The following is a 54,306-nucleotide window of genomic DNA, read 5'->3' as shown; positions in this document are numbered from 1 at the left end:
CATGATACAAAGGGATGTGTAGCATTGGGGAATGTAGTGGTATGTGTTAATTGTAGGGGTGCCAATGGGGCTGGGGATCAGAAATGTCTGTGCGAGAGAGGCAGGTTGAGGTTTCCAGGGTTAGAGTAGTGCAGAAGTTGTCATATGCTGAGGCAGTGAAGAAAGTAGAGAAAGATGGGTCAAGGGGAGGGATCCTGAGAGGAGTCGTGTGAGTAGTAGATCTGTACCAGTACAGAGGGATAGGCCAACAAGTGATATATGTTTCAGTAAGACTGGATTTTTTTGCAATGGTTATCAACTGTATTGCAGGGATGGAACAGAAGTTGCAGAAAATGTAGGTTGTGGTGGCAGTTGCAGAGAGGTATTTGGGTGTGCAAGACTTGAGATCAGAAGAGTTACAGGGTGTGTTAAGTGGTGATGTCCCTTCCTTTCAGGTTGTTGGCATGAGGTAGGACTAAATATATTTAAATAGTAGGGTAGGCTAGTCTAGTTGGTGGCGGTAATGCAACATATTGGATTTCAACCGCCGTTTAAACATCATCGAAGAAGAACTTTCTCCACGCTGTAAAATGTGCAAACGTAAATTGAAGGACATGCCAAGGATTTTGTGACCACACAGCAAGAGGTTACACAGGAACACACAAGAAAATAGACAGTTCTGCCCATGCTCTGGTCTTCTCTGTACTCGCTACATAGAATGTCACTTCTATGCGTACTCGCCAGCCAGGGCCTGTTTGTTTACGAAGGTATACATGTGGGACTTGTACCCTTGTGTGTGTATGGATAAGAAGTCAGTGAAGGAGGACTATCTACTTTTGTCTGCCAATGTCGTTTTAGTTTGACTAGTTCTCTGTGTGTCGATGACGTCTTCCAACTTCACCTACAACCCACAGCTGTCTTGTTGAAATTCCTTATTTAGCCTGTACTCGTGGTTGTCCAGCTTTTATTTATTTTTCAAAACCCCATAACGCGGTCTCAACCCATCAATATTTATATAAAACACCACCTAGACAAGGCCATGCATGACTCGTTTTATCTTACCCCACCCACCTAACTTTTTGTGCCCGGTATTTTTGAATTCCTATGCTATAATAATGTTTGCGAAGCTAGTCTGGTTTACCAAGCTACCAATTCATTCAAATAAAATGTTATTGAACACATACATGTGTTTAGCAGATGTTATTGTGGGTGTAGCAAAAGTATTGTGTTTCTAGCTCCTACAGTGCAGTAATATATAACAAGTAATATCTAATAATTTCACAACATATACACAATAAACACAAATCTAAGTATTGTCACAGTGGCATAGATTAAGATACAATAATATAATTTAATACAGCAATTCACACTAAAGCTACCCTTAAGAAAAATATAGTTTACTTAACTAAAGTTACTTTAAAAAAGTAGTTCACTACATTCAAAATATTTTGCGAAACAACATGGTCACAGAGCATTTCATATTAATCTGTATGTAACTCTGAGATACTCCATTTAGTATGATATATTACATTTTGTATGGTATGTATTAATTTGTGGATGTCCATCCATTCCGTATGATATGTTACAAATTACAATTTGTAGAATATGATACAAATTGCAATTCGTACAGTATGTTACAAATTTGCAAAATGTATGATCTTTTCCGAATTTACATTTGTTTTGGCTTAGGTTAGCTAGGTGGCTAGGTTGCCAATTCTAGCTAATGTTAACGAGGTTTGGGGTAAGGAGTTAGGTTAAAGGGTTAGGAAAAGGTTTAGCTGAAAGGGTTAGGGAAAGGATTAATTAAGTGGCTAGGTGTTCCGCTAGCGTTCCACTACGACAACATCCGGTGAAATTCTTCTTTAACAAACCATCTCCCCTTTTCCCGCCATTTTTACCGACTGAAGCTCACCGTCTTCCTACCTCTCTTTCTTAGACCGTGGTATCCAATTGTTAGTAGTTACTATTTTGTCTCATCTCTACAACTCCCGTACAGGCTCGGGAGAGACGAAGGTCGAGAGCCATGCGTCCTCCGAAACACAACCCAACCAGGCCGCACTGCGTCTTAACACAGCGCGCATCCAACCCGGAAGCCAGCCGCACCAATGTGTCGGAGGAAACACCGTGCACCTGGCGACCTGGTTGGCCACAGGAGTCACTAGTGCGTGATGGGACAAGGATATCCCTACCGGCCAAGCCCTCCCTAACCCGGACGATGCTAGGCCAATTGTGTGTCGCCGCCGGCTGCGACAGAGCCTGGTTGTGTTTCGGAGGACGCATGGCTTTCGACCTTCATCTCTCCCGAGCCCGTAGCGATGAGACAAGATAGTAACTACTAACAATTGGATACCACGAAATTGGAGAGAAAAGGGGGTCAAATTCAACAACAACAAAAAAAATCAATACACAGAAGTATATACTTTTAAACCTGCATATTTAGCTAAAAGAAATCCAGGTTAGCAGGCAATATTAACCAGGTGAAATTGTGTCACTTCTCTTGCGTTCATTGCACGCAGTCAGGGTATATGCAACCGTTTGGGCCGCCTGGCTCATTGCTAACTAATTTTCCATAATTTTATGTAATTATGACATAACATTGAATGTTGTGCAATGTAACAGGAATATTTAGACTGATGGATGCCATCCGTTAGATAAAATACGTAACGGTTCCGTATTTCACTGAAAGAATAAACGTCTTGTTTTCGAGATGATAGTTTCCGGATTCGACCATATTAATGACCTAAGGCTCGCATTTCTGTGTGTTATTATGTTATAACTAAGTCTATGATTTGATAGAACAGTCTGACTGAGCGGTGGTAGGCAGCAGCAGGCTCGTAAGCATTCATTCAAACAGCACTTTTGTGCGTTTTACCAGCAGCTCTGCTGTTTATGACTTCAAGCCTATCAACTCCCAAGATTATGCTGGTGTAACGATGTGATGTGAAATGGCTAGCTAGTTAGCGGGGTGCGCGCTAATAGCGTTTCAAACATCACTCGCTCTGAGACTTGGAGTAGTTGTTCCCCTTGCTCTGCATGGAGAGAGTAACGCTGCTTCGAGAGTGGATGTTGTCGTTGTGTTCCTGGTTTGAGGCCAGGTAGGAGCGAGGAGAGGTACGGAAGCTATACTGTTACACTGGCAATACTAAAGTGCCTATAAGAACTTCCAATAGTCAAAGGTATATGAAATACAAATGGTATAGAGAGAAATAGTCCAATAATTACTATAATATCTACAACCTAAAACTTCTTACCTGAGAATATTGAAGACTCATGTTAAAAGGAACCACCAGCTATCATATGTTCTCATGTTTTGAGCAAGGAACTTAAACGTTAGCTTTCTTACATGGCACATATTGCACTTTTACTTTCTTCTCCAACACTTTGTTTTTGCATTATTTAAACCAAATTGAACATGTTTCATTATTTACTTGAGGCTAAATTGATTTTATTGATGTATTATATTAAGTTCAAATAAGTGTTCATTCAGTATTGTTGTAATTGTCATTATTACAAATACATTTTAAAAATCGGACAATTTAATCAGTATCGGCTTTTTTTGTCCTCCAATAATCGGTATCGGCGTTGGGGGAGAAAGGTGGCACTGCACCGGGACAGGTTAGCCCAATACAGAGGGGCTTCCTCTCTCCAAACCCCAGGGACCCCCACATTCACCCCCTCTGGCAATGACATTCCCCAAGCACCCACACCCAGGCACCGCAGACCAGGCTCCAGACAGCCCATCATTACAATACATTTCGAAAATGTAAAAAATAACGAATGTATTATTAGCTAACTAGCTACAGTGCAGACTAACTCAAATGAGATGCTAACGACGTAGCTAGTATGCTATCGAGCCAACTTTACATTCTCTTTAGCTAGCTAGCTAAGTGAATTAAATATCACCAGCTACCTAACTTCCTATTAGCTCGCTATCTTGACGTATTTTTAATTGTAAATTATTTTTTTTTTAAATTCAAATGCTTTTTTAGGTAGCTAACTAACAGCCATGGAGGAGGGTGAAAGGATAGCAGCCCCAACTGTCAAAGTGAGAGTAGGCTATTCTGGATAGGGCAGGTACTTTTGTGTGGTTCCTGTCCCTAGAAGTGAGGACAGAGATGATGGTAACATAATATTCAGTGCTGTCTAATTTGAGTATAATGAAGTCTGTTTCTTGTGATGTTTTATGTCCTCTGATACAGAGAGCTGTGAAAGCCTGTCTGCAGATGAAGAGGTCCAAATGAAGAGCAGTGGTTCACAGTCCTGGTCCTGGGGACTCAAAGAGGTGCACATTTTTGTTTTTGCCTTAGCACTGCACAGCTGATTCAAATGATCAACTCATCATCAAGCTTCAAGTGGTATTTATGTATTAATTTGTGATGCTATCCTTAATATGACCCTGTTTTTGTCACATGCTACACATGCACATATGTGTGCACATGCATCTATCTATCCAATGTTATCATTATTTGATATAAAATATATTATACTTTAGTAATCCACAATGACCTGATGATGTAAGTCTAATAATGACATTTCTTCCATATTCCTACAGATACCTTGCAATTGGAGATTCCTTCAAAACGATTGCCTACAGTTACGGTGTAGGGCATTGCAAGGTTGGGTGACCAGGACTGCCTCCTGGGGGAATTCAGTTGGGTGAAGGCTACCTGTGTCCTGCATAACTTAATGAGGATGGACACGAGGACCAGCAGTGGATCTGTAGCTCGCCGTCGTGTGCCAGAGGAGAGGTCTGCTGCGCTGCAGGATATTTCAAGGATGGGGGGGCCAACAACGCAGCACGGGAGGCAATCCGTGTGCGGGAGATCTTCACTTTCTACTTCTTCAGAGGGTGCTGGACACTGGCAACACCATAGACTACACTGTGCGCAACCAAAAGCTATTTTTAAGAGCCATCCACATTGCAATGAGAGTATTCTCATATTTTACTTAGCTATGTCAACTGCAGTTATTCAATTCCCAGTTTCTCTCCCTTTGATTTCTACTTCTCAGGTAAGGGTGCTGTCTGTACAAAAACAAAACAGGCTATTTTAAGTCACCCATATTGAAAAAAATGTAGAACAATTAGACACCCTATAACCCACACCTACACACTCATGTATCAATCGGATTGTGTTGTACAAATAGCAGGCTCAGGTGTAACTGTGGCTCCTTTCACCTTCAAAGAATAGGCAAAAGGACCAACCATGGAGAATAACTACGCTATATTGTTTGTTTTCGTGTGTCTGTGCATGTTTTTCGGTATAAAGTACTAGAGTGGACACCAGGTGAGGCCACATACAGATTCCTGTTGAACGCTGTCTCTTTAAACTACCTTATTTTCTCAATAAGTCGCACCTTCACTTCATCCCTCTCCTCCCTTCTCCCTAAATCCTCTAGGTTATATCAGCTGTGTCAGTGAACCCCTCCCGCATCTGAACTGGCTACATACAGGGCACAGCATGATGAGAGGTAAGAGGTCACTTGGTCAGGTCAACAGGAAGTGTTATGCTTAACATTGAAATACAGATAGAGATGTAGTACTCCCAGAGTTAATGATACAAGGTCAGTTTAGTATGTCACCTCCTTATGATTATGATGACTGACAGTGTTAGAATAAAAAAAAAACAAGGCTTAATAATGCGATCCCGCTCTTTATTTGCCAAGGTAGAGTACATGATCAGTGAATATATTCAAATTACAGGCTACAATGTGGGGATCTAATGCTTGGTAATAACTACATGTATTTACAACTTGCATCCTTGGCACAATAAAGTTATTTTATACTCTATCCAAAGACTTTATTAATGCCATTCATGTTTTAAGTCGATACAACCGGCTATGATAGCTAGGTTCTGGCCTAATATTTAAGGTTCCCTCCACAGATCAGCTACATAGCTAGCTATACATCCACAGGCATACAGGTATTTTTTATCCTCCACTACACAATAAGCAAGAAAATAGTTAGCTACGTTACTCCAGCTGCATTGCATGGCAAATATCAGCAAGGCAAGCTTCCAAAATTATACATTAAAATTAGCAGTAAATGCTTAAGCTAGCTAGATTCTTTACATCCACTGTTTCACAAGACTACAGCCTGGTTTGCTGGTTCTCTCAGGAGTCCGTAAAACATTAAACACTAATTACAATTCTATGTAGCCAGTTCAGATGCAGGAGGGGTTCACTGACACAGCTGATATAACCTAGAGGATTTATGGAGAAGAGGAGAAAGGGATGAAGTGAAGAGAGACTGATTGTGAAAATAAGGTAGTTGAACAGTAATCTGTGTGTGTGGCCTCACCTGGTGTCCACACCACACTAAGCGGCTGCAGAGTACTTTATGCTGAAAAACATGAACGGACACACGAGGACAAACAATATAGTGTAGTTATAGAAATAATGAAGTGTCTTGCTATTCTCCATGGTTGGCCATCTTGCCTATTATTTCAAGGTGAAAGGAGCCAGTTATACACCTGAGCAACACAATCAATCAATCAGATTGATACATGTGTGTAGGTGTGGGTTATAGGGTGTCTAATTGTTCTACATATTTTCAATATGAGTGATTTGAAATGGCTGCTTTATTTTTGTACAGACATCAGCACCCTCACCCGAGAAGTAGAAATCAAAGGGAGAGAAACTGGGAATTGAATAACTGCAGTAAGTAAATGGAAGAACACTGTTATTGCAATGTGAATGACTCTTAAAAGAGCATTTGGTTGTGCATAGTCTATGGAGTTGCCAGGGAACAACACCCTCTTCGAAGAAGTAGGAGGTTGATCTCCGTCTCTCCGTCTCAGTCTTGCTGCGTTGCTGGACCCCATCCTTGAAACATCCTGCAGAGCCTCGTGTCCATCCTCATTAAGTTATTTTGTTATTGAACCTTTATTTAACTAGGCAAGCCAGTTAAGAACAAATTATTATTTATAATGATGGCCTAGGAACAGTGGGTAACTGCCTTGTTCAGGGGCAGCACGAGGGATTTGATCTAGCAACCTTTTGGTTACTGGCCCAATGCTCTAACCACTAGGCTACCTGCCACCCCAAAGTTATGCAGGACGCAGGTAGCCTTCACCCAACTGAATTCCTCCAGCAGGCAGTCCTAGATGGCCCTGGTCACCCATCCTTGCAGTGCCCTACACGTTAACTGTAGGAAATCGTTTTGAAGGAATCTCCAGTTACAAAGCATCTGTAGGAATATGGAAGACAATCTAATTATTAGACTTTTACATCACCAGGTCATTGTGGATTACTAAAGTATAATATTCCTGATAACAAATCATGATAACATTGGATAGATAGATCCATGGGCACACATATGTGTAGCATGTGACAATAACAGGATCATATTAAGGATAGCATCACAAATGAATACATAAATACCACTTAAAGCTTGATGATGAGTTGACCATTTGTATCAGCTGTGCAGTGCTAAGGCAAAAACAAAAATGTGCACCCCTTTGAGTCCCCAGGACCAGGTGAACCACTGCTCTTCATTGGGACCTCTTCATCTGCAGACAGGTTTCATAGCTCTTTATTTGAGGACAGAAAACCTCACAAGAAACAGACTTCATTAGTCAAATTACACCGCACTGAATATTGTTACTATTATCTCCATCCTCACTTCTAGGGACAGGAACCACACAAAAGTACCTGCCCTATCCAGAATAGCCTACTCTCTCACTGACAGTTGGCCAGGTCGCAGTTGTAAATGAGAACTTGTTCTCAATTAGCCTATCTGGTTAAATAAAGGTGAAATAAAATAAAGTCGGGCTGCTATCCTATCACCCTCCTCCATGGCTGTTAACTAGCTAACGTTAGCTACAAATGCATTTGGAGTTTGTTTATCACTGTAAAAAAAAAAAAAAAAATCAAGATAGCTAACTATTATGAAGTTAGGCAGATGGTGAGATTTAATTCACTTAGCTAGCTATCTAGAGTATTTGAAGTTGGCTAGACAGCTAGCTAGCCAACTAAGTTAGCTCATTTAGCAGCTTATGAGTTAGCCTGCACTACAGCTAACGTTAGTTAGCTAATAATACGTCGTTTTTTATTTTTTTTACATTTTCGAAATGTATTTACTTACTTGAACAGGTTCTCCCAGCCATGTGGACAATTGGAAACAGGTCAGTAAAGTTTGTTTGTCCCCAGAGCGTTTTAGAGGATAATTACTGTTTAACTATGTACCCATTTCATAATGGGTACATAACACGCCTACAAGCCAGTCACAATATGGGCGCAGCAATTTACTGCTAGTGTACAGTCACCGTAATAAGTCACGTGGGCTGGTGTTGCAAAGCAACAGAAAAAGTACAGCACAAAAAGCTGTAGTACATTGGGCCTTAATTTGGTAAGTACAACACTTCCTTATTTTTTGTAGGTTGGATGAATGGCCATGATATTGGGACTCGCTCACCCCGAAAACCTTTTCAGTATGCAGGTAGTGCACTGCTGAGAAGAAAGTCAACGTTAACGTTATGCCACTGGCAGAGAAAGTCAACGTTATGCCGTAAATGCCTAGTACGACAGTTGAGCAAGATGTCCACTGGCAAGGAAAAAAGGAAAGGGACAGACCTACTTAGAAAATGTTTTCTGTACCGTGGCTGCATCTCTACGGTACATGCAGTTTAAAGTAGTTTTTCTGGATCAGCGTGCGTTTGCAGTTGTCAAAACAAGAATATTGTTTCAGTTAGATTTCTCAAATTGTCTGGGGGGGAAGTTGGACGTTGACGCTGGAGCTCATTTACTGCATTGCCACACAATGTATTAAAGGTGCAATATGCAGAAATCGCTCTGCCATTTTCAGTTTTTATGACAAAACAAGGAGTAATTGTGTAGAGCATCATTGTACCATCTAAACCACAGTGAAATATATTTTCCACAACCAAGAATATTGTATGTTCAGTTATTTGACGCTTGTATACAAAACTTATGAATGGAAGCATAGGAATAGCACACATAGAACATATCTACCATGTCTTAGACTAGCTTTCAAAAACTCAAAAGTACTATTTGGAGAACAGCAAAAACAAACAAAAAGGACCCTAGCCATTAATTATTATGTTTAAAGGTATGTGGAAAGGCATATACAATTTCAAGCACTACTAATTTACTTGTGTAACAACATCACCTTTTAAACCTCTTTTCTCTTTCTCTTGGTGACTTCACTTTACAATTTCAAACTATTACAAGAATCCTCTCTCTCTGAGACTAAAATGATTAAGCGTCAATTCAATCTGTCCATACTAGAGGTCGACCGATTATGATTTTTATATACCGATACCGATTATTGGAGAACAAAAAAAGCCGATACCGATTAATCGTCCAATTTTTATAGATATATTTGTAATAATGACAACAATACTGAATGAACAATGAACACTTTTATTTTAACTTAATATAATACATAAATAACATCTATTTAGTCTCAAATAAATAATGAAACATGTTCAATTTGGTTTAAATAATGCAAAAACACAGTGTTGGAGAAGAAAGTTAAAAGTGCAATATGTGCCATATAAAAAAGCTAACGTTTAAGTTCCTTGCTCAGAACATGAGAACATATGAAAGCTGGTGGTTCAATAATCCCAGTTCTTCAATATTCCCAGTTAAGATGTTTTATGTTGTAGTTATTATAGGAATTATGACGATTTGACTATTTCTCTATACCATTTGTATTTCATGTAGCTTTGTTCTTATAGGCACTTTAGTTTTGCCAGCCTAATCTCGGGAATTGATAGGCTTGAAGTCATAAACAGCGCTGTGCTTCAAGCATTGCTAAGAGCTGCTGGCAAACGCAGTACAGTGCTGTAAAATTCTGGCTAATTAATTACGGTCACACAGTTCACAACGAGCCAGGCGGCCTAAACTGTTGTATATACCCTGACACTGCTTGCACTGAACGCAAGAGAAGTGACACAATTTATGATTATGTGAAGATTGATTGTTTTTTACAAGATACATTTAATGCTAGCTAGCAACTTACCGTGGCTCATTGCAGCCACAGGGTCCTTTTGAAGAATGTAACAGCCTGCTGTAATGTAATGTCAGCCTGCTACGCAGTTTTCTCTTGGATTGCAATGGCAATGCAATGGCAATGCAATTCTCTTGGACGCCATAATCGGCATCCAAAAAGGCAGATTGTTCAAAACTTGAAATCGTCCCTAATTAATCGGTCATGTCGATTAATCGATCGACCTCTAGTCCATACTGCAGGTCTGCCTGCCAAGCCACTCCTGTCCTGTCTCTTTTTGAATTAATTATCTGTTGATTACTAAGTACTGCTACATATTGCATTTATTTGTTGTTTTGACCTGAGGTGAAAGGTTGAATGACAGAAATGTGCTTAGACGACATACAGCGAAGTTGGCTTTTTTTTTGCATGAATCCCATGTGCAACAACCCATATTTCCTGTGAGTTCTAGGTCATTTTTTATTTTACTAGGCAAGTCAGTTAAGAACAAATTCTTATTTTCAATGACGGCCTAGGAACAGTGGGTTAACTGCCTGTTCAGGGGCAGAACGACAGATTGTACCTTGTCAGCTCGGGGGTTTGAACTTGCAACCTCCCGGTTACTAGTCCAACGCTCTAACCACTAGGCTATGCTGCCGCCCCATAGGGTGTGGTTAATCCATTCGCTAAATATTAAGGTTTGATATTTGTTTACACAGGAAAGCTGTATGAGACGTTGATGGAGAGGCATGGCCCGCATATCTCTACCCTCTTTGGACTCCTCCCTTCCAGGGATACCCCAAAGTGTCCTGGCTGTTTCCATGGAAGCGAAGTACCAATGCCAGCAGTGTCACCAGGTCCTGAGGAAGCCAGTCCAGGCTCAGTGTGGACATCGTTTCTGTGTCCATTGTTTCAAACTGCTCACCAGGTAGACTACTGTAGCTCTTCACCTCATCCCCACTACAGGCTCTGCAACCCCCCACCCTTCCTCAAGTTCCCCTTACTTTAATTAACCCTTTCTTACTGGGCATGATGCTCCACCACACGAAGTCCTGCTGTAGCTATTCCACTGCAGTGTCTCTCTGTGGTGGTGATGGTGGTGTTGGTTCCTTGGCTCCCATCAGCATCTTGCCCTTCCACTTAACTCAGCCCCTGTCTGGATGAGTCAGCACGGGATTCTGTGTGTCAGTCTGCGGTGGATGTGTGGTAGGATTGGGCAGTATATACATTTCCATCCCTCCATACTATGCCTGTGGCATCCAAATATTATCTTAATCCAGGAGTAGATTGTCTCGGCTGCTGTTACCAAGAAGCTTGGTAAGCCACTTAACTAACATTAGCAAGTTAGCAAAACCCCGCTGGAGAGAATTTATTTGGCACATCTTAGATAGTTAACTTAATAGTTAAAAGATATATAGCTGGCAAACATTTAGTAGTTAATTTCATACAAGAGTAACTTGATCACCTCACTTAAGTTGCGCTGTAGAGATGACTCCCCTCACAAAGCTCCCATTTTGCTCCTTGTGCTTCTTTATAAACAAACGCACATGATTGGCTCAAACCGCTGTTTTGGGAAACTAGTTCCGGTAAGCTTCATAATGAAAAATTATGAAGCGCGTGCTGCACGAGAGTGAGTGACTCACAAGGCTCTGGTCTCTCATCGTTGTGTTCTTGTAAACAAACACCACGTGACTGGGGACTACCGTAAACTGAAATGAAGAACGCAATGTTCTTTATCTCCTAACATATTGCACAAGTAGGTACAAATATTCAAATGTATAAAAAATACGTAAAATAAATAGTTTCAGCGGTTTTGAAAAATCATCCCGTGGCTTTTTCCAAATACCCCGGTATACTGTATACCGCCCAGGTTCCAAATACCCCGATATACGGTATACTGCCCAAGCCTAGTGTGTGGTAGCCAGTCAGATTAACACCAATACTGGTCCAGCCTCGACTGGAACTATCTGGAATGGATCTTACCTCTGGTGGTGCAACTGGACCAAGCTGCTCTTGCGGATTCTTACTAAATATGTCTTCTCACTGGGAGTTTAACCATGTCACCATCTCACACTGCAGCTAAATCTGTTTATTTGTGTTTTGTTCATTTCATTATAAAACATTGTAGCTCTATTAACTTTGGGCACATTTTTTCTTCTGTGATTATGGAAAATATATTTCACAGTGGTTTAGATGGTACGAGGATGCTCTACACAATTGCTTCTTGTTTTCACACCTTTAAAGAGAAGTGGAACCATGTACGTTTTTATACTTCACCTGCTGCTAGAAATTTAGATATTTTTGCCGCTTCATTTGTTAACTTGAGTAAAAAATGGTGCAGTGGAATGTGAAAGAAGATAGAGTGACGCTTCAGCTTTTCTTAGTTCCAGGATGTCCTGATTATCATCTGATTAAAATCGGAGTATGTTCAAGACGACATGCATTTTTTAACTTGCAAAGTGACATTGTCAGAGATCAGACTACGTAGAATCTGCACGGGAAAGAACAACAATAAGTTAAAGTGTATGTGGATGCCTGGAAGATAATTGTAAATACTGGATGGGTGATTAGTTGTTTAATAAGGAGAAACAGACGTTCAACTACGAATCCTCACTGTCAGAGTCTTAACTAATTTAATATGATATATTTCACTACAATTCAGGTCAAATACATTGTACTTGAAGTGCTATATTGGTGCTGATGTTGAAATTCAAGGGACAATAATTTGGTAATTCCAGGAATTTGTACAATTTGTAATCCTGTTTCGCTTTAAACTCACAAGAAACTCCAGTTGCCACATGTCATTTTCTAAGAATTGAAAGGGGAGAGGTTTCAACATGAAGCTAGCTGGTCATGGTTGGTTATCTAAATGCATTCCACATAGTAAGTGGTTTCTAGTCATGAACCCACACAGAAAACTCATAGGGGAACTATTATCTTCATTCACAGCCCTCCTCCGTATACTGGTGGTCTGACTCCTCCTTCACACTAAAGCCTCTCAATCTGTGGATTTAAACATCAACCTTTTAATTTGTTTGCATCTTTGTGTTGCCTTGCATACTGATGCGCCTGTCGTTGTATGTCTTGCCCGTGCCCACTAATTGTAGTATTCTTAATACCTATTATTACAATGTCTTTGCAATGGATCTCGTTGGGCAAGTCTTGAAGTGACTTGCCCATTTGTGTTTATATATGTTTATCTGTATACTCCAAAGTGCTATATATGCTACGTAATTACATGATTCATCTTTCTAGTTTAACCCTGTACTCTGTAGCCTACTGGTAATCATTGTAAATGTGGGTAGTGGTTCAGGCGAGGCTAAGAGCCCTCTAGTTGTTGGCCACTGAAATAATTTTGTACTGTAAAATCACATGACGTGTGTCTCCATCATCAGCTCCGGCCCAAAGCCCTGTGAAGCCTGTCGACAGGAGGAGATATATGAGGAGCCACAGTCCATTCTCAATAGTAATGAGGTAAGGCTCCGTTCCATTCATTTAACTTCTAACAACATCTCTGGTGAATCATGTTGCTCCTGGCGAAAAAAGGATATGGATTTCATTCATCTAAAGTATTTATTACAGTTCAATGTTTAAGACCCCCCCCCCAGTCTGGTTGAACAGTAACAGTGAATGTGACAACTACTGTGTGTAATTAGAGTACTCTTTGTTCTTTTCACCTCCCTCAGGCTTTTCCAGACAATGCAGCTGGTAGAGAAATCGCCAGCCTGCCTGCCAAATGTATCAGTGAGGGATGCTCTTGGACTGGTTGCATAAAAGAATATGAGGTATAGTATGGAGTTAATGCTTATGTTTTACTGGGTTGTCATTGGGTGATTCAAATGAGAATATCTTGTGCATGTTTTGAATTTGAGTTACCTGATTGGACGTCCCTCATGTCTCTCGTGTTGAGAGCCAATAGCAAAGGCACACAGTAGCAATCTGACATGCTGACCAGACTGCCCCCATTGTGTGTGCGATCGTTGCAAAATAAATGTACATATACATGTTATTCAATAATTGTATCTGCATAGCCAGGTGCTAAAATAGAACTTGGTCCCGCCTCTCCCATCTACTCATTGGTTTTTACAAGCGTATACCCACATGGGTGGTTGAAAGATGAACGAGGTCCACAGTCCAGCACAGTTGGTGGCGATTAATGCACCTTAAAGTTAGTTTCCAATCACCATATAAAATCCACAGAAGAAGAAGAATGAACAGGAGAGATTAATCAAAGAAAACTAACTAAATAAAGCTATGTTTCACCTTTTTATCTGTGAATAAATTGTCGGAGAACACATGATTTTGTGTGACTCAGAATGGGTCAAAATTCTGCAAAGATCCAGCACAAAAAAAGGGACCATGTGTATTTCAGGTAAAACATCAACCCATGTTTATCTCCCTGGACAAATTAGCTAGCAATGCAAGCTAGCTAAATGTACATGAATATTTCATAGAGTATGTATTTTAACCTGCCCCTAAATTAATATATTTGGTTCACAGTTGGTTTTAGTATTTTAACCTGCATGTCATGAAGGCGTCTGGTGGGGATAGACAAAATCAACACGTGGAACGGGTTTGGTTGTCATGTGAGAGTGAAACAGGATCTGCCTTTGTTATATGACTTGGAAAGTCCCTGGAGTTTTTTTTAATGAGTCCTGTTAGGCGGAGAGTGGAAAGTACCCAAGACCTGCAGGCTTAGATTTACATTCTGTTTACCATCTGTCTTGAGTAGTCTGAGAAATGTATAATAATACTGATAAACTGCAAATTATTGTATTGTTGTTAAGACTAATTTAACTGTAAATCCATTTGTCCATCGATTGTAGAGACTGAAAACAGGAAGAGAGGGGAGTTTTATGAGGAAGCAAACCTTGTCCTTCTGCCAAGAGTTAAACTAACATGTACTGTTGTTGTATAACAGGGAATGTTAGGGAGGGGAAAGTTTTAAGTTCATTGCTCTTTTATTTCTTCAGTTTGAGCACATTTGTATCTACTCGTAGGTTATAACTGTGTGTTTTGTGGGGGATGTTAAAAGGCTGTCATCTGTAAATATGTCTGGTTATTCAGTAAAAAGTTTTTTGGGGGGTTAATGTGCTTCCTCAGAACTGTGGATAGAATTGTATTTACTTTCACAATGGGGAAGAAAAGAAGTGAGACTGTCTATGCTACATTTCTAGGGCCGATTCAGCAGAATGTTTTTGTGTTCATGCAGATTGTGCAGTTAAATGTCATGCTGACAACCAACTTGATGATTAGCACAACCTGTGCTAAAAATGTTTTATCGTGTAGGCGTTTCGTGTTGGTTCATTGGCCTTTTAATGTTGTCGTTGTCTGTGGGAGATTATTTGGAGTCAGTAACAGGTATTCAGTGGACTATAAAAAAAACAACCTGTGTTTACTGTAGGATTCACTGGGAAGTGGAAAGACAAACAGTGTTGCTAATAATATATTTTTTTTAAATTTCACCTTTATTAACCAGGTAGGCTAGTTGAGAACAAGTTCTCATTTACAACTGCGACCTGGCCAAGATGAAGCAAAGCAGTGCGACACAAACAACAACACATGGAATAAACAAGCATACAGTCAATAACACAATAGAAAGAAAAAAAAGAAAGTCTATATATAGCGTGTGCAAATGGCGTGAGGTGGTAAGGCAATAAATAGGCCATAGTAGCAAGTAATTACAATTTAGCAAATTAACACTGGAGTGATAAATGTGCAGATGGTGATGTGCAAGTAGAAATACTGGTGTGCAAAAGCGCAGAAAAGTAAATAAAAACAATATGGGGATGAGGTAAGTAGATTGGGTGGGCTATTTACAGATGGGCTATGTATAGCTGCAGCGATTGGTTAGCTGCTCAGATAAGCTGATGTTTAAAGTTAGTGAGGGAAATATAAGTCTCCAGCTTCAGCGATATTTGCAATTCGTTCCAGTCATTGGCAGCAGAGAACTAGAAGGAAAGGCGGCCAAAGGAGGTGTTTGCTTTGGGAATGACCAGTGAGATATACCTGCTGGAGCACGTGCTACGGGTGGGTGTTGTTATGGCGACCAGTGAGCTGAGATAAGGCGGAGCTTTACCTAGCATAGACTTATAGATGACTTGGAGCCAGTGGGTCTGGCGACGAATATGTAGCGAAGGCCAGCCGACTAGAGCATACAGGTCGCTGTGGTGGGTGGTATAAGGGGCTTTGGTGACAAAACGGATGGCACTGTGATAGACTGCATCCAGTTTGCTGAGTAGAGTATTGGAAGCTATTTTGTAAATGACATCACCGAAATCGAGGATCGGTAGGATAGTCAGTTTTACGAGGGTATGTTTGGCTGTGTGAGTGAAGGATGCTTTGTTGCGAAATAGGAAGCCAATTCTATATTTAATTTTGGATTGGATATGTTTAATATGAGTCTGGAAGGAGAGTTTACAGTCTAGCCAGACACCTAGGTATTTGTAGTTGTCCACATATTCTAAGTCAGAACCGTCCAGAGTAGTGATGCTAGTCGGGCGGGCAGGTGCGGGCATCGAACGGTTGAAGAGCATGCATTTAAGAGCAGTTGTATGGCATTGAAGCTTGTTTGGAGGTTTGTTAACACAGTGTCCAAAGAAGGGCCAGATGTATACAGAATGGTGTCATCTGCGTAGAGGTGGATCAGAGAATCACCCGCAGCAAGAGCGATATCGTTGGTATATACAGAGAAAAGAGTCAGCCTGAGAATTGAACCCTGTGGCACCCCCATAGAGACTGCCAGAGGTCCGGACAACAGGCCCTCCGATTTGACACACTGAACTCTATCTGAGAAGTAGTTGGTGAACCAGGCGAGGCAGTCATTTGAGAAACTAAGGCTGTTGAGTCTGCCGATAAGAATATGGTGATTGACAGAGTCGAAAACCTTGGTCAGGTCGATGAAGACGGCTGCGAGTACCGTCTTTTATCGATGGCGGTTATGATATCGTTTAGTACCTTGAGCATAGCCGAGGTGCACCCGTGGCCAGCTCGAAAACCAGATTGCACAGCGGAGAAGGTACGGTGGGGATTCGAAATGGTCCTGTGATCTGTTTATTAACTTGACTTTCGAAGACTTTAGAAAGGCAGGGCAGGATGGATATAGGTCTATAGCAGTTTGGATCTAGAGTGTCACCCCCTTTTGAAGAGGGGGATGACCGCGGCAGCTTTCCAATCTTTGGGGATCTAGGATGATAAGAAAGAGAGGTTGAACAGACTGGTAATAGGGGTTGCAACAGTGGCGGCATATAATTTTAGAAAGAGAGGGTCCAGATTGTCTAGCCCAGTTGATTTGTACGGGTCCAGGTTTTGCAGCTCTTTCTGAACATCTGCTATCTGGATTTTGGTTAAGGAGAAGCTGGGGAGGCTTGGGCATGTCGCTGCGGGGGGTGCGGAGCCGTTAGCCGTGGTTGGGGTAGCCAGGAGGAAAGCATGGCCAGCCGTAGAGAAATGCTTATTGAAAATCTCGATTATCATGGATTTATTGGTGGTGACAGTTTTACCTAGCCTCAGTGCAGTGGGCAGCTGGGAGGAGGTGATCTTATTCTCCATGGACACTACAGTGTCCCAAAACTTTTTGGAGTTAGAGCTACAGGATGCAAATTTCTGTTTGAAAAAGCTAGTCTTTGCTTTCCTGACTGACTGCGTGTATTGGTTCCTGACTACCCTGAAAATGTATTTGGACTATTTGGACTATTCGACGCTACTGCAGTCCACCACAGGATGTTTTTGTATTTGGAGGGCAAGTTGGTCTGGATAATATCTATGAGGGTGCCCATGTTTACGGATTTACATTGACATAGGCGGAACTGTTTCGTGAGTTTCCAAATTAGGAAAATACTTTAGACAAGTCGTTATTGTTTTTAGTTATGGTTAAGGTTGGCTTGGGGATATTTTAGAGAAGGGTTGGTAAGGGTATTTGGAAAAACATGCTCACTTACCTGCTCTGCTGCCTTCTTGAGACTGAATGAGCAAAGACAGGGGAAAGATGGCAACACTCTTCTCTCCCCCCACCCCCTTCTCCTCCCACCTGCTTGAAAAAAATTTGGCTAGAGCAGGACTGACATTTACTGTAACGATTCACAAGTAGATGGATTAATTTGTATTTGACTTTGTATTTTAACTGTTGTAGTTGTGAGGCACAATTAATTCAACACTTGGCACACAGTGGTTGAATAAGCAATTTTGAGTTCTTGTTGCACAACCGCAAGCCGTTTCAATATGCAATTTCATGCAACACCAAAACAACCACAATAGGCCATACTCTCACAAACACATACAAAGTTTCCCATCTCACACAACACCTTTTTCTATACATGAACAATATTTAAGTAGAGCAGTGTTTCATATATGAATCTGTTGTCAGTTTAGTTTACAACCATAAAGAGTTTCACACTTTAAAAGTCAATTGTGGCATCTACTGCAGTTCTCTGTAATGTGTAAGGTCACCACGGTCTAACCATACATCCTGCTCCATTGTGGCTGTTTTCAGTTAAACTAGATGTACTTCTTCTAACTGCCATAACTGGCTGCTTATAAACTCGTATGCAGCAGACTGGTTAACCATCAACCCAACTGTTATTTTAATCTTGCAAGCTATGACTTGCATAGAGCTGTGTTTACTGAATAGACAGGTTGTCCCTCTTAAGCCAAGGGAGTATGAGTAGGCTATAAAACGGCTATTGTTTTGGCTTATCGTTGATTTTAAAGGATGATTTATTACTGAGAACAGTGTAGCTCAGTCGGTAGAGCATGGCTTTTGCAGCGACAGGGTTGTGGGTTTGATTCCCACGAGGGACCAGTTTGAAAAATAAGTATTAAAATATATTCACTCACTACTATAACTCTGGATAAGAGCGTCTGCTAAATGACTAAAATGTAAAACGTGTTGCAGTCATGCCAAGTCTGCTCCTTTCATAACACAATGCTATTTAAAGATCTTTTAACTGTAAATGCATGTTCAGAAAGGAAACGCCACATCGAAATATTTATAACCATTTATTAAGCAATGAATAATGCAAGTCTTGGAGCTATAGGCTCTGCTCCTTCAGGGTAGCTCACTGCCCAAGCAAAGTGTCAATATATAATATAATATAAGCTATACCAATCCCCCAAAACAGCAGAACCTTACACCAGACGACTCTGTAGCTATGGCAGAAGCGCCATTTAGATATTATCGAATAGACCAGTTAAGTAATCTTACCATCGCAACAATGAATCCTATGTGAGAATCTTAACCACGTGTGGCATAAACTGAGCAACATGCGACTTCTATCCCTGGTGACGTACCGCTGGGTACCCTCGCTTGCCTACAGACAGAAACTAAAACAAGAGGCTCCCACGCTGAGGCCTGTCCAACGCTGGTCCGACCAAGCTGACTCCACACTCCAAGACTGCTTCCACCACGCTGACTGGGACATGTTTCGTATTGCGTCAGACAACAACATTGACGAATACGCTGATTCGGTGTGTGAGTTCATTAGAACGTGCGTTGAAGATGTCGTTCCCATAGCAACGATTAAAACATTCTCTAACCAGAAACCGTGGATTGATGGCAGCATTCGCGTGAAACTGAAAGCGCGAACCACTGCTTTTAATCAGGGCAAGGTGTCTGGTAACATGACCGAATACAAACAGTGCAGCTATTCCCTCCGCAAGGCTATCAAACAAGCTAAGCGTCAGTACAGAGACAAAGTAGAATCTCAATTCAACGGCTCAGACACGAGGCATGTGGCAGGGTCTACAGTCAATCACGGACTACAGGAAGAAATCCAGCCCAGTCACGGACCAGGATGTCCTGTTCCCAGGCAGACTAAATAACTTTTTTGCCCGCTTTGAGGACAATACAGTGCCACTGACACGGCCTGCAACGAAAACATGCGGTCTCTCCTTCACTGCAGCCGAGGTGAGTAAGACATTTAAAAGTGTTAACCCTCGCAAGGCTGCAGGCCCAGACGGCATCCCCAGCCGCACCCTCAGAGCATGCGCAGACCAGCTGGCCGGTGTGTTTACGGACATATTCAATCAATCCCTATACCAGTCTGCTGTTCCCACATGCTTCAAGAGGGCCACCATTGTTCCTGTTCCCAAGAAAGCTAAGGTAACTGAGCTAAACGACTACCGCCCCGTAGCACTCACTTCCGTCATCATGAAGTGCTTTGAGAGACTAGTCAAGGACCATATCACCTCCACCCTACCTGACACCCTAGACCCACTCCAATTTGCTTACCGCCCAAATAGGTCCACAGACGATGCAATCTCAACCACACTGCACACCGCCCTAACCCATCTGGACAAGAGGAATACCTATGTGAGAATGCTGTTCATTGACTACAGCTCGGCATTCAACACCATAGTACCCTCCAAGCTCGTCATCAAGCTCGAGACCCTGGGTCTCGACCCCGGCCTGTGCAACTGGGTACTGGACTTCCTGACGGGCCGCCCCCAGGTGGTGAGGGTAGGCAACAACATCTCCTCCCCGCTGATCCTCAACACTGGGGCCCCACAAGGGTGCGTTCTGAGCCCTCTCCTGTACTCCCTGTTCACCCACGACTGCGTGGCCACGCACGCCTCAAACTCAATCATCAAGTTTGCGGACGACACGACAGTGGTAGGCTTGATTACCAACAACGACGAGACGGCCTACAGGGAGGAGGTGAGGGCCCTCGGAGTGTGGTGTCAGGAAAATAACCTCACACTCAACAAAACTAAGGAGATGATTGTGGACTTCAGGAAACAGCAGAGGGAACACCCCCCTATCCACATCGATGGAACAGTAGTGGAGAGGGTAGCAAGTTTTAAGTTCCTCGGCATACACATCACAGACAAACTGAATTGGTCCACACACACAGACAGCATTGTGAACCTCAGGAGGCTGAAGAAATTCGGCTTGTCACCAAAAGCACTCACAAACTTCTACAGATGCACAATCGAGAGCATCCTGGCGGGCTGTATCACCGCCTGGTACGGCAACTGCTCCGCCCTCAACCGTAAGGCTCTCCAGAGGGTGGTGAGGTCTGCACAACGCATCACCGGGGGCAAACTACCTGCCCTCCAGGACACCTACACCACCCGATGTCACAGGAAGGCCATAAAGATCATCAAGGACATCAACCACCCGAGCCACTGCCTGTTCACCCCGCTATCATCCAGAAGGCGAGGTCAGTACAGGTGCATCAAAGCTGGGACCGAGAGACTGAAAAACAGCTTCTATCTCAAGGCCATCAGACTGTTAAACAGCCACCACTAACATTGAGTGGCTGCTGCCAACACACTGACACTGACTCAACTCCAGCCACTTTAATAATGGGAATTGATGGGAAATGATGTAAATATATCACTAGCCACTTTAAACAATGCTACCTTATATAATGTTACTTACCCTACATTATTCATCTCATATGCATACGTATATACTGTACTCTATATCATCGACTGTATCCTTATGTAATACATGTATCACTAGCCACTTTAACTATGCCACTTTGTTTACATACTCATCTCATATGTATATACTGTACTCGATACCATCTACTGTATCTTGCCTATGCTGCTCTGTACCATCACTCATTCATATATCCTTATGTACATATTCTTTATCCCCTTACACTGTGTACAAGACAGTAGTTTTGGAATTGTTAGTTAGATTACTTGTTGGTTATTACTGCATTGTCGGAACTAGAAGCACAAGTATTTCGCTACACTCGCATTAACATCTGCTAACCATGTGTATGTGACAAATAAAATTTTATTTTGATTTGATTTGAGGCATGATGATCTTCATCTTGGCACGTGAACTATCTGCCTATCTTGCCAACACACACTGAACAAAAATATAAACGCAACGATTTTACTGAGTTACAGTTCAGATAAGGAAATCAGTCAATTGAAATAAATAAATGAGTCTCTCATGGCCCTCTATGGATTTCACATGACTGAGCGGGACGCAGCCATGGGTGGGCTTGGCTTCCACCCACTGGGAAGCCATGCCCTCCACCCACTGGGAAGCCATGCCCAGACTATCATAATTAGTTTTCCCCCACAAAAAGGCTTTAGTACAGATAGAAATACTCCCCAGTCTCATCAGCTGTCTGGATAGCTGGCCTTAGATGATCCCGTAGGTGAAGAAGCCGGATGTGGATGTCCTGGGCTGGCGTGGTTACACGTGGTCTGCAGTTGTGAGGCTGGTTGAACATACTGCCAAATTCTCTAAAACAATGCTTATGGTAGAGAAATTAACATTAAATTATTTTGTAACAGCTCTGGTAGACATTCCTGCAGTCAACATGCCAGTTGCACGCTCCCTCAACTTGAGACATCTGTAGCTGTCACGTTCTGTTATGTCTTTGTTTTGGTATGGTCAGGGCGTGAGTTGGGTGGGTTGTCTATGTTAGTTTTTCTATGATTTGCTATTTCTGTGTTTGGCCTGGTATGGTTCTCAATCAGAGGCAGCTGTCAATTGTTGTCCCTGATTGAGAACCATATTTAGGGAGCCTGTTTTCTATTGTGTTTCGTGGGTGATTATTTTCTGTTGTCTGCACCAGCCAGAACTGTTTTCAGTCATTTCTCTTTGGTATTTTTGTTATTTCCGTGTTCATTTTAATAAATATGGACACATACCACGCTGCACCTTGGTCCTCACCTTCTTCCACCAACAACGGCCGTTACAGTAGCATTGTGTTGTGACAAAACTGCACATTTTAGTAGCCTTTTATTGTCACCAGTCCAATAATGATCATGCGGTTTAATCAGCTTCTTGATATACCCCACCTGTTAGGTGGCTGGATTATCTTGGCAAAGGAGAAATGCTCACTAACAGGGATATAAACAAATTTATGCACAGACATTTCGTACGTATGGAGCATTTCTGGGATTATTTTATTTCAGTTCATGGACCATGGGACCAACGCTATACATATTGCATTTATATTTTTGTTCAGTGTGTGTGTGTACGGTACCTGTTAGATATTGGGGGCATCCTGGGATGTGCTTTTCTATGTTATTGCTGTAAGAGTGTGTTTGCTAGCATGCTCTATAAAGGTCGCATTAGCCCCTGCTATTTCAGTTATTTCCATGCTGACAGACAAATCACGAATCTATAGCCATCGACATACTATTGTCCTGCACATCTAATGTGCTTCCTTGTGTCTATTGTCGGAATAAACACCAATCAACTGGGATCGCTGGCTGGACAGTTCTTTCTTTAAAAACACAACGGAAGAGTTACGAAGTACGAACACAATCTTTTACACTGGGGCCGAGACCAGTCTTCTTGTCTTTGCTGGACATCTGTTGCATCAGTGATGAACAATGGATCGCCCAGCGTGGCTAGTGGTCGACATTGCAGATACATTGTTTTCTGTTAAAACCTTAGTGATCACTGTTTTACAGCCTGTGTTCGTAATGGCTGCTCAGTGAAACGACCTTTCCTGATTTGTCATAGATGCTTGCTAAAAAAACTTTCATGAGCAAGCCTTCCTGCATGAACTGGCCTCTGTAAAATAGTATAGAATTAGCTTGATCCCCTCTGTCGAAGACACTTGGACCTTCTTTTTTTATATTTTCAGTGCTATTATTAACAAACACGACCCCATAAAGAAAATGAGAATTAAAAACAGATTCAGGCCCTGGTTCAACCGTGATCTTGCATAGTTACTCCACCTCAAGAATTGCATTTGGCGAAAGGCTCGGCACACGCATACTCAGGCTGACTGGCTCTCGTTTAGGCAAATGAGAAATAAGGGAACTCAGGCTATCCGGAAGGCTGAAGTTAGTTACTTTAAAGAGCAGTTCTTTCTCTGTGGGTCTAACCCCAAGAAGTTCTGAAACTGTTAAAGAGCTGGAGAATAAACCCTCCTCCCCACAGCTGCCCATGTCCCTTAAAGTTGATGATGTGGTTGTTACTGACTGAGCTCTTTAATCCCCACTTCATTAAGTCAGGATTTCTATTTGACTCAGCCATGCCTCTTTGCCCGTTCAACATTTCCTCATCTCCCACCCCTTTTAATACGACTATCCCTGATGCTTCTCCCTCTTTTTCCCCTGCCCTGCTAAATGTTGCACATTTATTACAAATAAAAAAACAGAAATACCTTATTTATATAAAGTATTCAGACCCTTTGCTATGAGACTCAAAATTTTGCTCAGATGCATCATGTTTCCATTGATCGTCCTTGAGATGTTTCTAGAACTTGATTGGAGTCCACCTGTGGTAAATTCAATTGATTGGAGAGGATTTGGAAAGACACACACCTGTCTATATAAGATCCCACAGTTGACAGTGCATGTCAGAGCAAAAACCAAGCCATGAGGTCGAAGGAATTGTCCATAGAGATCCGAGACAGGGTTGTGTCAAGGCACAGATCTGGGGAAGGGAACCAAAACATTTCTGAAGCATTGAAGGTCCCCAAGAACACAGTGGCCTCCATAATTCTTAAATGGAAGAAGTTTGGAACCACAAGGCTCACTGATGAAACCAAGATTGAATTCTTAGGCCTGAATGCCAAGTGTCACATCTGGAAGAAAGCTGGCACCATACCTACAGTGAAGCATGGTGGTGGCAGCATCATGCTGTGGGGATGTTTTTCAGCGGCAAGGATTGGGAGACTAGTCAGGATCGAGGAAAAGATGAACGGAGCAAACTACAGAGAGATCAGTGATGAAAACCTGCTCCAGAGTGCTCAGGACCTTAAACTTGGGCGAATGTTCGCCTTCCAACAGGACAACGACCCTAAGCACACAGCCAAGACAACACTGGAGTGGCTTCAGGACAAGTCTCTGAATGTCCTTGAGTGACACAGCCAGAGCCCGGACTTAAACCCGATCGAACATCTCTGGAGAGACCTGAAAATAGCTGTGCATATACTTTCTGAATGCACTGTGTATCTTGAGCGTAGAGGACCACTAGGATTCTGGCCAATCCTGAATAGGTTGTTTAGCCAACCTCAAGATCCGATAAGGCGCAGTGATATCTGGGAAAGCTCTGGATAGGCATGATTGATACTCACCTCTAATTGGTACCATCTCAGCTGATGTGTCAGCAGGCGGGGCACTCTGGTTTTCTTTCTGAACTGGCTCAGCTTAATTACTTCTAAATGGCATTTGCTTTAAAGCCACTCTTTTTGTGTCAGGAATTTCCATTGACATTAAGTTTGACAAGGAAATGTATATATTGCACGCTCAATCTTAAAACATGCAAATGCATGCAAGGATAAAGATTAACACAGACTACAGTGGCTGGTTTTGGTTGTCCTTTCCCTCTTCAGTCCCGAGATCCCAACAAAAATAGGCTTTTCATTTATCTGACCTTCATTTATCTGCATGTCCAGCCCTTATATTTAGCTTCACAATGAAGTGTTTTACTATTTTATTTTCAGGACAACCAGCGCTACAAGTAGAAAACAAAACAATTTGACATAAACAGTTGCATTCATGAGTTTTATAGACAAATGTCAATATAATAATAAGGTCCGTCAAAGCAAAAACATGATAAAAATTATTTTAAATGAATGCTGTAAGTACAGAAATCACTGGGAATTGAATGTCCAACTAGTCAGTGACAAGTGTTTGGAGTTTGACAGCAACTATGTGAGCTAATCACAGTGCTATAGACACTATGTCCTGGGATTTCCTATGATCTACAGTGGGGAGAACAAGTATTTGATACACTGCCGATTTTGCAGGTTTTCCTACTTACAAAGCATGTAGAGGTGTGTAATTTTTTATCATAGGTACACTTCAACTGTGAGAGACAGAATCTAAAACAAAAATCCAGAAAATCACATTGTATGATTTTTAAGTAATTAATTTGCATTTCCACCCAACACATTCCAAAGCCATCGGTCTTTCTACAGAGACCCATTATATTTCACTCCTTATACACTATGTGTCTGATTTATCATGTCTTTAATATCTCAATGTTCAAAGTTTACCCCGAATCCAACACCACTCTGGTGTAGCTTGTGCGCATCATAGAGCAGAACATGTTGCATGTCGGTGAGAGTCTCAGCTTTTCATAGATAGCTTTTAGTAGTTTGTAGCTCAAACCATTAGGACTCTACAGACGTTTTTTGTGGAAAAAAAGACCTGGCCCGGGCCCCTTCGGGATCTGTCATTGTCTCAACAACACTGGTCTCGTTTAGCCCCTGTTAATCCCACAGATAAATGGTTGGTATCTATGGAAGAAATCCAATGGTACAACCCAAACGTCTGTAGCTCAAACACATTATGTTTAAAAGGGGTTAAAGTCAAAAACTCGGTGGGACTCATTGGGTTAATACTGCCACACGTTTCTGCAAATGGTCAGTGGTAAAACTCTTTGTTTTTGTTTCCCAGGCACAACACGAGGGCAAGTGTGAGTATGAGCGAGTACCATGTGAAACCTGCCAGGTCCTCATCCTGCGCAGTGAAAAAGAGAGGCATAATGAGAGAGAATGTGAAGCAAGGACATTGAACTGCAAGTACTGCAAAGTCTCCTTCAACTTCAAGGAAATCAAGGTGAGACACATATCTGGAAAACACCAATGGCCAACAAATGTACAAGTGGACACAGTACTCCAGACAGTCAGATTCTGATGAGATGGTTATGGAATGTGTGGATTCTGAGATGAACTGATATTCTCATACCAACTCCCACTCCTTATCTAATACAGGCTCATGATGAAATCTGCCAGAAGTTTCCCATGCAGTGCAAGGACTGTGGAAAGAAAAAGATCCCACGGGAAAAGGTCTGTCCTCTACTGTGTCTTTTAAAAGTCTTCATTTGGCTTGCTTTCTAGGTCAATTAATCGTATCTTATCAGCCGTGGTCCTATACAGTTTCTGCTTTAAATAAATATACATTGTTGCCTAGTCAAGTGGAGTAGGCCAGAGCATGAACAGACTCATTTACCACTCTTTAATAGAAGTAGGTCTCACTATGAAGTCTTCTCATAACAGAACTAAGAAGGTAGTTGCACTTTGTTTGAGTTAGCCCTTTGAACTTAGAGTAAAATAACCTCAACAGTCATCTACTTTCACATTTGAAATGATTGTAATGCGGTGCGTGCTGGTGACAGGGAAGTCAGGCGCAGGAGAATGAACTTGGTAAAAATGGAGCTGTTTAATAAACATTCAAAAATCTCAGAAAACCAAAGTATACAAAAATAACATAGTGTGCAAAACCCGTCGCACACCAGAACAAATAACACACCTACATACAACACACAATCTCTGACAAGGACATGAGGGGAAACAGAGGGTTAAATACACACCTACATACAACAAACAATCTCTGACAAGGACATGAGGGGAAACAGAGGGTTAAATACACAACGTGTAATGAATGGGATTGGAACCAGGTGTGTAGGAAGACGAGACAAAACCAATGGAAAATTAAAAATGGATCAATGATGGCTAGAAGGTTGGTGACGTCGACCGCCGAACACCACCCAAAGAAGGAGAGGGACCGACTTCGGCGGAAGTCGTGACAATAATGCCGGTTATTTTCAGGGTTAAGCCCCAATTTAATCTCCATAACCCCCTGATCTTTCTCTTTCTGTTCTCTCCCTGCAGTTTCTAGATCACAGCAGATCCTGTGCCAAGTCTAAGACTGCATGTCCGTTCAGTGAGGTCGGCTGCAAGGTTGTGGTGTGTATAGAAGATCAATTATATCTATTCAGATAAGGTTTTATCTACAGTATATGATGATGGCCTTCTTAGATATTTGAAAAATGCATATCTTTGATTGTAATGTCCCAGACAGCTCTTGAATACGGTTTCCTGTTTGTCAGAGGAAACTGGTTTGTTTTTCTCAGTTTTCTCCTATGACTTGCCCTCATCTGACAGTCAAATAAATCTGGCTAAATTTGTAGTCGTTTGGATCAAGAAAAATCCCCTCTTTCCTCTTGTTTTTCTGAGTAACCTTGACTACTCCATGGCATGCAGACAGTGAATAATGTTCTGTTGATTGTTTGGTTTATAGTTAGACCTTTATAATTAGACACTTGTGGCAACTTCTTGGTTGAAGCACAAGTAGTATCCAACCTAGTAGTACGTACAGCATGATCTGACATCTACCTGGCCATTGTTGTGGTGCAAAAATTGTCTGTCCTCGGTTGTAACACTCACCCTAACCCTAACCCTACTGCGTTCCAAACTGCCTCTGGAAGCAACATCAGCACAATAATTGATTGTTGGTGTAAAGCTTGTCCCCATTGAACTCTGTAGCAGTGGAAACGCGTTCTCTGGAGTGTTGAAGTCACGCTTCACCGTTGTGGCAGTCCAACGGACGGATCTGCGTTTGGCGGATGCCAAGAGAATGCTACCTGCCCGAATGCAACTGTAAATATAGGTGGAGGAGGAATAATGGTCTGGGGATGTCTTTCATGGTTCGGGCTAGGCCCCTTTGTTCCAGTGAAGGGAAATCTTAATGCTACATCATACAATGGCATTCTAGATGATTCTGTGCTTCCAACTTTGTGACAACAACAGTTTGGGGAAGGCCCTTTCCTGTTTCAGCATGACAATGCCGGCGTTCACAAAGCGATGTCCATACAGAAATGGTTTGTCGAGATCGGTGTGGAAGAAATTGACTGGCCTGCACAGAGCCCTGACATCAATCCCATCGAACACTATTGGGATGAATTGGAACGCCGACTGCGAAGCCAGTCCTAATCTTCTAACACCTCATTAATGCTCTTGTGGCTGAATGGAAGCAAGTCCCCGCAGCAATGTTCCAACATCTATTGGAAAGCCTTCCCAGAAGAGTGGAGTTTGTTATAGCAGCAAAGGGGGGACCAACTCCATTTTAATGCCCATGATTCTGGAATGAGATGTTTGACGAGCAGGTGTCCACATATTTTCTTGGGTATTAGACACACCCTCAACAGAGAGACGTCTCAAAAGAGACATCTAGTGTTTGAGAGTAAATGTTCTGAGCTTTATGTGCATTCCCCTACAATTGAACTCCAGCTTGAATCTCAATATTGAAGGGCATCTAAAATTGACACTGAACAGTATGATACAGACTAGTTAACTCAATGTGCTTAACGCCTTGTGTTGTGTCAACACAGATTGATAATGGGAAGCACAGTGACCACGAGCAGACTAGTGTCATGGAGCACCTGCGTCTGATCCTGGCGACGATGTCTCTGGTGCGGCTTCAGCGTCCAGAGGCCCCAGGGCTGGGGGAGTGGCAGGAGGACTCTGGGCTGGGCCTGTACCGCGCTCCCGAGGATGGAGCCACAGCTACTGCAGCCACAGATGGGGGAGGAGCTGCTGCCTCTGGACAGACCTTTGGTCTTGACCACAAGGTTGGCTTAATTTGGTCTGATGCATTTGATGAATAGGAAATACTACGGAAGCTATTGTTGTCTTATATATTGTTTTAAAGCTTCCCTTGTTTAACAGGACAATGTCAACCAAGCTGTTAAATGATAAATTGGATTGGCATCCTACTTGTTATTGAACTCTTACAGATGGCCTGAATACTAATCCATACAGAGATGTTGCAGATGCAGTAACACATAATGAAGGACTTGTCTTCATTGTATTCTCTGTGTTGTGGTCCTGCAGGTGAGAGCACTGGAGAATATAGTGTGTGTACTGAACAGGGAAGTAGAGAGGAGTTCTCTCACTTTAGAGGCCTTCTCACGGCAACATCGTCTAGACCAAGACAAGATTGAGAACCTCGGCAACAAGGTACGTCAACTAGAGCGTACTCTCACCATGCGGGACCTACAACTGGCTGAGACAGACCAGACTCTGAGAGAACTCCAGTTTTGCACCTTTGATGGTGTCTTTGTCTGGAAGATCGCCGACTTCTCACGGCGCCGCCAGGATGCTGTGGCCGGGCGAACACCCGCTATGTTCTCACCAGGTTAGATCTGCCCTGATTATTTTATTCTTATGTTATTCACCGGTCCTTATGGCCTGCAGTTACAAGTTGACTGGCTTTAACTTGAAAATCCTTCTATCTTCATTTAGGAAAATCTGATTAGATATCTTTCTTTTTATGTCCTTGCTCTTTAGTGTATCATAAGTATACCATACTCTATGCACATTTATGGCAATGTAATTCCACAAGTATGCACTCATTTTTACCACAAGTGACTCAATAAGTCACAGATGCACATACTGTGATTCTAATATAGTTCCTCTTATCCCGTAGCATTCTACTCAAGTAAATATGGCTATAAGATGTGTCTGAGACTGTATCTGAATGGGGACGGAACGGGTCGAGGGACTCACCTTTCTCTTTTCTTCGTGGTGATGAGGGGCAAGTGTGACGCTCTGCTCAAATGGCCCTTCAGTCAGAAGGTAAGACTTGAGTAAATAAGGGATACGAAGTATATTGAAAGCATGAGCTTTCCAATAGAATTCCAGGCACTGGAATCTATGCCAAGGTACATTGAAGCTGTTCTGGCTCGTAGTGGCCCAACACCCTATTACGACATTTAGTTTTTGTTTCCTTTATTTTGTCTGTTACCTGTGTCTAACATTAGTAACTACAACAAAATGCATTATAGTAAAAACTAAATATTAATTCTCCGTCCTCTTTCCTCGTTCTCTTCCCTGCAGGTGACACTGATGCTGCTGGATCAGAATAACAGGGAGCATATCATTGATGCCTTCCGGCCTGATGTAAGCTCCACCTCTTTCCAGCGGCCAATCAGTGAGATGAACATAGCCAGTGGCTGCCCACTCTTCTGCCCATTGGCTAAACTGGCAGGCAAGAGCTCCTACCTTAGGGATGACACCATTTTCATCAAGGCCATTGTAGACCTCACAGGCCTGTAGTGACTGTGGAAGTCAAAGGCTTGTAGAAGTGGTGGTCAAAGGTCTGTAGAAACAGGAAGGGGTAGTTAAAGGCCCAAAAATGCACAGCAGAAAAACACACACAATGATGACTTATGACCATAAAATACATTTAATTATAAATATATTAAATAATATAATATAATTATAAGCATAATCTAGGCAGTGTCTATTTAGCCAGCTAACAGCATTTGAATAAACTCAGGTGGGTCAGAAATTCTCTCAGGGAGAGCGCTATCTCAAGCGTTCGGTCCATTCGTCAGATCTGCAGGATTATATAGATATTGTGAATTGTATTCATTGAAGGCACTGGGAGTCACATTTGTGGAACCATCAAGTGTGCAGGATGCACCACCAGTTGCATGATAAGGCATTTACAGGGTATTTCCAACATATTGTTAATCAGATTGCAATGGAGGGTCTAGTCCACCCCATATGGGCCATCTACAAGTGACGTATTGTTCACCATAGTTCACACTGTAATATTTAAAGTGATAGTTACAGAGTCTTATAGTGGATGTCAGAAATAGATCTCGCATATGGGACAATGGAGCGCCCTTCACTGGTAACGAAAAGAGAGATCAGTAGATTGGACACCATTGCCTTGAATTAATAAGTCTCAACATCCTTTACATAAACATGCAAATTGTGGTGGACTGAACCAATGCTTGAATAGAGGACCACAGTATGAGTCATAATACCCATAAAACCTAGCAGTCAAACAGGGAAATGGTTCCAATCATTTTTTCACCATTAATTTTTCCCATAGGGGATTTTAGAAACACTTAAAATAAGGGGTTTGTTTCATGTAGACTTACCCCGGCGAGATGTTTTGATAACTGTAAATCTCTCTAGGACAAGGTGACTTTTATAAATATACTCACCTGTATTTACCCCCAAATTCAATGCTAATTAGCTGCTAATGTGGCTATCATAAAGGACTACAAATACCATGATGATCTGGGCGAGACAGCCGAATCGAGGCAAAGGTAATAATGTCTGGATTAACTAATGTTAGCGGAATGTAATAATGAATAAATTGGCTACATTTCTTTAAATGGACAATTCTGTGAACTGTCTTGTGCAAGTTTTAAATTGACACAATACCTGTTAGCAAAGGTGTCGGCTAGAGATGACGTGCAGGAGCTTACAGGGATTTGTCGTTTTGCATTATGTCTACGTTGATGCCAATTAGTAATTTATTTTCTGCAAGTAAATAGAGCAGAATATATTGATAAATCACCTTGTCCAACAGAGATTAATGTGGTTGTCAAAATGTCCCGACAGGGTGTGCCTCCACGAATCATCCCTGAGTTTAAGGGTGTCTAAAATCCCCTATGGGGAAAAAAGAATAGTGTGAAAATGATTGGAACCATTTCCCTGTTTGACCGCTATGTTTTATGGGTATTATGACACCTTTACTGTGGGGTTCTTTTGGCCCTCTTGCTCAGCCTATTTCTCACTGATTGTAAAAGATCCGTAGTGTTATTTGCTAATGTTTTATAAAAATGTTTGCTAAAGTATTTTTCACTAGAAAATGAGTAACCTTACCGGCAAAATATACTTTTAACATCTAATGCTGTTAGCCGGCTAGATAACCACTGCCTCTAAATAATATATAAATCTCACACACAGTGCATTCGTAAAGTATTCAGACCACTTGACTTTTTCCTCATTTTGTTACGTTACAGCCTTATTCTAAAACTGATTAAATTGTTGTTTTTCTTCATCAATCTACACACAATACCTGAATAATGACAAACAAAGGAAAAACTGTTTTTTAGAAATGTTTGCAAATGTATTAAAAATAAAACTTAAATATTACATTTACATTAGTATTCAGACCCTTTACTCAGTACTTAGTTGAAGCACCTTTTTGCAGCGATTACAGCCTTGAGTCTTCTTGGTTATGACGCTTACAAGCTTGGCACACCTGTATTTGGTGAGTTTCTCCTATTCTTCTGTGCAGATCCTCTCAAGCTCTATCAGGTTGGATGGGGAGTGTTGCTGAACAGCTAATTTCAGGTTTCTCCAAAGATGTTCAAGTCTGGGCTCTGGCTGGGCCACTCAAGGAAATTCAGAGACTTGTCCCGAAGCCAGTTCTGCTTTGTCTTGGCTGTGTGCTTAAGGTTGTTGTCCTGTTGGAAGATGAACCTTTGCCCCAGTCTGAGGTCCTGAGCACTCTGGAGCAGGTTTTCATTAAGGATCTCTCTGTACTTTTCCCCGTTCATCTTTTCCTCAATCCTGACTAGTCTCCCAGTCCCTGCCACTGAAAGAGCAGATGCAGCATGATGCTGTAGTGCCAGGTTTCCTCCAGACGTAATGCTTGGCATTCAGGCCAAAGAGTTCAATCTTGGTTTCATCAGACCAGAGAATCTTGGTCAGAGTCCTTTAGGTGCATTTTAGCTAACTCCAAGCAGGCAGTGGGACCTTACCAAATCATGTCCAATCAAGATGTAGGAACATCTCAAGGATGATCAATGGAAGCAAGATGCAGCTGAGCTCAATTTCAAATCTCATAGCAAAGGGTCTGAATATTTATGTAAATCAGTTGTTTCTGTTTTTCATTTTTTATAACTATGTTTTTAAAAAAATATCTAAAAACCTGTTTGTCATTATGGGGTATTGTGTGTAGAGTAATGAGGATTTAATCAATTTTAGAACAAGGCTGTAACGTAACCAAATGTGGAAAAGGGGAAGGGGTCTGAATACCTTCCGAATCCACTGTATATACACTACTGTATGGTGTGCATAAGTACACCACAGCATAGACATATAAAGTAAAGATATGATTCAATACATTATCATATTATAAATGAATTATATAAGATAACTGTTATAAAGTGATAAGCTGAGGAAGCTCCTTCTCTTTTCAAATACTAAATGCATCTTTACTTTCAAATAACAAGCTTATTTCTAGATAGTGAGCTCACTCATAAATACCCTTTAGCAAGCTATTATATATGCCAGGGATGGGCAACTGGTGGCCCGCGGTCCCCTTTTGTAGGCCTGTGGACCAATAAAGAAAAAAATAGGTTCGGGTGGGGGGGTGTATGGATGTGGGTACGCAGAGTCACAAGGAAACTGTGGACCCTCATTAGTTCTGTTTTTTTGTTGGCCTCATCCAAGTTGCCAATCCCTGATATAAGCAATTGTATTGAATATAACAATGGAGTGTTTCTGAATGTTATTTACTTGTGACGGGCTCTCTTTCTTGTGTAAAGTGAAGAAAGACAATATAGATCTAACATTAACACATGCTACAAGTAGATCGCCTTCACATTATTCTGGGTCATTCATTATCTGTGTGTGATTTACTGAAGCATTTATGGTTAAGCTTTTATGATTACGTTTCTGCATGTGTTCATGTAGATCTAGTATGAATCTTTAATTATCACATCCATTAAATTGACAGACTAAGATTTTTTTTAATGTGCGTGTGTGCGTGCGTGTGTGTGAGAATTATGTTCCAAAAAAATTTATGACATAGTACTGTTGTACCTGATTAGGGCTGTTGCAGTGACCTTATTACTGCCACACCAGCAGTAAAATCCCACATGACCATTGAATCACCTCAGTGTTTTCACACTTGGTCCCTTTCAGACAATTTTTGTGAACTAAAGTGCAGTTTGCTTAATTTTTTTTTCAGTGTGCACACTCAAAAGGAACGCATACCCCTCTAAAGAGCCCCAGAAGCGAGCCGAACTGAGACCATCTCAAGATGTGGTCTGAGTTCGGTTCCCTTGAATTCCTCAGTCCGGTTCCCTTTTTTAGGGCAATGTGAACACAAAGCCACTCCGGTTCGCTTGTCATTATTCTCACATCACACACTAGAATACTGCAACACCGTTTCCTCTGCCATAACCCAAGGAATTAAATCATCAACATGTACTGATCACATCTTTACTAATGCTGCAGATATTTGCTTTAAAGCAGTATCCAAATCCATAGGATGTAGTGATCACAATATAATAGCCATATCTAGGAAAACCAAAGCTCCAAAGGCTGGGCCTAATATAGTGTATAAGAGGTCATATAAGACATTTTGTAATGATTCATATGTTGATGATGTAAATAATATTTGCTGGTCTGTGGTGTGTGATGAGGAGCAACCAGATGCTGCACTTGACGCATTTCTGAAAATACTTATTCCAGTTACTAATAAGCATGCACCCATTCAGAAAATGACTGTAAAAACTGTTAAATTGCCTTGGATTGATGAGGAATTGAAAAATTGTATGGTTGAGAGGGATGAGGCAAGAGGTATGGTAAATAAGTATGGCAGCCCAACTGATTGGCAAACGTACTGCAAATTTAAGAAATCATGTGACTAAACTAAATAAAAATAAACTACACTATGAAACAAATAAATTATATAAAGCAAGATAATAAAAAGTATTGGGGCACCTTAAATGACATTTTGGGAAGAAAAGCCAACTTGGCTCCTTCATTCATTGAATCAGATGGCTCATTCATCACAAAGCCCACTGATATTGTAAACTACTTTAATGACTTTTTCATTGGCAAGATAAGCAAACTTAGGGATGACATGCCAACAACAAACGCTGACACTACACATCCATTTCTGTCGGACCAAATTATGAAAGAAAATAATTGTACTTCTGAATTCTGTAAAGTCAGTGTGGAAGAGGTGAAAAAATGGTTGTCTATCAACAATGACAAGCCACTGGGGTCTGACAACCTGGATGGAAAATTACTGAGGATATTAGTGGACAATATTGCCACTCCTCTTTGCCACATCTTCCATTTAAGCCTACTACAGAGCGTGTGCCCTCAGGCCTGGAGGGAAACTAAAGTCATTCCGCTACCCAAGAATAGTAAATCCAATCAAAGTTTATTTGTCACATGCGCCGAATACAACATGTGTAGACCTTACAGTGAAATGCTTACTTACAGGTCCTAACCAACAGTGCAATTTGTGAGTAAAACATAGGTATTAGGTGAACAATAGAAATAAAAAACAACAGTAAAAAGACTGAAAAATAACAGCCAGTGGTGAGGCTTTATACAGGCACTAGTTAGTTGGGCTGATTGAGGTAGTATGTACATGTAGGTATGGTTAAAGTGGCTATGCATATATGATAAACAGAGAGTAGCAGTTGCGTAAAAGAGGGGTTGGTGGGTGGTGGGGGGGACACAATGCAAATAGTCCGGGTAGCCATTTGATTACCTGTTCAGGAGTCTTATGGCTTAGGGGTAAAAACTGTTGAGAAGCCTTTTGGTCCTAGACTTGGCGCTCCGGTACCGCTTGTCATGCGGTAGTAGAGAGAACAATCTATGACTGGGGTAGCTGGGGTCTTTTACAATTTTTAGGGCCTTCCTCTGACACCGCCTGGTGTGGAGGTCCTGGATGGCAGGCAGCTGTTGCAGCTGTAGAACCTTTTGAAGATCTGAGAACCCATGCCAAATATTTTAGTTTCCTGAAATGACTGCAACACTCAACAAAGAGCTGCAGTTCGTTTCAGAGTGGGTGGCAAGGAATAAGTTAGCCCTAAATATTTCTAAAACTAAAAGAATTGTATTTGGAACAAAACACTCACTTAACCGGGCAGCACGGCTGGCCCTTGGATGTACACAGAGAGCTAATATTAATAAATATGCATGTAAATCTCTCCTGGCTCAAAGTGGAGGAGAGATTGACTTCATCACTACTTTTATTTTTGAGAGGTATTGACATGTTGAATGCACCGAGCTGTCTGTCTAAACTACTGGCACACAGCGCGGACACCCATGCATACCCCACAGGACATGCCACCAGAGGTCTCTTCACAGTCCCCAAGTCCAGAACAGACTACGGGAGGCACACAGTACTACATAGAGCCATGACTACATGGAACTCTATTCCACATCAAGTAACTGACGCAAGCACTAAAATTTGATTTAAAAAAAACAGATAAAAATATGCCTTATGGAACAGCAGGGACTGTGAAGCAACACAAACATAGTCACAGACATATACACACACACACACAATAACACACGCACTGTACGTACACATGGATTTAGTACTGTAGCTATGTGGTAGTGGTGGAGTAGGGGCCTGAAGGCACACAGTGTGTTGTGAAATCTGTGAATGTATTGTAATGTTTTTTAAATTGTATAAACTGTAAACAGACACTGCTGGAAGAGTAGCTAATGGGGATCCATAATAAATACAAATAACCCCTCACATTGGAACCACACGAGGGAAGATGATGATGTGCAGGCTCTCAGAAAAAATCATGCTGCTTTGGGATATTGATTAGCGATTGTCAAGGAAGCACAGAAATTCCAAAATATGTGTGGAGATTTTAGTTCAGATTATTAATTTGCAATATGTGATCTATAAAGAGAGCTACATAAGCTGTTTTATTCACTTGTGGGGTTTGAATAGTGTGAGAAGACAACATATTTGGTGAGAATCACAACATCAGGTACAAAATCAATTCTAGCTCTTAAAGGGACAGTAGCCTATGGGTGTACAACTTTCAATGTAATCTGCAGTTATTCTTTTGCTATGTATTCTGTTAACAATCATATTTACATGTTAATAGTATCTTCTGATTACAATTATGTCTCATCTTTTAACTAAATGCAATCTATTAGCTTCCAAAATGTTGTTTTCAAGCTAACAACAATGCCATCACGCACAGATGCGCGTGACTCTTGGCGGCAGTAAGAAAGCCATCGCCATCTGCACCCATTCAACATAGCCTTGATTTATTACTTCTAAATAAAGTCACTTTTTGGGGTTCTCATATACTTACAATTACTTTTTGATTCTTGCTTGAACAGTCGGTAAGGTTATATTTGGTTGTGATCTTTGGAAAATAACTATTTTGGATGCAGCGGTTGTTAGCTATAATGCTAACACTCACTGTAGCAAAAGCTAGCCAAAGAGCCATTTTACTGTTTTGTATAATGTACACTCAGCAAAAAAATAAATGTCCCTTTTTCAGGACCCTGTCTTTCAAAGATCATTCGTAAAAATCCAAGTTTATACACTGTTTTCCATACTTCAATGAACCATAAACAATTAATGAACATGCACCTGTGGAACGGTCATTAAGACACTGACAGATTACAGACGGTAGGCAATTGAGGTCACAGTTATGAAAACTAAAGAAACACTAAAGAGGCCTTTCTACTGACTCTGAAAAACACCAAAAGAAAAATGCCCAGGGTCCCTACTCATCTGCGTGAACGTGCCTTAGGCATGCTGCAAGGAGGCATGAGGACTGCAGATGTGGCCAGGGAAATAAATTGCAATGTCCGCACTGTGAGACACCTAAGACAGTGCTACAGGGAGATCGTCCTCGCAGTGGCAGACCATGTGTAACAACACCTGCACAGGATCAGTACATCCGAACATCACACCTGTGGGACAGATACAGGATGGCAACAACTGCCCGAGTTACACCAGGAATGCACAATCATCAGTGCTCAGACTGTCCACAATAGTCTGAGAGAGGCTGGACTGAGGGCTTGTAGGCCTGTTGTAAGTCAGGTCCTCACCAGACATCACCGGCAACAACGCCGCCTATGGGCACAAACCCACTGTCGCTGGACCAGACAGGACTGGCAAAAAGTGCTCTTCACTGACGAGTCGCGGTTTTGTCTCACCAGGGGTGATGGTCGGATTCGCGTTTATCATCGAAGGAATGAGCGTTACACCTAGGCCTGTACTCTGGAGCGGGATCGATTTGGAGGTGGATGGTCCATCATCATCTGGGGCGGTGTGTCACAGCATCATCGGACTGAGCTTGTCATTGCAGGCAATCTCAACGCTGTGCATTACAGGGAAGACATCCTTCTCATGTGGTACCCTTCCTGCAGGCTCATCCTGACATGACCCTCCAGCATGACAATGTCAGCGGCCATACTGCTCGTTTTGTCCGTGATTTCCTGCAAGACAGGAATGTCAGTGTTCAGCCATGGCCAGCGAAGAACCTGGATCTCAATCCCATTGAGCACGTCTGGGACCTGTTGGATCGGAGGGTGAGGGCTAGGGCCATTCCTCCCAGAAATATCCGGGAACTTGCAGGTGCCTTGGTGGAAGAGTGGGGCAACATCTCACAGCAAGAAAGGGCAAATCTGGTGCAGTCCATGGAGGAGATGCACTGCAGTACTTAATGCAGCTGGTGGCCACATCAGATACTGACTGTTACATGTTCTGGTGGAATGATTTGTCCTGCACTTAGTAAAAACCCAGAGTGTATTGAGTGAATGTTGGAAAAAGATGTTGGTCCCTTAACATAGCAATATGAATGCAAAGAGGACTCGGAGCACAAAATAGATGAAGTGACCTGGTAAGAGTTTAAAGTCAAGGGGAGTGTGAATATGAAAAGAACAGAGTTCTTTAGCTTTTCTTTTTACCACTTAGTTCGATTAATTTTTTAACCTTTATTTAACTAGGCAAGTCAGTTAAGAACAAATTCTTAACAATGACGGCCTACCAGGAACAGTGGGCTAATTGTCCTTTGTTGAGGTGCATAATGACATTTTTACCTTGTCAGCTCGGGGATTTGATCTAGCAACTTTTTGGTTACTGGCCCAATGCTCTAACCACTAGGCTACCTGCTGCCCCATTTAAAGAGGACTATATGTGAAAATACCCTTAATCTCTTCTTATGCACTCTGGACATGCGTTGTTAGTACGCAACTCACTTAAGACCGTTGTAGTGGAAGAGTGAGAGAAGGTGATATACTTGCGATGTGCACTGAGACCCAGCATGATGACTCATAGCCACGATTAACTATATGTATCTCTTAATAACTGCATAATGGTGCAAGTTAGACATGCTCATTATAGTCATACTGAGATGTGATGTAAGGCTCACTAGATTGCTCCAGAGATGTGCAGGGCCTGTTGCATGTATTTACATATTGGAGTCAGATTGAGACATTTAGTTTATTATATTCTACATAATGGTTGGATAATTTCCACACATCTACAGAATGATGACCCCCTCATTCTCAGTGATGGGGAATTCCACCAACTTACACAGATGCCATTATACAAGTAATAGCCTACCTCACAGTACACGTGACAGAAAAAAATGTAAGATGTTTTTGGTACATACTTTGTCTAACCTATACTCAAATTAAACAAATTCTAGTAATGGCCTTTGAGTGTGGACTGTATTATGATGCATACTGGATGGACTGGTTACCTTATGCTACGCTCCAAATGTTCTATCCATGAGTCTGGGAGAGAGCATGTAGGCCTAAGTGATGTTGGTTCATTGACTGTGCAGGGAGGCTTAGTTAGCCTACAATTATAGTAAATGAGTATTTGATTTTGAATAGCTCAGTAATAGAGAATTATTATATTTCTAAGAAATTTAAGTTTTGTATCATTCACAACACAATCTAGTGTGTAGGACCCGTTTCAAATAATCATTTTCACACTCAACATTGCCACTTCATATGCACACTCGCTCTGGAATGGGAAAAATATCCTTTCTTTTATTCAGCTAAGTTCAATTATATTCTTACAATAAAATAATGTCATGGAACTTTAGCATTTCCGGTCTGCTAAATCAACTAGCCTACATCCCATAGCCAAATAACCCAGTAGGCCAACTCATTCTGTCCTTCTGAAATACATACATTTTTAGACTGGTCTAAAGGAAATGTATTGTGATGTGGTATATTAAATGGATTTGTTACTTTTTTTAAATGTAGATTTTTTAAATGTCCCAAAGGCTTGCATCAGCGGCTTGTAGCAGGTTGTTTTCATGGAGATGCTAAACGTGTTTTCTAATTAACAGGCCATTACCATGAGAACAGCAGTCATTTGCATGAAAACCAGCTGACTAAATTTTATGACTGCCACAGTCCTATAGCTGATACAGCTAAATAACTGACTGTGGAGAAAATACAAACTACCTGAAACATAATGGATCTTTTGACAAAACTTATTTTGCATCTGTCCTAAAGAAATTGTGGTAACTTAACCAAAGACAGTCAACATATTGAGTACTTGTGTGTTTGGCTCTGATCATAACTGAAGACAAGGATCTCAGATTGAACCTATCATGAAAGTGATAGAAATGTCTTATTTATTTTTTTAAAAGTCACTCAAAGCTGGCGTAAAGTTGCAGAATAGCCAGTGAAAACAAAACAAAAAACAGACATTTAAAAACAAACTTTTACAACATGTTTTTATGCATGACGAGAGCTGGGATAGGTCTCTCCAATCAGAGGTCATTTCAGATGTCATGATTGCAGATCTGCGGACATCACTAATGTGATGGTACAACCCAACATAAAAAAAATGTGAAAGAATATATAATTACTCGTATTGACAGAGCGAAATACTTAAAAAACCGAAGACAAGAAATGGGGTGGTCTTTGACCATATTTTAGTGTCTCCTTTTCCTTTAGTGAACAAACTATCATTTTCTCTTCTGAAGTCCTCTCCAATGTTTCTTCTCCAGTAGTTCATTCAATAATTGGAAACATGATCATTAAATAAAATGAATGTCACATCCCCCCCAGACTTTGCAAAGGTCCAGGAGGAACTTGTCTGATCTTCACTGTAGGAGCAATTCACCTTGCTAGGTGTCACCTTAAATAATGAAATTTATGGAGAGGACTGTTGCACCTCCTTCTGGCTTACCCCAGCTCTCACATGTACCACAATGTGTAGGCAGCCATAACACAGTGAGTTCAAGGTAAAAGTGTGATTTACCCACACTGAAGATAACTACTGGAGAGTGCGTGTGTCACCCATGAGTCTTTCCCCCCACTATCTCCAGTCCCCTTCCGCCTGTCTCAGGGTTTCCCGTTGACAGAGGTGGTCTTCTTGTTGCGGCCCAGCCAGGAGAGGAGGCTGCGTGGGCGTGGGGGGTGGGCGGGCGTCTGGGCCAGGCGGACCATGCGTGGCGAGCGCCAAACCTTGATGGTGGAGTCGTCGCTGGCGGAGAGCAGCAGCTCCTGGTCGGCCGGGCTGAAGGCCACAGAGTTGACCACATCGTCGTGCTGCAGCCGCGCCAGGCAGATGTTGTAGTGGCGGTCCCAGATGTAACCGTGTTTGTCCTCTGCGCCACTAGGGGGAGAGCGATAGACCAGTCACTGGTGAATGACTAAAGTAGGTGATTTCTGTGCTCAGTTCAACTTCATAAAACTAATTCTGGACAGGATTATGGTGTTATCAAATCAGAAAATCTGCATATGGTAAGACATGTCCTTCATATAATCCACACAATTTCTCCCTGTTAGTATCGGACACAAACGTCCAATACCTTTACACAGACAACTTTTAAAAAGGGATCCGAAATTCTTTATAAAACACCACCATAGCAACCCCATACTGCCTGTAAATGTTAGAGCAGACTTGACATACGTACCTGGCCACAAAGTCTCTGCTGACGTCCAGGAAGATGAAGAAGCACTCGTCGTTGGGCGTGAAGGCTCGGTGGGCCCTCAGGCTCCGTCTCTCCTCCCGCAGGCTTTTCAGGTCAATAACGTGCAGGTCGATCTCCTCGGCAATGGGGGGCGGAGACATGGGGTCAGAGATCACGCAGCCCGCCGGCCAAGCCCGACTGTTCACATACAGATACCTGGACAGACGGACAACAGCATGGACATACTTGTTCAGCATTATAAACAAAGTGAGGAAAGCAAGGTGATTTGCAAGACAAATAGTTACTATGACAGTCATTCAAGGGGTTTCAGGTACACTCCTCCTGCAACATCTTTGCCCCTGTAGCCATGCAACCAAGTTATCCAGCCTCTTCACACTACTACTCATGACTAACACTCACTCACCTGTGGTCTGGAGACAGGCCCATGCCGATGATGTGGCCGTGAATGTCGATCACATGGTCCAGAGAGTCAAAGAACTCGTCAGTGCTGCGCTCCTCCCCCAAAACAGGCCCAGACGTGGTCATCTGGTCAGGCATGATCCGCTTGATGCCGATCTGGTGGGGGGAGTAGGTAAGGCTGCCGGTGGTGAAGAGCAGGTAGGTCTTATCCTCTTCGTCCCCAGGGGCCGAGGAGAGCACGTTGGGGTCTGGGGCCTTGGTGTGGGTTCTAGCCATGAGCCGGGCCCACTTGGTCTCCAGCTCCCTCGCCTCTGAGGCCTCACTGTGACGACCCTGAGGGCACCAGAGGGAGAGGGGAGAAAGGATCAGCGAATACCAAATCAAGATTAGGGATGGGCAAAGTTAATTGAATATCCGAACAGATGTTAGTATTCGATTACTTGAGTTGGTCATTTTTTTAAATCTATATTTTTTTGGCCTCTTTTGACAATGAAAAAGTTGTTACAAATGTAATTATCCTTGTGACATTGTTATCTAAAATGATATACCATGACATTTTAAATACTTAAATGGCTGCATTGCACTTTTTATCTCAAAGTCAAATAATTTCTGGATAACAATTAAAAGGGGAAATCAGGAGTTGGACTTATGAATTAATTGTACTCATTGATTTTTAAAAGAATATATAAAACATATAAATGTCTCATGAGCTTAGTTCCACTGCCATTACCAATCAGAACCCAAAATATAAGCTTGTTTTACTCCATTGTTGTTTACAATTTATTACAAACTATAGCCTCAAAACATGGTTAAAACTATCATTTTGATATAATGGATGGTCAGTCCTTGCATCCATAGCGTTCTATGAACTTGAGTGGTTAAATTTCTCCAGGCCCAGCCATCAGCTTTTTACTGAACCAGGGAGACAGCTTTGTTATCGTTTCTACTGCAGATTGCCGCGTCGAGTACCTTACTGTGATTTTGACCATTTCAATTGAAAACAAAAGAAACACAATTAGCTTCTTAGCAAAGAGCAATATCTCAAGCATGAATTTTGCTAGGACTGTCGGAGTGGTCTGAGTGGGGAGGGGGAAACTGAAAACTAGATGTTATTGGTAGAGAGGTTTGGAACTCTTTCTTATCGGTCTATTAATGAATTTACCGCCTGGTGACATCACAAGACAGGCAAAACAGGCTAAAATTTCAAGCAGCATTTTCAAACAGCTCTTTCACCAAAAGGGGATCATTTTCGCAGTATTATTCAAACCTCATTGTGAAAATATACACAGTGTACAAAACATCAGGAACAACATTCTCTTTGCATAACAGCTTTCACCTGGTCAGTCTATGATCCCTTATTAAATCCACTTCAAATCAGTGTAGGTGGGGAGGAGTTGGCCTCCAACTACTCTTAAACGCAAGTAAAACTAAATGCATGCTATTCAACCGATCACTGCCCGCAACTGCTCGCCCGTACAGCATCACTACTCTGGACGGCTCGGACTCGGAATACGTAGACAACTACCTAGGTGTCTGGTTAGACTGTAAACTCTCCTTCCAGACTCACATTAAGCATCTCCAATCCAAAATTAAATTTAGAATTGGCTTCCTATATCGCAAAAAAGCATCCTTCACTCATGCTGCCAAACATACCCTCATAAAGCTGACTATCCTATCGATCCTCGACTTCGGTGATGTCATCTATAAAATAGCCTCCAACACTCTACTCAGCATACTGGATGCAGTCTATCACAGTGCCATCCGTTTTGTCACCAAAGCCCCATATACTACCCACCATTGCGACCTGTACGCTCTCGTTGGCTGGCCCTCGCTTCATACTCGTTGCCAAACCCACTGGCTCCAGGTCATCTATAAGTCTCTGCTAGGTAAAGCCCCACTATCTCGGCTCACTGGTCACCATAGCAGCACCCACTCGTAGCACATGCTCCAGCAGGTATATTTCACTGGTCACCCCCAAAGCCAATTCCTTCTTTGGTCGTCTATCCTTCCAGTTCTCTGCTGCCAATGACTGGAACGAACTGTAAAAATCTCTGAAGCTGGAGACTCATATCATATCACTAGCTTTAAGCAACAGCTGTCAGAGCAGCTCACAGATCACTGCACCTGTACATAGCCCATCTGTAAACAGCCTCCATCTACCTACCTACCTCATCCCCATACAGTATTTATTTAGCTCCTTTGCACCCCAGTATCTCTACTTGCACATTCATCTTCTGCACATCAACCATTCCAGTGTTTAATTGCTATATTGTAATTACTTCGCCACCATGGCCTATTTTTTGCCTAACTCCCTTATCTTACCTCATTTGCACTCACTGTATATAAACCTTTTGTTTTCTTTTGTTCTACTGTATTATTGACTGTATGTTTTGTTTATTCCATGTGTAACTCTGTGTTGTTGTTTGTGTCGAATTACTATGCTTTATCTTGGCCAGTTCGCAGTTGCAAATGAGAACTTGTTCTCAACTAGCCTACCTGCTAGCGTCCCACCTGGCCAACATCCAGTGAGATTGCAGAGCGCCAAATACAGAAATACTCATTATAAAAATTCAGAAAAGATACAACTATTTTACATAGGTTTAAAGATGAACTTCTTGTGAATCCAACCACGGTATCAGATTTAAAAAATGCTTTACGGCGAAAGCATACCTTACAATTATTTGAGAACATAGCTCAGCAGACAAATCATTACAAACAGTAACCAGCCAAGTAGAAGAGTTACACAAGTCAGAAATAGAGATCAAATTAATAACTAACATTTGATGATCTTCACATGTTTGCAATCAGAAGATATTAATTTATTCAATAAATGTTCCTTTTGTTCGATGAAGTCTTTTTAGATCCGAAAACCTCCGTTTTGTTTGCGTGTTTTCTTCAGTAATCCACAGGCTCAAACGCAGTCACAACAGGCAGACAAAAAAATCCAAACTGTATCCGTAAAGTTCATAGAAACATGTCAAACGATGTTTATATTCAATCCTCAGGTTGTTTTTAACCTAAATAATCGATAATATTTCAACCGGACAATAACGTCGTCAATATAAAAGGTAAACAAGAAAGGCACTCTCTCGGTCGCGCGCATGAAAAAGCTCTGACACAGCAGGGTCCACTCATTCAGGCTGCTCTTACTCCCTCATTTTTCAGAATACAAGCCTGAAACAATTTCTAAAGACTGTTGACATCTAGTAGAAGGCATAGGAACTGCAATGTGAGTCCTAAGTCAATGGATACTGTAATGGCATTGAATAGAAAACTACAACAAAAAATCCTTCTTCCTGAATGGATTTTTCTCAGGTTTGCGCCTGCCAAATCAGTTATGTTAATACTCACAGACATTATTTTAACAGTTATGGAAACTTTAGAGTGTTTTCTATCCAAATCTAGTAATTATATGCATATCCTGTCTTCTGGGCCTGAGTAGAAGGCAGTTTAATTTGGGCATGCTTTTCATCCAAAATTCCAAATGCTGCCCCCTACAATAGAGAAGTTAAATAAAGGTGAAAAAAAAAGAGACAGGTTAAAGAAGGATTTTTAAACCACGAGACACAGATTGTATACGTGTGCCATTCATTTGATTGAATGGGCAAGACAAAAGATTGAGTATCAAGACTGGTCCACCATCCAAAGGACATCCAGCCAACTTGACACAACCTTGGGAAGCATTGGAGTCAACATGGGCGAGCATCCCTGTGGAACGCATTTGACACCTTGTAAAGTCCATGCCCTGACGAATTGAGGCTGTTCTGAGGGCAAAAGGGGATGCAACTCAATACTAATGTTTTGTACACTCAGTGTATATAAAAGACAGTAAATCACATTTGACTGCACTGGGCCTTTAATAAAAAAAATTGAATGTAGTTTTTATAACGTGCGTTGAGCTACTGCTGCGCATTTATTTCACGTTCACATGCTATCAGAGTTATCGGAAATTCCTAGTTCCAACTGGGAAGTTTCACTTGAACGACCCTCCAAATTAGAATTATAAGTGGACTGAATTGCTACATTTCACCACCAACTTTTTCAACCAAAAAAAATGAAACATTTGACTGCTACTACCTAATCAATATGGATAACGTAGCTAGTTTGACCATATTGTCAATGTGAAGCAAGCTAACTTTATTATTAGAAATGTTACCTAGCTTATCAAGTTTGCTAGAATCTTATTGGTTGAAGAATTGTTCCTGACAAAAGCATATGAATGAAACAAAGTCACATTTCCGACATCACCACTAGGAAATGGGAAGTTCGGACGAGCACGTGAACGCGGCATTAGCCCCCCAGTCTGCCCTGACATTGGCATGTTATTTTGCCAGTTCCAAATGGCAATTACAGACGTGCAAACTCTGTTAGGTGCGCAAGACTTGAGACCGATCAATGCAAAACACTCACCAGAAAACCTTGACTGAATCAGTTCCATCATGGCAAAAATCGGACTTTTCACTAGCGGAGAAAAGCAGCCTGTTCTCTGCCATGTGCATGTATGTCATTTTGATTGGTCAAGAGAGTCCAGAGCATTTATTTCTATTACATTTTTTGTAATTTCAACTATCCGGATAGTGAAATAATGTCAAATGCCCATTCCTCATCAGGATGAAGTTGTAAAGTGCATGTGGTCAAATGACTATTTCGCAGACTTTCCATTTGTTACATGGAAATCCATGTTTTCATACTGGCCTTCTCTACTGTAACACACAACCGTTGGGAGTGCCCACCTGTATGACATGCTCCAGCCCAGAGGGGGTGAGCTGAGGGAGGTGGGCTGTTGACAGACCCTGCAGTCTCATCTCCCGCCGGCGCTCTTCGTCGTCCTCCTCATCCTCCTCGCTGTCAGTGGTGCCCAGGTCAAAAAGCAGGGGTTGGTGACTCAGGGGCTGGCTCTGACCCTGGGCCTCGTAGTCAAGCAGCAGGTCTGGGGAGTCGTGGCGCCGGCAGTGGGCCACCATCACGGTGCGGATGGTGCTGGCGTTGATGTTCTGGATCTTAAAGAGCCGCTTGACCACGTTGACATTTTCAGACTCCACATCCTGTGGAGAGAAAGGCTCATGCATGAACACACATGGCACAGTGAAATACATACAGGTCATTAGACTGGAAGGAACTTAAGCAAATATACTTATGGGGCTGATAGCTCTGACTAGGGGAGACCGAGGGGGAGCTGACATGGACCAAAGACAAAGAAACTGATTCATTCACATTAATTCTGTGCGAGACATCCACAATTTAGCTCAGTTTGACCAGTCATACAATGATCTAGTCAAAATGGTCAATATATAAATTGTTCAAGAACTGTTGTCCTCTACCAACCATAAAATTTTGACCATGTAGGGGACCGACCTGAAAGGCTTTGTTGAGCCAGAGCACAGAGCAGGAGGTCATGTTGCCGATCCAGTGCAGGTTGCCAGAGATGAGGTGGGTCTCGTTCAGCCAGCAGCCAAACACATCATAGGGCTTGTTCCTCACACGTGACAGGAGGGTGTAGTTCTCTGTGGAGGAGGACAAGACAGTTATGGTTCTCCATGTTTTCCACATCGGATAATGAGCCCTTAAACTCGATCACCGCATGGGCCATATTGAAAAAACAAGAACTAATTTGTGGGCCAGACAGACTGTTTACAACTGCAACCCAAACTGGACATTGTTTTACTATTTAAAAAAAAAATATATATATATATATATATATATATATATATATATATATATACATACATACATACATACATACATACATACATACATACATACATACATACATACATACATACATACATACATACATACATACATACATACATACATACATACATACATACATACATACATACATACATACATACATACATACATATATATATATATATATATATATATACACCCCTTCATAAAATGTCCACTTATGTACATAGGACGTTGTATATAGCATTAACAAATAATAAAAAATAGCCTACCGTAAAACTTCCATTTATAGCCCCAGCACTTATTTACTTAAATCACTGAACACAACAGGCGCTTAGACAGGTTTTTAGAGACAGGCAACCATTTCTTTAATGCACACAGCTTTCCTAATTAGCATAGTTAATTGTTTAATTTGAGCATTTTAAATACATTTCTTCATTTCCTGCACCAATGTGTCACGCTTATTTGGTCGTTGTATGCCTTTAATTATTCTGTCAAGGAAAGTTTTTTTTTCTTCTCCTCCAACTTTGGCTTTTTGGACAGTTCTTACTTTTGCCACTAGAGGGCGATCAGACAATTTATACGGGTTTGTACCAGACATGCCATGTCCGCAGTTTTTCGGCCAAATAGGGCAACTTTGAAAACGAAGTTGCGGGTAAAAATGTATTGCTCGCGGGTTTCGGGTTTTTGAGCTACTTCTAAATTGCATCGCGGCCGCCATGACATTTCTCATTATTATATTTCACTGTGACCTGCTGCTGCTGACTATCAGGCAAGTGAGAAGGCTGTTACTGAACAAGTGGTGGGGAAGGACGTGTGTTGAGATCACTGGTTGAGAAAGCGCTGTAGCTAAGTCACGGAGACCGAGCAGCACGCGCGCATGTCGTGACAACTTTTTACCATTTGTAGGTAGGCTATTTAGATTGTCATTATGGAGACACCTATTACCAACCATTTTTCCAGAAAACATTAACGCGGTAGAACTGATATAACAGCGACAAAGCACTGGAGAATGACTTTAGGCTCACTAGAGCGCTTTAGATACATTTGCTCTGTGGTGGTGGTTTAAAGTAAACTGCATTTTAATGTCGCCTTTTCTGATGGAAAACCGTATCAAGCGAAGGGTTTTATGCGTGCTCACGAGTTAAGGTCTCAAGAGCTGCGAGTGGAAACTTGAAATTAAAGTTATGGAACTCCCTCTTGAGCTTCTGTTATGGGGAATGACATTGATTAAAATGTGGAGAATGATACATTTGCATCTGTTGGCCATCAAGTCGGCTATTTATTTATATGCCATTGTAGACTACTGTAGTCTACCATTTGATACAAGAAATATGTTGAAATTACAATATGCTGGAGTCATTGCAAATCAATTTGTGCCACTTGTGTAGCCTACATGGAGCAGGAGAACGGATTTAATAAATAGTTTATAACTTCAGTTTGTTGTTGTAGGCTTGTGTTATTATGCAGTTATGAAATGGTCATGTTTAATTAAATTGGAAGTTATCCATTGTGATCATGGTGACAGATCTATCGCAAATGTATAATTCTCCCAATTTAATGTCAGTTTCATTGTGGATTTTTCCCTGAAATAGATGTTGGCCTATAGGCTACCTGCATCTAGCGCAGCAAACCACGGCAAAGCTGAATTGCAATTATAAACCCCGATTTTAGTCAGTAGCCTATGCCTATTGAAATAAATCTAACAAATAGGCCATTTATAATGGTTTGTAGTCTTAACATCTGACTGCCAGAAAATAGCCTAACAATCAATCATCCAAGTGATTTTTTATTATTATTATTATTATTATTTTTTTCTTGCTCAGAGATTGACATTCTCTGTCCAACTTTCATCACTCAATTTCTCCTGTTGGATTTATCTATAGTAATGTACATGCAAACAGGATTATCAACGTAATTAGAGCAGTAAAAATAAAAGTAGTGTCATACCCGTGGTATACGGTCTGATATACCATGGCTGTCAGCCAATCAGCATTCAGGGATCGAACCACCCAGTTTATATTTATGAATGCTGATTGGCTGACAGCCGTGGTATATCAGACCGTATACCATAGGTATGACAGATCAAATATTAAAGATGCACTATGCAGAAATCACACCACCATTTCCTGATTGCAAAAATGCTAATAGTTTGCCTTATTTTAGTCTGTGACATAATCAAGTATAGTGTAGAGAATCATTGCACGACGTAGTGGTAATTTACCCGTGTGTGAATCCTTTATCAAATAATTTTGACAACCAAGATGACATTCTCTGTAGGCTACAGCAATGACTGTTGCAACTGAAACTTGGCGTCTACATTTAGCCTACAACACATTTCAACTCCTCTAAAAGAGGACAGGCTCATTGTAATGGCTGGATGGAATAAATGAAACCGTATCAAACATATGGAAACCACGTTTGACTCATTCCATTTATGTCATTACAATGAGCCTGTCCTCCTATAGCTCCTCCCACCAGCCTCCACTGGTAGTAGTAGCTATGGTCTGGCTTGGGTGTGTCAGAGCAAATATGTAACTTTAAAGACCTGTATTGCATGTAAAAAGACAGTGTGAGGAAATGTTTGTTGCCTAACTGTTAGGGTGAAAATTAAGGTGCGCCTGCGTATGTCATTTAGTGCGCCTGGGTATATGTCATTTCTTCCACATTATGTCTCACATGAGTCACAATGTCAGTGTGTCGTAACGGCATTTTGTGTCCCAAAACATTTATAATGAGGATAACTTGCATTTTGAATTAAGTCATTGGTCTTTAAAAAAATAAAATTGGGGTTTGTGATACACATTCCAGAAAAATGACCAATGAAAGCACAAGAGAAAGAGCAAATAGAGGAAGAGAGACAAGGAAGGAGACAAAAGCGAGTAAGAAACAGCAGGAGAGAGTGTGTGTGTCCTACCCAAGCTGATGACAGCGATCTCCCCAGAGGAGGAGTGATGAGAGCCCAGGTAGACTCCAGACACCAGTAGCAGGGTGTCGTCAGCGTTGAACTGGGAGAACTGGGTGTAGCCCCAGTTGAACTGGCGCATGCTGGAGCTGTGCACCATGGTGATGGTGCCATCGGGCCGCTCTGTGTCCCAAAGCTGACCAGCACAGGCAGGTGAGAGGAGGATGTTAGATAATGAGAAAAGCAGTATATTGGGGTTGTTAACTGGATTCATCCTGACATTCGTGATTTATAGTTGTTGATTATTATTAATGTACTTATTTGACATTTTTACTGCACTGCAAGGAGCTATAAACAAGTATGTCGCTGCACCCACTATAACAAGTGCTAAACTGTGTACGCAACCAATAACCTTTGATTTGAGATGTCAAATCTACAGCTACGATGTGCAAATCTCAACAATTACATTTGTTTCCCCTACATCCCATTTTTGGGCACTACAAACTTGAAACTAAGGTCCACAATGGCTCCTGTGCTGTAATATTGACAAATAGCTATATTTTAGTTTTTGCATTATAGCAGACAATGATCCATTTGGGCCATTATGCTAACATTGGTCTTGGGGCAAAAATGTATCCTTGCAACTGTTATTGTGGAACATCTTTATTTGGCTTATCCCTGGCACTAGGCTAAAACTACGGTCTTCTCCAGTCATATAATGTGACGGACCTTGACGGTGCAGTCTTTGGAGCAGGAGGAAAAGCGGTGTCCGCGATGGGAGAAGGCCAGGTGGAGGACCTGGTCATGGTGCTCTTTCAGAGTTTGGACCTCCACACAGGGGATACAGTCAAACAGACGCTTGAACTCCCTGTACCATGACAGAGAAGCTAGGGACAGAGATAGGAGGTAGAAGTCAAACATCTATGCAAATCGGCGACAACAGTACTTCAAGCCACTGCGCAACAGTTAACACGAGAACACAAGATAGTGACTCAGTACTGCAATAATTCATACCTCAAGTAGGAGCTGGACAAGGGCACTGTGTGCTGGCCTGGCACATTCATTTTTTACAGTACAATACTTTCCTTCTTTATAAGTTGAACTATGTCCATCCTTTCCTATGATTGATGGAACCATTAATTTGCTGAAATCAACATAATTTCCTGTATTGTTGGGTTTAAAATGGAATTAACCCAACCCTACTGCCTGGTGTTCTATGTGACCTACCAGGGTGTCTGGGCACAGAGCGGGGGATCCTATAGTAGCTGTAGAACAGCTCCCTCCACAGGAACTCATCTTTGGACACTGCCAACCACTGTCTGCAGGCCAGGCCAGCACTCAGCACAGTGTCATGAGGGAGACGCAGGAAGATCTCAAGCACCAAGCTGTCTGGCAGGGCTGGGCCATCATCCATCCTGACATCCTGCATGGGAATAGCACAGGTAAAAGTGTTCTTCTGATACACACTTTAGGCCAAAGTATTGTTATTAGGCTATACTGTAACACATGCATGACCGCAGCACCCTAAATGTGTAAGACCCTGCCCCACAAAATAACCCTACCTCCCACTCTCTCTCATTCTATATTAAGTATGACAGCTGAGAGTTTGACAGGAGATCACCACATGGCATGTTTTCCCACTGAAGCCCAACAACCACTTCACTGGACTGGTTGCATGATATCATGAGTTGATTCAATGAAGTGGAATAAACCAGTCATGTTGATCATTAATATGGAATAATGACAACAATGAATGGGGGCTATATCTATAAATGTGTCATTTCCTGAAAAGCTGCTAGTTAACGTTATCTTGCATTCGCAAGAAAAATAACACCTTTCCTGTAACGTTAAACGATATCTAGATACTGTAGCTAACTACATTGCCAACAACAGACAGCAATTGTCAATGTAACTAGCTAGTTAGCTAGCGAGGCTAGTTGAGAATTATCAGTTGCATATCGTCCGAGTTCAGAATTATCAGCGATGATGTTAGCTAACTCGCTACATAGGCTAGCTAAAAGGAACAGTCACATTAACACTGACAACACCGTTACTGTTTGTTTCGAAATATGTTAGGAATAATACACATCATAAAAGGTAACGTTACCTCGCCAGCTTAGCTACTGGTTAACGTCACGGGATGCAAAACGGTCACCTCACCAGTTAGCTAACGTTAGCGACCTTACGCAAAAGCTAACTTAGCTAGCAAATAGCTAATCTAACGTTACAAGCTAGCTGTCATTCGTTCCTAAATGTTACTTTGCCAGTTTGTAACGTTATCTTTCCATTACCACATTATTTCAATATAAACTATTCTGGTTTTATTTCCACAAAATAAATTCGAACAATAATATAAAATCGTGACCCACCTGCCCTTTGACAATCTGTATGCAGACAAATCAAATGGCCAGCCGAGGATAGCTAGTCAGAAGCGAGTGAAAAAAAATTCAACAACAATCTTCCGCCCCCGGCGAGACGTCTGGTCGCCCATTAAAAGAACCAACAAGTCAATTGCAGAACCCTCGCTACTTCATAGGAAGGGTAACTCAATCAAATACAGAGCGACAGCCTGCCAGTTCCACTCTGTGGACAACGAATCCCATTGTTAGGGTGGAGACATACAGTGCCTTTAGAAAGTATTCATAACCCTTGGTTTATTCCACGTTTTATTGTGTTACAGCCCGAATTCAAAATGGATTAAATATATATTTTTCTCTCACCCATCTACACACAATACCCCATGATGACTAAGTGAAATCATGTTGTTGTTTTTTTTAGTTTTTCCAATTTTTTTGAAAATTAAATATAAAAATATTATTTTTATAACTATTCTCACCCCTGAGTCAATAGATTTTAGAATCACCTTTGGCAGCGTTTCCACCTACAAGTCTTTCTGGGTAAGTCTCTAAGAGCTTTTCACACCTGTACAATATTTGCACATTATTCTTAAAAACAAATGTCAAGCTCTGTCAAGTTGGTTGTTGATCATTGCTAGACAGCCGTTTTCAAGTTTTGCCATAGATTTTCAAGCCAATTTAAGTCAACTGTAACTAGGCTACTCAGGAACATTCAATGTCGTCTTGGTAAGCAACTCCTGTAGATTTAGCCTTGTGTTTTAGGTTTTCGTCCTGCTGAAAGGAGAATTTGTCTCCCAGTGTCTGTTGGAAAGTAGACTGAACCAGGTTTTCCTCTAGGATTTTGCTTGTGCTTAGTTTT

General features: G+C 41.6%; 2 protein-coding genes and 1 long non-coding RNA gene across 5 annotated transcripts; 1 reads left to right on the top strand and 2 right to left on the bottom strand.

The window, feature by feature from the left end:
• Positions 1-5,610: 5,610 nt before the first annotated feature.
• On the bottom strand, positions 5,611-9,305 carry LOC118936353. The gene is made up of 3 exons (XR_002471487.2): positions 8,063-9,305; positions 7,360-7,529; positions 5,611-7,165 (listed from the first exon to the last, which is right to left on the bottom strand). It is a non-coding gene; the product is annotated as an uncharacterized LOC118936353 (long non-coding RNA).
• On the top strand, positions 8,216-31,327 carry traf2 (tumor necrosis factor receptor associated factor 2). 2 transcript variants are annotated; one of them, XM_021590205.2, is made up of 11 exons: positions 8,216-8,326; positions 10,648-10,856; positions 13,324-13,402; positions 13,615-13,713; positions 26,261-26,422; positions 26,578-26,652; positions 27,478-27,552; positions 28,977-29,216; positions 29,479-29,782; positions 30,074-30,222; positions 30,484-31,327. In XM_021590205.2, the coding sequence occupies exons 2-11, from the start codon at positions 10,678-10,680 to the stop codon at positions 30,700-30,702; spliced, it is 1,581 nt and encodes a 526-aa protein (XP_021445880.1). In that variant the 5' UTR covers positions 8,216-8,326; positions 10,648-10,677; the 3' UTR covers positions 30,703-31,327.
• A 9,415-nt stretch (positions 31,328-40,742) lies between these two features.
• On the bottom strand, positions 40,743-53,696 carry fbxw5 (F-box and WD repeat domain containing 5). Of its 2 annotated transcripts, none has more exons than XM_021590874.2 (9): positions 53,460-53,696; positions 52,318-52,513; positions 51,820-51,977; positions 51,103-51,286; positions 47,847-47,995; positions 47,225-47,536; positions 42,496-42,824; positions 42,075-42,287; positions 40,743-41,773 (listed from the first exon to the last, which is right to left on the bottom strand). In XM_021590874.2, exons 2-9 carry the CDS (start codon positions 52,502-52,504, stop codon positions 41,500-41,502), a joined length of 1,806 nt encoding a protein of 601 aa, XP_021446549.1. In that variant the 5' UTR covers positions 52,505-52,513; positions 53,460-53,696; the 3' UTR covers positions 40,743-41,499. The 2 variants fall into 2 exon arrangements, with proteins under 2 accessions (XP_021446549.1, XP_021446551.1); XM_021590876.2 differs by lacking the exon at positions 53,460-53,696 and adding an exon at positions 53,198-53,412.
• Positions 53,697-54,306: the final 610 nt, after the last annotated feature.

The sequence above is a fragment of the Oncorhynchus mykiss genome, chromosome Y (assembly GCF_013265735.2).
Source record: "Oncorhynchus mykiss isolate Arlee chromosome Y, USDA_OmykA_1.1, whole genome shotgun sequence".
Classification (NCBI taxonomy): Eukaryota; Metazoa; Chordata; class Actinopteri; order Salmoniformes; family Salmonidae; genus Oncorhynchus; species Oncorhynchus mykiss.
The sequence above is the reverse complement of the archived record's forward strand: the minus strand, read 5'-3'. Positions and strand labels throughout refer to the sequence as shown.

Bases quoted from the DNA above. Each gene is read 5' to 3' on its own strand.
- traf2 (XM_021590205.2), top strand. From the start codon at position 10,678: ATGGCCCGCATATCTCTACCCTCTTTGGACTCCTCCCTTCCAGGGATA. The intron at 13,714-26,260 runs GTATAGTATGGA...TTTGTTTCCCAG, and splicing joins GTTGCATAAAAGAATATGAG to GCACAACACGAGGGCAAGTG. The intron at 29,783-30,073 runs GTTAGATCTGCC...CTTATCCCGTAG, and splicing joins ACCCGCTATGTTCTCACCAG to CATTCTACTCAAGTAAATAT.
- fbxw5 (XM_021590874.2), bottom strand. From the start codon at position 52,504: ATGGATGATGGCCCAGCCCTGCCAGACAGCTTGGTGCTTGAGATCTTC. The intron at 51,287-51,819 runs GTCCGTCACATT...TGTGCTGGTCAG, and splicing joins CCAAAGACTGCACCGTCAAG to CTTTGGGACACAGAGCGGCC. The intron at 41,774-42,074 runs GTACGTATGTCA...CTCTCCCCCTAG, and splicing joins AGCAGAGACTTTGTGGCCAG to TGGCGCAGAGGACAAACACG.